General features: G+C 40.9%; 1 protein-coding gene across 1 annotated transcript; it reads right to left on the bottom strand.

The window, feature by feature from the left end:
* Positions 1-1,459: 1,459 nt before the first annotated feature.
* Positions 1,460-48,839, bottom strand: STT3B (STT3 oligosaccharyltransferase complex catalytic subunit B). Its single transcript, XM_056857360.1, has 16 exons — positions 48,523-48,839; positions 35,925-36,033; positions 33,179-33,466; positions 29,063-29,128; positions 24,820-24,919; positions 16,256-16,354; positions 15,287-15,433; positions 14,866-14,914; positions 12,968-13,122; positions 11,131-11,342; positions 10,533-10,720; positions 10,180-10,351; positions 8,331-8,504; positions 7,328-7,441; positions 5,085-5,297; positions 1,460-2,121 (listed from the first exon to the last, which is right to left on the bottom strand). The coding sequence occupies exons 1-16, from the start codon at positions 48,801-48,803 to the stop codon at positions 2,041-2,043; spliced, it is 2,448 nt and encodes an 815-aa protein (XP_056713338.1). The 5' UTR covers positions 48,804-48,839; the 3' UTR covers positions 1,460-2,040.
* Between the last annotated feature and the right edge of the window lie 23,250 nt (positions 48,840-72,089).

Genomic DNA, 72,089 nt, shown 5'->3' on the forward strand with positions numbered 1-72,089 from the left:
AGTACTCTCAAAATAAAGCTTGCACATTTGCACAACTAGATATCAAATTTGTATTTTTGGAAGCCTTGTGAAAAGTTAGCTATTTGAAGTTTCCTATTAGAACTATAAAGCAGATTTACAGAAATGATAATAATGTGGTATGGGTTAAAAGAATCCAATAAGAAGCCTAGCACAAGTCAAAGCGATGTGTATTAAATCCATGAATATGAGATCAGCACTGCTTATTTGTTTTTGTGCCGTCAAGTCACAGCTGACTATAGATGTACCTAAAAATGCATAGCGATCCAAAGCAACCAATTAAACGAACAAAGTGATTAGTGAACCACTACCTCAAAAAATGACTAAATAAAATAATGAGAATTCTTACAGCGAAGGGCAATTATGTTTAAAGAAATATTTATAAGCAGCTCCTTATCAAAAATTGGCACAATCTAACAGGGTAGCTCTTGACAGATTTATAATATTGAGTTCTTAGAATTGAGTTCTTAAGGGTCCTTATAGCACTGCACCTTTTAGAAAGTCCAAGATAAGTAAAACAAACAAAAAGAATACAAGCCAATCACTTAACACAAAACTTGATTTAACTTTATTTTTCCCTATAGTCAACAACGGGTCTGCATTGAGTTTTAAAGCAACAAAGTAAAATAATCTCAATGACAAAGGGTCAGAAATCCAGACTTGGTATTTTGTGAAAATGTTGCCACTGCATTGTAGATCTAATAATCTCTTTACTCAAAAATGAATTTACAAATAAAAATTATACATCTGAGAAAAATCAGCAGTAACATTCTCACTGAGCAATAGATAATTTTGTTTGGAAGGTACATACTATTCTGCTTTACACCAATACATCTGGTATAAGCTGTCTCCTATATCAAAATTATAATCCTGTGGCTGTCAAGGGAAACCCACCACTTTTTCTCTTTTTTAAAACTTTATTAAAATAACTAAACGTTCAAAGTTCATAAAGTTTCCTATAGCTGGAAAGTGAACATGTTCAATCCCCATTTGTATTTAGTGCACTTGATAAATTGTCTTTTTTTCATAACGTATAAAAGACAAAAGCAAATATTCAAGCAGAAGTTTCATAACTAAAGCACTAAATAAAAATATGAAGATACGCTAGTCATTTCCAGGAAATCCAACCCCAAGGAAAGGGCAGGGTAGGCTTATAAACCCCTCTGCCTTTTTGATAGCCACAGTGAGGGAGTTTGGATACTTGTCAATTTTTTTCCCTTAATTGTTATGACTTGTAAATATGTGCAGCTAAACAAGTTCTGAAAACACCAGGTGCTGCGGTGCTCAGTAGCATTCATTACTGTCGTGTCAGATTTAAGATACAAATGTAGCCCTTGTATCTACACTGTACAAGATTTGCCCCTTGTACATTTCAGGAGCATGCCTGCATAAAGGGCAGTGAGACACCCTCCCCCCTTTTCAAAACATGTTGTGTCATCCAATTGTATCACCTGTCCCGTGATTCGTGAAACCTGCAACTTGGTTTTCAGTCCTGAACACAACATACAGCAAGAAAAGAGTATATAGAAGAAAATCTTGTAAAATAAATACCTCAAAAAGGAGTCGTTCTAATATCTGAATATAAAAAATATCCACACTTCTGAGAGTGTCAGACTGAGAATAGTCAATTCATACATTACCATTCCAGTTAAGATATTGCTGTTCAGCTGAACTTAAAAAACTGACAAGTATGCATGTGCCAAGGACCGAATTAGAAGGGCTCTTTGGTGCAATCAGTCCAAATTCTCAATAGGTTGGAAGGACAATATGTACCAATTAAAAAATAATAATTCTGCTGCTAGACCTGGATAGCAGCTCTGTCTTGCTCCACAATACAAATCTATAACAGCTGTTCTCGACAAGCCAATTTTTTTTTAATGTCAGACATTGCCTGAAAGTTTTGTACAATAATCTGGACCAATGATGGTTCTGTACCCTCATGTTGCTGTGAAACATGACTTGAGCTAAAGGCAAAGACTGGTTATCTCAAGGACAACTGCTTCATATTAGCAATCAGTGTATTTAAACTGTCTTCCTGCTGGGTCTCTTGCCTTTCTTTAAAATTAGTTTATTCTTAATGTAGCCACGCTTCCTTTTGGCAGTCTAAAAAGAAAAACAGAATAGTGTATTAGTTAATTATAATGCTCTAGTGACAGCATTTTTGAATTTCTCTTGAACTCCTTAAATGTTAAATTTAGGTTGGGGCTGGAAAAATGGCAAGCAGCTGGTTACCCGGGCACCTAGAAACTAGCACCTAAGAATCAGGACAGTTTTTCAAGCCCTGACCATACAGTGACTTATTTGGCGCACTATACATTTGAAAACTAGTAACCCCCCGCCCCCAAGAAAAACCTTTTGTGTAGAAGATATTCTGCTATTGGGAATTTCCAGTAAACTGGAAGTATTTTAGAATTTCAAGGCTGTTGTATTGGTATTACATAAAACCAAAAGTATACCTTGCATAGGGGCCTTTGAACAGTTGTGCTGGTGCCACTACACCCTGCTCAAAATCCACGAACATCACCAAAACGGGGACATTTTTTTAGAAAACTGGGCTGTAATGTTATTTTCAAAGTAACTGTAGTAAAATAGAACACCTCCGCAGTTCCTTTCATATTACATTGGGAAGAAACATTGAGCATGATCCTTTTTAGTGCTCTGCGTTATTCTGATGTTTTTTAATAAAGGGTTATATACAGCACCCACTTTTTTCTTCCTGTGTCCTACAGAACTCTTACTCTGGTATCTTATTCCAAATTAAGTTGTTTACATTTTGGTCTTAGAGCTACCCTGTTAGTTTCATCAATTAATCACTATGTTCTTGTGTCTTGAAGTGCACAAAGCAGTCCAATTGTGTAAAATTGACCCTGAAGAACTGTCTACCACACAAAACAAAAGGGTAATGGTATTACTATTCTACAGCCTGGTGAATCCTTATGCCTGACATATAGCAGTTTTGGCACTTGATCATAAACCTCTACTTGCACAAGCTACCATATGCAGGATGTCATACTAAATGTAGTACATAAATTTACCACATCTACTTAGAGGAACTACATCCTTATTGCAACTTCATAGTGCACTTTCTTAAAAGGAAGGAAAATCTTATAGACTTTCTGAACCCAAATGCTAATACAAAAACCACTTGCAGCTATATAACACTGCAATTCATGGTACGGCACGTATACTTGACTCGTCCACACATTTGTTTTTCTAAAAAAAGAATGTAGCTTTTTTCACTTCAAGGACTTAAAAAGCGGAGACAAGACCATTGGCTGAAACCTGCACTTCAGTACATAGCAAATGCAAATTAACCGTGGCAATATGTCATCAGGAAAGACAGTACAATAATTTAAACACATGAATGCTGCACATTAAAATAGAAGTTGAAATGCTTATTATATCACTTGCAAACATTTACATGATCCACTAACAGCACCAAATTAAAATCATAGTTGGATACTGCAGACAGATTGTGGTCACATTCCTCCCTCCATAATGAGTTGCAGGTTATGAGTTTGCATGCAGTTAGTACTGTGCATTTAACAACACAACAAACTTTCTGCCATACCATAGTAAGATCTGAATACAGCAAGTGATAGCTTTTGGGTGAAACACAAGGTTTTTTTTCCTGTAAAGAGTGCAAAAATATGCACTTCTTACCTCCCCATTCAGAGCAGCAGCATGAATATTTCCATGCAGATGCTTCTGTACACCCAAATAAGATGCACATGAAAGAAGCCAGGAAGCCAGATAGAAACACCAGATAGGGAGAACCCAGGGAAAGGAGGGGGAGTAAATATAGCAGACAATATTTGTGCATACAAGCAACAGAGAAGCCAAATCATTATGAGGAAAACAGAAAGTTAAAAAAAAGAACAGCTAAATGGTGATTAATAAATTTAGTCTTACCATCAGGCTATGCAAGTTTTAATTTAGGGCCAGTTCACACAATACAAAGTCCTTGTGGCAGAGTACATGCAGAGAGGGCTTCAGTATTTCCCTGTACTGTTTTCACATACAGAAACTGTCCTGGGAAGCTGCTATTTGCTCTGCTGGGAAACCCAGGTGTAATGATGGCTATATGTAAGTTTCCCAACGAAGCAAGCGGTAGCTCCCTATGGCAGTTTCAATTTGTGAAAACAACGTGAGGCGAAGACTGATGCCTTCATTTGCTCCATGGGCACAATTGGGACATGGTCCTTGCAAGCCATGTAATTCCTGGTGTATGTGTAACACAAAGTCCATGTAGCCACCACAAGGATTTTGTACTGCGTGAATTAGCACTCTGTTCCAGTGTCAACTTACTAACCAATCTACCTTGTGCATTCTCCACACAAGTCATCCTAGATAAATACATTTTATAAATCCAACCCTAAAATTTATACAACGGTGGCCCTGACATGAATGACCTTACTAAAAGTGTCACCACTGTAAAACATTGTTAATTTAGCAAGGCTCTAAAAACCTTTGTTATTGGTTTTATAAGGAATCATGCAAAATCAGAGGAGTTTATGCTTTAAAAATAATTTTCTTTTCATGCGTGAGCACTTTATTGAGTAACAGATTAAAAACAGCACACAAAAAATAGTGGGTACCATGAGTAGTGTGTTTTAAGTGAGATGATTTCCAAAAAGAGTAAGAAGCCAGACACTCAAGCTGTCAACAAAAACTTCAGATTTAATTATTTTACAAAAAAAGGCATTCTGAAATTTCGAGGCATCACTTTTCCACTTTTCAGAAAGACACTTTCACATTTTACTGAGCGAGCTGCCAGTTACTGAAACACTACTAATGAATTTTAGATAGTATACTTTGTTACATTTAGCTGGGGTTTTTAAAAGATTCTAACACAGCCTTTGACAGTCTGCCAATTTAGCAACAATAAAATTTGGTTGTTCTCACATGCTCGATTAATCAGAGTGTTAGTTAACCACTGTCGCCATTAGGCAGGTCTGATCTTCCGCACAACTGTCTCTGTATTTTGCTAGTGGACAAAACTAATACAGCTGGTAAATGTATTTAACACTGTAAACCTCCGTTGAGGTACTTCACTGGGAACCCACCTTTTTTGACAAATACTTCTGTTTTGGTAAAATGTTGGTTAGCCTAGGCTTATGGTCCAATGTCTCTCGGTTGTCTAGGTGTTTTACTTTGTATATTCTAACAAGCCAGTGCTCTGATGTAAAGGCTTCCTCCAAATGTTTAAACTTAATGTCCTTGTTGCCAATCTCAGCATTGCGTGTGCGGTCAAATCCTGGGGGTGTCCGAAAATCCAGCTGCAAAATTAATACCAAATATTAGCTTGCAGGAATGAACAATGCTGCGAACAACTAGTCATATATATTATTGCTTTGAAAAATGAGCTGTATTTAAAATACAGTTTCAAAACTACATTACATGAGTTTGCATGTAATATTTTGCAACAGGTCATCATCATGGGGGGCCAAATTTTAAAACCTTAGAGCATTAAATAATACTCTATTATTTTGTCTTTAATGTTATTTCTTTAATATTTAAGACACTTATAGATCATCTCCCCAATAGTTGTATGCAACTGGTGTACAATTACTAAAAATATAAAGAAATACAACATATGCTCAAAAAGTAAGTAAACCAGCATCAACCAAAGAGCAGACAGAAACAAGTTAACCATAAAACCAGGAACGACAAAACAGAATAGCAAATAAAATCAAGTTAAAATTATCAGATTCTTGTCCTACAAACACACACTGCTCATAACAATACTCATTTGAGCTTAACTAAGTTGATACAAAATGGAATGGGCACAAAAGGCCCCTTCAGGAGGTATTTCTTCCTGCACTTGAGAATTGGAAAGGGGAACTTGCATGTTCTATACTAAGAGCACTCACCCCCACCTCCCTTCCCTCTGCTACCCCTGAAAATCTTTTGCTGAATATTGTGGTACATTCTTTTTTCATGCCTCAAGATGGTTCACAAACCCCTCAAAAATTAAAATTCTCACCTTCATTACATGAACTTGATTCTAAAGTGTAATTTACTATTTTCTTTATAAATAATAACTGCAAACTTGTTAATAAGAAAAAAAACCCTAACTATAATCCTTTTGGCTACGTTTTTAGTCAAACTGCAGAAAGCTGATCCAAAGATCAGCTGAGTACTGTATACATATAGAAGTAATACTTTACAGAGCTACAGCCAAATTATATTCCTAATTTACATATTCCTATTAACCCCTGCAAGAGTTCACATGGATACCCGAATTGATGGCACAGTGACAGGAGACGCATTGGTTGAGTTGGCATTCAGAAAGATGCTGTTGCTACCATGTTCAAGGACAAACAGATATATAATAGAACTCTGCAAATGGTTTAGATACTTGAACTGTAGCAGCACTGCTTATGGGACTGTACAAAAACGTCTAGTAGATAATGTAAACTTCATGGGAATGTGCTAAAGGCTTTCATAATAATGAAGCTTGGTTAGCCTGATAACAGGAAGTACAATTTGGTGTTGTATAAAAAGTGACTTCCCAATAAAATTAAACTGATAATCTGTGGTGTAAAGCATCTAACTTCCATTCCATACCAACCTGAGACAAAAGGTATTGTAGAAAGATTTAATGGAATGTGGGAAGAATGCTTAAAACTTATGTGGCCGAGCATCCAAACAACTGGGGTGTGACTTTTCTGTGTTTATTTATGCAGAGGAGTGCTACAAGACAGCATCGGGTTCAGTCCCTTTGAATTGTGGTCTAGGAAATAAGTTCAAGGGCAATAAGTAACCCACTCCAGCTCAAACTGCAACCATCCACTATATGATGTTGTTAACCATCAAATTAAGACAATTTTTGGGAAGAGAGGCATGTGGCGGTCATTCGGACCAACCTACGAGAAGGCATTACTTTAAACAGACACATGGAAATTAAAACTTCTTTGGCTGAATTAAAGCAATACATTAACCACTAAATCACAGTGCTGCTTGGTGAATGGATGTACCGCAGAGACACAGCAGCCAATCAAAGCGGGCTCCGAATCAGCCAATAGGAACTGTACAGGTAAAAGTTGAAGATCTGATGGGGAGGTTGTTAGAAGAAGATTGGGAGTCAGACAAAGTTAGGTTTTGAAGACAGTCACGAATTAGGGTTTCGGAAGTTTGAGACAGAAGAGTCCCCAGGAAATTCAACACAAGGGCCCATGAAATACTCCCAATAAAATCTGCATCATTAGTACCTGGATACATATAAAAAGGGAAAGAATGGCTAGCTCTTCATACAAAATCTAAATACTTAAACTTAAAACTTGTAAAAGGAACAAATCTCACCAACCTGCATTTCTCCAAATCTGTAATATGACATTTTATACATGAGACAGTTTAACAAGGTTGGAGAGCCTGCTTTGTCCACCCGAAATTCTCCCTGGGGAGTAAAGTAGTCACTTTCCTTAAAGGAAAAAACAACAGCAACAAAATCAAGTTAGTTTTATCTGACATATCCTAAATGATCCCCAGCCAGTTGGTAGGGTAGCAAAATAGGACCACACACAAAGAAGTCTTGCACATACTTAGGGACTCCAAATTCTTTGAGGACATAGTAGCAATGCTATTTCTTTAAGAGCTTACATGTCGATTTCAGAGATTCAAGTGTATGGTTCAATTTTGTGTTTAGTAAGGTGCATGTATGATCACCATTCTTGGATTTTTTTTTTTTTAGATTTCTTGCCTGCAATTCAGGGTTATAATCTGTCTCAATTTCATCTTCACAATCAGACATGTTATGCTGAATCAACATGTTTGCCAATGGCCCTTAATTACTGATTCTCCAACAGCAAATACATCGTTGAATGTTAAGATGACATCATAATGCTGAACATGGTCCACCTTTTTGCAAGGGAGGGTACCCAACATCAGGGAAGCTGTAGGTTTGCAGAAAAATCAAATTGGCGGGGGGCGGGCGGGCGAACTGTTGAAACAATTGCTAATCTTGGGAAGACAATGCAACTTGAAACAAAAAAGAACATGTGACATAGCAACCCCTCAACTGACACTGTCAAAATGTACAGTGGCAAGTGGGGTGGGAGAAGCAGTCAGTAGGGGGAGCAGAGATGGGATTTACCCTTCCTCACAGACTGTGCAATTGGACAATTATAGTGCTAATGCAGAGTATCTGGGAGCTGCAGGACGTCCAGCAAATCTGGTGTAATTTGCCACTGGACGTATGGCAGAATGAGAGGCAAGGTTTTGTCAGATGGTACCCAAATAACTGTCCTAGCAGATGTGTTGCATCTTTCCAGGGATGGGTTACTCGTGCTTTTCTTTTAATTTCTACTTACTCTGATGTCTTTAGGATGTTCACCTTCGGCTATCCTCACCATCCACAAGAACTTGTTGATATCATCACCAGAGTAGCCAATTACACCTCCAAAAATTATTAACACATAATCCACATCCAGACTTCTCATGATCTCATAAGCTGCTGTCTCATTTGAAGACATAGCTTTTCCGACCTGCAATAAAGTTGGTTATTTTAAACCTCTACACAAATTCTTGTCCACAACCTAAAATAAACATTTTCTGTAATTTTCTGTTTCACTTTTAAATCAGGGCCCTGCCATATATATTTCAACAGGTCATTTATTTCATGCTAAGTAAGTGTATAATCTAGACAGCTGAGGCCTAGCTGAAAGTTTTGTATTCCTGGCCCCTTGAGAAGAGAAACCATCACTTTCAGAATGTGATAAAGCAGAAATGAAAGAGGATTTTTCATATATTGCGTGTGTTCTAGCATTTATAATCCCTGACCACATTTTTTATGTTGGTAGTTATCAAGAAAGCTTTAAGAGTGGAGTGGACATGTTCATGGAGGAGAGGGGTATTCATGGCTACTAGTAAAAATGGATACTAGTCATGATGCATACCTATTCTCTCCAGGATCAGAGGAGCATGACTATTATATTAGGTGCTTTGGAACATGGGCAGGGCAATACTGCCGCAGTCGTCTTGTTTGTGGGCTTCCTAGAGGCACCTGTGTGAATAGACTGCTGGACTTGCTGGGCCTTGGTCTGATCCAGCAGGGCCTTTCTTATGTTCTTAAGGATCATGAAGACTAGCAACTGGCAGCCCTCCCCCAACTCCCCTCAGCCGCCATCTCAGAGTGTGAGGAACAGTGATGATCACAGCTCCCTTGCAGTGGGAACCCTGCAGGCCACTTCCTAACCCTTATTTTATTCCAAGTCGACCTTCAGTCAAATTAAGTTGTTGTTCTACCTGGCTTCCCTGATCTGAGTTCTTGGCAAACCCACAACTGAAAACTCAGAGCACCTTTGAAACACAAAATATTCTAGACTTGAAATTACTGCATACAATTACTCTGAAAGAATTTTACTTTAAAAAGATCTTTGGAAAGTCACATTGAAGTTAAATGGACTTCCAGTAGAGGACGTCTTAGTATTTATATGTAAATACATCCTGCTTTGTATCCATCTGCAACAAGTGAGCATAACGAGAAATACCAGTATAGCTTATCCAGCAATGCACAGCTAATATTACATTGCTGAATAAGCTATACTGGTATTTCTCATTATGCACACTTGTTGCAGATGGATACAAAGCTGGATGAATTTGCATATAAATACTAAGACATTCTCTACTAGAAGCAAAACTGCTATGTACAATATTTAGAATGTAATCTTACATTCAACATTAGGCTTATAACATTTTAACTATAATTGCATCGAAATAATACAGCCTAAATGCCAGTCTTATTCAAGGTGCTTTCAAATGATGCCTTGTTTAGTCTTTTACAAGATAAAATCTATTTAACACCAGGGACTGAAATTAGTTTTCTTTCCTAGACTAGAAGACAGAAGATGCTGAAATCAATTGCCATCACATGGACTGTTTTCATACATTACTGTCTCCCTTACAAGAGTTGACAAAAGGGAAGCCAAATAAAGGGAAGTTAATTTTAACATCCAAAGTTTATACTGATGCCATCCCTTGTTCTGTTTCAATGTTTAGAGAATAAAACTGAAGACTGTGTTCCAGTTAAAACTCATAATAATCAAAACCTCATTACTGCCATGAAAATTATAACTATTTTTTCTCACATTAAGTTGTAAATATTTATAAATACAAAGTACTATGTTAAATGTCCCCGCACATTGAATTACTATTACGTACCAAGGCTATGTGGCTGTTATTCCAAGTATTATTGTCAACTAGAGTAGTCCGATTTGCCATTCCTGCTATTTGATAGCCATAATCCCACCAAGACATTACTCTGGCATGTTCGTCTGTGTTTTGCCTTAGCCAGTAGTAGGCTTCTCTGAAGTCATCCAAGATGTTCCGAGTACTGAAACGCAGGAAGCAGTTTACAGCTAGTGTAAATATAACTACTATTAGACAGCAGAATTGTCTTGATTAGATCTAATGTGTCACATGATGCCCCGAGCAGGTTTTTGCATTCCTAGCCATTTTCACATAGGCAAAAATTCAGTCACTGCTAACAGGCATACAAAATGATTGAGTCTTACCCATCATGATTGTAAGAGGCCAGAACGACACTAGGACTGGAGTAGGCATTGCTAGTGACCCATGTACAGTGAACGGCGAACATCATCAACAGCATCAGCATCAACATCGTAACAATGCTCTTGATATTGGGGCCAAGACCTTCTTCAGTTTTTTCCTGTTCGGAGATATGTTTCCTCACTTTACCTGCCTGAACAAAGAAGCATTGAAGTTTTTGGTCCTCTTAATTGACGCGGAATTTTTTTAAGTTCACAGATCTTTCCTGTGTTCAACAATAACACCACCATCAGCTATCCTTTCACAGCCTTATCTCACAATTTGTTTTCCATTCTATGTGCAACACCATTAGAGATGGTATTTCGAGGCTGGGAGAAGCTGTCCGCACAGTGGCCGATTTTTTTAAAGCGCAGTCACAGTAATGAGTTGCCCAAATTTTGTGTGTGTGTGTGTGAGTGTGTGTGAGAGAGAGAGGGGGGGAGAGAGGGAGGGAACACAGGGTCTTTCCCTCGGCTACGGGACTCTTGCTCTTTTCTATTTCTTCTTTAGACATTTATCTAGTAACCATCTAAGACAGACACCATCGTGACCTCCTGCACCTACCTTATCATAGAGATTTCCTGGGTTTCGTTTATCATCTTCATCACTGCTATCTTCTACTGGTGGATTCTCTCTCTTCATGTCATCACCCAAATAATGCTCGAAAACATTAGAGAAAGCAATTGCCGACAGCATGCAGACCACTGGAGTCAAAGTTAGCATCAGACGAACCATCACTCCAGCAAAGTAAACAGCACTGATTGCATACAGAGCCACTGTGGGGACACAGAACCACTTCATTTTACTATTTGGTATTTAAACGGAATCAGCATTATTAAAGTTAGGATACAAGTTTCAGAAATAAAGGCAACACACACTCTGAGGTGAACGTGCCAATTTTTATTTCTTAAAGTCTACTGCTGGATATAGACCCGCGCCTCTGTCTGAACTGCATTACAACTTCCAATAAAAGGGTTTCTTTTGCCACATTTAGTGATAAGAACCAAGGTTATATTAGTTTTATCTTACTAAGACATCTCACCTCTTAGCATACCAATTTAACAAGCAGCGGGTAGAAGATTTGAGGAATAAAAGAAAATGGCTTTTAAATGACACAACTAAATTACTGCAGTGAGGTTTCTATGAACTCCTGGGCTCATCTGCACTAGTGCTAAAGTAGAAAAGAACTGAACTTGAGTGCTCACAAGTGCTGTTCTGAAAAGGTAATTTTTCAGACTGGATTGAATAAAATGATTCCTTTCTATTGGATTAAGCATCAGATTTAAAATTACCACAGAAGGGAAAACCACAAGCAAACTGGAAACAGGTATTATGTTGTCAACAATGAACTACAGAAATGCTCAAATAATATTATACTAAACTGCAACTATACTAATTTTGATGGAAGAACAGCTTTTACCATTAAGAAGGTCTATCTCTGGAAATGTTATATTTGAGTTTATTTAATTGGTAGTGGATTCATCAGTTTGCATACAACACTGACTAAAATGGGAATATATTTCAAGAGCTATTCATTATTATTATTACTCATACTGTGTGATCCTGGTGACAAGGAGCCACTCATTTCTTAGTGGAAGAAAAAGGATAACTCACAAGGAATTGTGGAAAGAGGAAATATCTTATCCCTCATACCACTAACTCTGAGCAGAAGCACAGAAGAACTTTCTAGACACCATGCAATGGCAGAGAGAGGCTGACAGGGTGGGAGCCCATCAAAGCACTGTGACAGAGATCACTTTTCCTGCCCAAGGAGAAGCTGTTTTCATTCCTTGTGCAAGATGAGCACTGAAGAAGGGCTAGAGAACCCTTTAGTTCCTCCCTGCCCCCATAAACTAAAGAATAATAACCTGTAAGTGGCTTGATACCCTTCAGCTTTAAGACCACTAAGCGGAGTCAGTGCTTCCCCCGTGCTCAATTCTCACGCTGCCAGGATTCTGGAGCAGTTGTTTCCACTCCCTTTTTTGGGACCCTCCCTCACTGAGTTTAATTTGAAATGTCATATTTTCCTGCACGCTTGGGTTCCTCCTGGATATGCAAAAGCCTCCTCCCATGTGGTTCTGGCCAGCCCCATTGTGCCACTTTTGGGGGGCATGAGGGCTATCCAGGCTATTAGAGGGAATGACATTTGAAGTAAACAGTCAATGTAGGGATGTCAATACATCTGAATGAAATCATGTTAAGCAGTGTTTCCAAGTACTAAGGAAATATTTTTAACCAAATAAGAAGAAACATATGATTGAAGAATTCCCTTCTGCTAAGGGAAGAGCCTCCCCACATAGCAGAAAGTAATCTTTGGATCCAGCCTGTTGTAAACTATCACACATAAATGTCAACTTCAGGTTCCCAGTTCAATTTTTAAAAGTTAGTTGCTTCCTCTTACCAAAGACTCTTTCATCATTGATGTTTTTGATACAGAACCACAGCCCTGCTGGGAAAGTACACACGAGAATATGTAGATCAAAAAAGAAGGAAACCCATGTTGTAGGCTGATGCTCAGACACAGAAGCAATGATCGGGATGTGAATTTTCGCATACCTTGTTTAAAAAAAATTCAGTTCAAATTAATTTGAAGGGATGAAACTGACCAAGAAAGTACAAAGGAGCACTGATTAAAATCTTTTAGGTTACCTAAGATGTTGTATATTGTTTACTCAGAAAAAATGCAACACATTCTTAACAGTCTTTGCCTTTCGTAATACTTAAAGTAAACGTTTCTTAAGCTTGAATTGATTTTAACTGATCTCAAAACAAGCATTTTCAAGCTGCCAAAACGTGCTTCTCATTACAAAGTTTTATTTTGTGCCCTTGCTACAGAGGGAGAAAAAATGTCGAGATGAAATGTTCATGCAAAAGTACAACTCCCTATTTTAATAGGAGAATAGGTTTCCAACTAGGGAAATTTCAAAGCACAGATCTTACAAAATAGAGACCATATTCATTTGTACTACATACACAGACCAAGCCATGCAATTGGGTCAAAACTACCCAAACTAATATCCTGAAGCCTTGGCTGTGCCTTTAGATTCCCCAGTCTAGTCATTACCAGCTGGTTCTGAGTTGGCTGACACGGGGACTTAAGGGTAAAAAACAGATGAGATATGGGAAATCCTCAGTCCGATTTCCTGATTTTAAACACACTTTAAAGCTGTGTGGCCCTGACCTGGATGGCCCAGGCTAGCCTGATCTCGTCAGATCTCAGAAGCTAAGCAGGGTCAGCCCTGGTTAATATTTGGATGGGAGACCACCAAGGAATACCAGGGTTGCTATACAGAGGAAGGCACTGGCAAGCCACCTCTGTTAGTCTCTTGCCTTGAAAACCATATAAGGGGTTGCCATAAGTCGGCTGCGACTTGACGGCACTTTACACACACACAGCTTTGTATATGAATGAGAGATTTTGGGCTCTGGGTAAAGGGAAGCCCCCCCCCAACTTATATTTGTCTCAGGGTTTGACAGATCTTGAAAGTGGAACAAAAGCCCAGACCACCAGAATATATTTTATGTATGTAATTGAAAACAAATAAGGAGCACAACACTCTCTTATGTCGTTCTCCTGATCTAGTCCTCCCTCATCCTGAAGCTGCTATTAGCACAGCTTCTGGGGGGGAAATGCAGCAATGGTGTAGGTACCTATTTTCAGGTTTTTCCCTCCACTCAGGCTAACAACAGCTTTGAGGGAGGGGGTCAGCTACTGGAATCAGGAAACCAATGTGAGGAGAAGGTTTTGTCAAGCCCCCTTTCCCAGCCCCACCGTTGCAACCAAAATAAGATTCTCTCCCATCTGGCTGTATTGAAGCCAACCAACAGGCACAAAAAAGATTCAGTCATACATCTCATGTGCAATGCTTGTTTTTGACATCGTAGCAACTTTTTCATATGACAAACACACATTAAAGTGCTGGCACTTTCCAATTTAATCTTCTGTACCACACATCATTTTCATGTAAGAAACTAACCTTCTTTAATGTTTATTTTACAAATCTTAATGAATGAGTAGATGTTTTAGCAGCGCAATTTCTATTGAAAAGGATACCTGTTGTGACAATTTTATAACCATAAGCTCTTCAAAAGGAACACTTAATGATCTGAATTCATATCACTGCTGTTCTGTGAATATTTTCAAACTGGTCCATCACACTGACCAGAACTGACACTTAAAAACTCTAATAGGAAAATTTGTGGCTCTTAAGATCAGAAGAGATTTTACAAACATGAAAGGAGCCAATTTTTCATGCACACAGAAGAGCATCTGAACGGGTTTTTAATATTCCTGCTTACCCAGTATCCCACAGTGAATAGAATCTGCCACTCCATGGTGCAATATAGCCTGAAAATTAAAAAAGCAATATTTAAGACAGTAAATGAATATTATCAAAGATTTCTGTAGAAGTGTGCATCAGCATCAACTTTTATGTATATGACCAAACAAAAGATCCTTCAGAAGGATAGAAAGTCTACCAAATAAGTTACTTGTTCTTTTTAAGACGCATGAACCATTAAGCATCTAGTCAACCTTTTAGTTCAGCTTAAAAAATAAATAAAACTAGTTTCTATAATTTAGGAGCCTGAAGATATTTTATGTGGCACCCAGTGTCCTGAAAAATTGTAGTGCCTGAACCCCTCATTATATCTTGTGAATTACTGAACCTATTTGAAGTGACATCTGGAAGTGAAAAAGCATTCATTTGATGTTATTTACCTGTATATGTTAAATAGATGACACTCAGGAATACAACCCCAGCAGCTAGTGACACACCCAAGAAGAACAAGGTCTGGAATTCTTGCTTTGTTAGCCTGTCTCTCATGTACTGCAAGAAGGCATAGGCCTGCAGCAGTGCAAACACACCTGGTTCAAAAAAAGAGAAAAAGGATGAAGACTCTTGCTGACGTGGTCATACAACTTTCAATGCTTGCTCTAGGTTGGCAAAACTTAGAAGTGGATATAATCCTGTTCACATTATAGGTAGTGGAAAGATTACTAGCCATAAGTCGAAAAGGAAATGTGTTCACTATCCTTTAGTTATAATATTTTTTGCATAATGCAGAGGCATGTAATTCTCTTCTTTTAGATTAAAAAACCCAAATCTCTTGCAGAACCCATTTAGACATGCATTTATTATGGCAACTATCCAATGTTGTCCACGTAGGCTTATTTAGGCATAAGGAATGGAGAGGGAAATCTCCTGGCCCTTACTTCTTGTAAGCAACCTCCTTCGCTATGGTATTATAAGACTTTGGGAAGCTGTAATTCACATCCATACACACATCTCATATCTCTCCAACCTATCTCTCTGTGGCTTTGCAGAGTAGTCTGGTCTCTAGCATAAGATTCTCAAGCACTTTCCTGACTGCTGTGCAGATGTCCTGATAAACCCGATTCACAGAGACCCCCCAAATTATATGAATTACTTGTACAGCACCCTGTAGGAACAGAGTTAGGGGTGTGGCTTATGAGTCCAGTGATGGTGACGGCTTGCAGAGGTTTTATTAAGACCCTCACTTTTGCCCTCATATACTAATAAAGAACTTTTTACCCTACAGATTACCTGAAGAGCAGAATGAGTCACTTTATTACCCACCCAAAAAGAAAAGTTATGGCACTGTAGGACTGTACTGCAGAATCCTAACACAGTTAAGTACATTCAGTAATGGAAACAGTTATTCCTACCTGCAGCTGCCATGTGCTCACTTGTTCTAATTGGCTGAAATCCAACAAAAGGTATCTGCATGGATAATATTAAGCCCACAATATAGAAAGTGCTATATGCTGCAAATGGGGGGAAAAGATAGCAAAACAGGCAAATTACTGTTTGAATGATTTCTTAAAAGTATACACTTAGAAAAAGCACTTAGTTTTATTAATTTTAAGAGAAAAAAAGTTAGTTTCAAAAGAGCCACATTTTTTAAAATAAAATGTTTCTATAGTTTTATCCTATATCTTCAGAAGACCCTTTACAGCATTGTTTCAAATGTCCCACCTGGAACCAGCATTGTTACTTAATAGTATTGTATTAATACTAGTATATAGTATTATATTATATTATTATAGTATAATAGTATTAATAGGTGGAGTGAAAATTGGAGGGAGGAACATTAATAATTTGAGATATGCTGATGACACTACATTATTGGCAGAAAATAGTGAAGATTTGAAACAACTACTGCTGAAAGTTAAAAGAGAAAGTGCCAAAGCAGGACTGCAGCTGAACATCAAGAAAACAAAAGTAATGACTACAGGAGAATTACACAACTTTAAGGTTGACAATGAGGAAATTGAAATTGTTCAAGACTTTCTATTCCTTGGCTCCACCATCAACCAAAAGGGAGACTGCAGCCAAGAAATTAGAAGGAGATTGAGACTGGGAAGGGCAGCCATGAAGGAGCTAGAAAAGATTTTGAAGTGTAAGGATGTGACTCTGGCCACCAAGACTAGATTAATTCATGCCATCATATTCCCTATTACTATGTATGGGTGTGAAAGCTGGACAATGAAGAAAGCTGATAGGAAGAAAATAGATTCCTTTGAAATGTGGTGTTGGAGGAGAGTGTTGCGGATTCCGTGGACTGCCAAAAAAACAAATCAGTGGGTTATAGATCAAATCGAGCCTGAACTGACCCTAGAAGCTAAAATGACTAAACTGAGGCTGTCGTATTTTGGTCACGTCATGAGACGACAAGAGTCACTGGAAAAGACCGTCATGATAGGAAAAGTTGAGGGCAGCAGGAAAAGAGGAAGACCCAACAAGAGATGGATTGACTCAATAAAGGAAGCCACAGCCTTCAATTTGCAAGATCTGAGCAAGGCTGTCGGAGATAGGACATTTTGGAGGACTTTCATTCATAGGGTCGCCATGAGTCGGAAACGACTTGACGGCACTTAACACACACACAGTATTGTTATATGCAACTGGTGAGTATTACTGATTAGAAATCTTCAAATGGCTCCTTTTTTTTTGTAGTGTTCAGGGAAGTTGGGCTGGGGGGAGGATGGGTCAAATATCCCCAAGACAGTCTCCGGACACACAGATGAAACAAAACAAGCAGATTATATTTCATGGTATCTTTCTCCATACAGTGGAGTAGCAGAGAACACGGCAGCCTAAATGTGCCCTTGTAATAATCAATTTACAAATATACATGTTGGACAAGTATTATGGAGATGCAGAAGCGCATGGGCAGACAGTACTAGTCCTCAAAAGCAATGTCCAGTATTTTGGAAACCCACATCCTATTTCTCAGCAGAGCCTCCTCACAACTCAGGCAGTCGGTACAAATTCCTCTCAGTTTTCTTGGTCCTCACTGATCCCAGATGATTTCTTTTCCCCATTTCCCCATCTGGGCAGTGGTGTGTGTGTGTTAGTGAGAACTGGCTGAAAATATATTCATAGCAAAATTACATTTCTGAAATTCTCTCTCCAACTATTAATGTATTAATTCAAATTGCAGCTGTAAATATATTTGATCATGTCCCTGGCCCAGGAATACAACATACTGCTAACACATACAAGCATAAGCTATATTTAATAAACCTCTATTTAATATCATCAAGATTAAATGTAATATATTTAATAAACCTCTATATAATATCATCAAGATTAAATGTAATGAGTACCTGTCTCCCTCCTACACTGGGACTTGTCTCAATATATTTAGCCTTAGCTACTAGATATGTGCTGGGAAGAACAGTGGCATGCAATGCAGCTACAGCAAAGTTAAACAACAGTATTTAAGATCGGTATGTTCATTAAACCAGGACATTTATTTCAGACACATAAAAATTAACCTTGCTACTGTCTTGCCATTCATAATGTCAAAGTTACTGCAACACTGCCATCCTGTGGCATTTAACCGCAAAGGGGATTCACTGTTGCTTTTATTGTTTTGATCTCTTGTACCTACCTAAGAGTGTCTTGCTAACCGCGAAGAGAATCGTGTAAGCTAAGGATCTATTCCCACCCAACATATTATACTTTTAAGTTTTCACACTTTACTGCTGTTTGCTCATGCGAAAGAGGTTGTGTAAAGGAAGTACAGACCCACTCCATTCTACTCCCATGTCCTTCAGAATTTTCTGACACATGATCTTTCACAATAATGGCTTCCTAATCACTTTTGACGGCCCTCCTTTATCGCAGTCTATACAGAACTGAGTCCTCCTGTTACAAAAAAGCTTACCATGGCTGGAATAAGATGTTCAACAGCACACACAGGACTCCCAACTCTGTACTCCATCCCTACCCTGCACTTTGGATGCAAGGTGGTTCATCCACAGTCCCCCCTCTCCTCCGTAAGCTATGGTTCTTTTTTTCCTAGTCAGTAAGAAAGCCCGGTCTTAGAGCCAGACTGGGTAAAAGCAGTGGATGATGGAAGATTAAGAAACCTGTGATTGCCAAACACTTCTCCCTTGCAAATGAACTGTTTCTGCAAACTTCCCTTTGTTATAACTCAGTTATAATAAAGCTAACCGTTATTCGGAATATATCATAGCATGTTGAAAAGAACACCTAAAAGACAAGCCAGGACAGGACTGTATCATTTGGTGTGGCGTTTTGCAAGGTGATTCAGCTACAAAATGGACACTAGGTTGACTTCTCTCAAACTTCAAAGGATAATAGTTTGGCAGCTCCACAGCCCTGAGAGCATTGCTACAAAACGGAAATTTCCATAACTGCTTTTGCTGGTTCGCGTATTTTAGTTAAAATATAGCAGAATTCAACAATTTTTTTGCATCACTTATTAGCAGTCTCATCAGTGACTGTTTTATGATCTTGGGCTGATGCAGCAAAACAAAGAGTTGGCCTTGCTTATTTTCAACAAAATTCCAATTCCTTCAGGGGCACCATTCCCAGAATATAGTTACAGAAATGTCAAGAACTGTCCTCCCTGGCTGAATCAGTCAGAAAGATGTGGTGATAGCTATGTTGGAGATAGGCATGCCTATACATCAACGCCATCTTTAAATTTCTTATGGCTTCAGGAAGATGACAGTAATAGCTGTATGTAATCCACCTTCTTCAGATTCTATGTTCAAAGGCCTGGAATCAAACTGCTTATATATGAACACAAAAGTGTCAATGGTAAGGACCATTACCTGGCATTCAGTTTGAGTGACCCACCCTTGTATTTGTGAATAATGCACAACTGCAATAAAGCATTTTGATAAAATACAGACTGTGAAAAATACACAGCAGAACGTCTCTGTGTCCACATGTACTGGTACACCTGCAGCAACAAAGATTTGATATCTGATGTAACAGATTCCACTTATTCTCAGTGAAAGCAAGCCAAATGTTGTCCTGTCAACTGAATCAAAAGTTGCTTTGTTATAAATACACTCAGCATGAAGCAGAAAATTGAATTCATGGAACAAGTCAGCCAGGACTTGGAGGGCAAGGACAGCACCCATTGTACACCACATGGTAGCTTTTTTTTAAAATGAGGCCAACTGTAACAAGAAGCAAACATATCTTTTCAAACAGCATATGACACATCTCAGAATGATAATTTTTCCTTTCTTCTTACAAACCAAATATAGGACGGCCATTAAGATTGAATATGAATACAGAGTTCAGATTAGGCAAGGGGAAAAACATTTTAAAGGATTTAAACGGAACATTGGACTTACTGTGAAGGTTCCTTCTGTTTCAGAACAAGGAGGACATCCTGGCACATTTGGGTACTCCTCTTCCTATTATCCTCGGAGGCAGGAACTAGATTGCTCTTTCCACCGTGGGTGGGGAGGGAAGTGCCTGACCTCTTCAGTTCAAAGGCTTCCATAGCTCCTAAAGAGACGATTTCGTGTGCCTTGAGATTTTCTCCATCCCAACCTTCTTAAACAACTTGGTCAGGAGAACAAAACTTAAACCTTAACAGGAACAAGTACTACTGTAGGAAACCAAGAGAAAAAACTGCTAATTTCACAAACTAACTTCCCTGGTGGCAGACAGTTTTCCCCATCACTGGAGACAAAAAAATCCCAAAAAGGCTTGGCTGGGTCCAGGATGTCCTCCTCGTTCTCAAACAAAAGGAACCTTCATGGTAAGTCAATGTTCCATTTTCATTTGAGATGAGGAGGGCATCCTAGCACATTTGGGATGTTACAAAGCCATGGGAGGGTCCCGACTGCCAACCACAAACACAGGCCTGTTTACACCACCTACTACAGCACTCTTTGGCCAAAAAACACATCTACTGCTGCCACAGTATCCATCTTGTAATGCCTGACAAATGTTGACTTAGATGCCCAAGTTGCTCTTCCAGTGAGGCATTTGTATGGAAGATTGCCGTGGTAGATGCACTTCTGGTAGAATGCGCCATGATTCCTTCAGGTGGGATGAGGCCTTGTGATGAGTACACTATATGAACTCTTTCAGCCACCTGCTAAGAGCAGCTCTAGAAACTGTTTTGCCCTGCACTACTGGGTAATAAGCAATGAACAAGGCAACACACAAGGTAAAAAAATTTCTGTCTCAAACAAACGGAGCTCAACTGCGACGCTGCCACCCTGATCAAGGCAGGACGGAAACTGGGTTTCCCGCCCAGGGAGACAGGAAGATGAAGAAAAAATATTTTAGTTCTGCCTCCCTGGGCACGTGATGGTAATACCGTGATTGACAAGATGCCCTTTCACCCAGAACCGAGAATGCTTGTTTTTTTCCCCTTTTGGATGTGATAGACCATGACAGAAGGATGGTAGGAATAATTCTTATGAAAGACTGAATTCACTTCAGGCATAAATGTAAGGATCTGGACATAGGACCACTATGTCTTTAAGGAAGACACATAGTCCCTTGGAGATAGACAGTGCTTCCAGTTCGGATATTCCAGGTGGAATATTGATTGTGATGGAGACAACTGACACTTCTGGATGTTTAGAAACCCGTGATCTGTGAGGCACTGTATGGTGAGCTCTAGATCCTAGCAAGTTTTTATGTGAGAGGGTGACTTGATTAGAAGGTAGCCCAGGTATGAATGCACATGCATCCCCTGGGTCCTCAGGTGAGCTACTAATGGGACAAGAAGCGTTGTAAATATTCTGGGAACAGATGTCAGACTGAAAGGCATGGCCTTGTATTGGAAATGGAACTTTCCAAAGGTGAACCCGAGGAATCTGTAGATGAATATTCTTCCTGTAGTCTGAAGGAGGGAGATGGAATGTCTATTTAAAGCAGAGGGATGTCCCTTACGTGCTGCCTTGGTTGGCCAGGCAGGGGCTTTGCTGGTGTCCAGTATTTCTGCAGCCTGTGTAGCATGCCTTTTTGGTTGGGGGAGAGGGGGCCCCTGGAGAGCTTGCTTACTAACTCCACTGTGCCTCTTTCTGAAGACCTGCTTGAGCTTATTGGAGGTTTTCCCTCTCTTGTTTCTCCATTTGAGTGTTAACAAATTCCTCCAGCCAAGATTGGAAGGAGGGGGGAACATTAATAATCTCTGGTTCAATTTCTGTTTGATGATCCTCTGCAGGAATCAGGGTCGAAGCTTCCTGCTCATTCACCCCTCCAGGCCCTTCTTCTCTGGACGCTGAGGCCTGCTCTAGGCAGTTAGGCCTTCCCTGCTATATTCTACAGTGATCTAGGCAGTTAGGCCCTCCCTGCTGTATTCTACAGTGAGCTGGTGGTTTTGCGCCAATTTGCTCTTTGCCTCCCTTGCTCATTTGCAGCACTTTGCAGCTTACGGCTCCGCCCTGGAGCTCTAGTGCGGCCTGGGGTTTATGCAGGGCAGAATAATCCCAAGATCTCCTTCTGAAGATGCATCTGTGCATCTGAAACTTCAGTGGTTGAGTACATTGAGGACATCATAATGATCTACTGAGAAGGGGTGAGGGGGAGGAAAGAGGGGACAAACTGATGGAACAAGCAGTTATTTTAAAAAAAGAAGCTGTAAAGTCGGGACAATGAGGAAGACAAATAACTTTAACAAGGAAGCTTAGGCACAAAAACTGGAAAGATTTTGCAATCCAGCCATTCTGTGAGAACTGGTATCCCATGAAGCTCAAAGAATCCATGCACTCTCTGAGGAAACAGGAAAAGAACTGAAGAGGGCGGGCACTCCTCTCCCCATGGGGGTGGAAAGAGCAATCTAGTTCCTGCCTCCTAGGATGATGGGAAGAGGAGTACCCAAATGTGCCAGGATGTCTTCCTCATCTCAAACAAAAACACAGTGATAAGCAACAGCAAGCCAGTAACAGACTGCTGCAACATGCACTTTACCTATCAGGAAGCATCGATAGCTACTATTTTACATTTATATTATATTTCAGAAACATACATAATGGAAGAGCAATTCATTTCACAATATTATAGTTTGTCTTTCCATGGCTAAAAGTCGGAACATACTTCCAGGGAGCAGGTCCTATTAAACTCAATCAGAACTATATCCCAGCAACCTTATTGCAGGCCCCCACTTTGCCCTACTCTGTCCATGATGATCCCGACTCCCAGGAAAATAAATGCATATGGCTCAGTAAGCCACAGCAGCGAGGTGGGAAAGTCTTGTTTCGCAAATTTTTTGCAGATGTTGTAAGATACAAGCCATGGTATACGTCTAGGATCTGCCCCATCTAAGTTAGCCAGTTATCCCCTTATATAATGTTTTGTTTTCTGAAAGAAAAATGAATACATAGTGCAACACTATGTATGGTTACACCCTTTTAAGTTTACTGAAATCAGTGGGCTTTGAAGTGTCTAAGTCTGGTTAGGACTGCACCATTATTGGCTGGTATCCATTTCTGAGATAATAAAAATTTAAAAAGTCATTATGACATAGGATTTAGATTCTTTCACCAAATTTGATACTTTCCTAATTAGGAAGGGACAACCGGCAATACTGGTCTCGAAAATGAAGGTAAAATCAGCAGTGCTGTATTAACCTTTATTGGACCAACATCTGTTAGGATACAGGTTTCAAGCTAGCCACAGCTGTTTTAATTTTAGGAAGTAGAATCAGCTTGGAGCAGAATAGATTGATTTAAACGAACTGATTTAAGTCACTGACTAAATAAAGTTTCCCATTTTGAAATTAATGTTTCTTGAACAAACATGTATGTTCATTAGTGATAAAACTTCCCTAGCTGTAAATTGTAGAATACAGGTTTACATAGTTCCAAATCCAATTCTGATATTCAGTAACCTTCATCTTCCCATACTACTATCATGGTTATTCACATGTAGCTGAATTATTCCAAAAGATCTTCCAAAAGCTCTTTTTCAGAATTATTCCTAAGATCTGTATACCTCTATTGGCAAATGTTTACATTTACAATTAGACTGTAATACGCTGCAGACTGAGCCATGTAGCTTATTCTGTTTTGAAAGAGGGCCTTGTTCAGCATTTTTCCATATTGCAACTAAGCATTGACAACAGCTGTTGTGTAATATTCCAAAACTGACTCAAAAGAAATCATATTGATGTCAACATCAATAACTTTGCATCAAATATGCATGAGCAGTTAGCAGGAGTTTAGTCAGCATTGTAGTTATGATGCCAAGTAGGTCAAATAGATGCCCAGCCATATTCATTCACTAAAGCCATAAAAAAGCCCTTTCGTGGCTTTATGGAATGTTCTATGAATGTTCAATGATCTTGAATAAGTGCTAGACCAATTATATTATGCTCCATTAACTTTTTTTTTATTAGTGTATGAATGCTTAGGAAAAACAATAAATAAGTCACATAGGTTTTTGATGTTTGATGACAGAAAGCCAACAAACGTTTATTTAGATTTGCTTCACTTATTATACTTTTTGCCTATGAATTATAAAGGGATTGACCCAATCCAGGTTACTTGTTCAAATTTACTCTAGTAGTTACAGGGCAAACAGTCCTCTATTATGTAAGCATTACCTGTTTGCAAGCTCCATCTAATAAAGCTAATGAATGCAGGATGTGATGGCCAATGATGGTAAAACAGATCATTGCTTAAACACGGATAGGAGGTGATTTGCCTTTTACGTACAGCTTTCCTCACAAAGAGAACAGCAAGGAAGTTGCATACATTTCTGCAAAAGACCACCTGAAAGCCAATGAAATCTGACAGAAGCTGACAGGGGAATAAGAAAAGACCACTAGAGTTTATACCCATGGGATTTACAAATCAGAGAAAATCAACTGGTTTTATTCTATGATCAAAGGAATGTACACACCTGGTTTAATTTTACAGTTTAACTTCAGTTTGAGAAAAGGGCAGAATAAAACTCAGTTTTCACCCAAACTATTTCAACAAGTCAGAGCACTTACCTATGTAGACCCTCCTGCTGTATCTTTGCATCAACAGTAGTACAAATACATGCAGTGGAATAAGATTGATGATGAAAACATAACCACCCCATGCAGAGACCTGTGAGAAATGAATATTATAAGCATAACTAGAATAAGAAAGTTGCAAACTTTTCTAAATCGCCAGGGAATAAGCATTTTAAAACTCTAGTTCTAAGTCAGTGTTATTTTGTACAAAAACACTGAAGATGACCAGGTTGCATAACCCAAGGAACACATGGTAGAAAGATCCTTCTTCAGTGATTTCTTACACTCTGTATCAACACAGCAAGAAACAAGAGAAAGGAGACTAATAAATTACACAAAGTAGGCTGATATTTTATTTACTTCATTTATACACCACCATTCTCTCCAATGAGGACTCAAAGTGGCTCATATTGTTCTCCTCCATTTTACCCTCACAACAACCGAGTAAGGAAGGTTAGGCTGATAGTGTGTGACTGTTCCAAGATCACACAGGAAGCTTCCATGGCATAGTGGGGATTTGAACCTGGATATGCAAATATTGTCTATATAAACAACAGCCTTAAAGAGACAGCAGCCAAGCCACCCCGAGGGGGAGGGTGAAGATTTTTGCCAGCTTTATTACTCCACTCCTGCAGCACTTGTACAAAGATTAAAAGGTGCAGAGTGGCGTCATCCCAGTCACAATTTTTTTTTTTTTTTAAAGTTTGAATTTCTATGTTTTAAAGTGCTTTCATACCTTTAAGCCATCTTGGGACACTGATATTAGTTGACAGGCAGGATATAAAAATGCTCTACAGTATATTATCTCATGCAATTTTCTGAACAGAATACAAATTGTTATATTCTGCTCTGTTCACAGTGCTCCATGAATTCGGTTATCCAATAATGGGTGACACGTAGTCTCTTTTTTGTGACTATGTAGAATGCTGCTGAATTGGACCTATTAGAATTTTCAGAATAAATTCATTACAGAAGAATTACTGAATTACTGAATAGTAGTTGATTGAACCTGGGAAACAGCAAGACTCTCTCACACAAGGGAGACAACAAACCCTGAAATACTACCACTCTGAGACTCATTTAGTTATGAAGAGCTTGCAATGCCCCATTAACTGACTTGCCAGTTAGCTGCACTGTATCAGCCCTACCTGCATCATAAGCATAGCCATTTCTTTTTAGACAATCTTACAATGAAAGAACTCAACTAGTTATATCACTACAGAAAAAAACACATACTTGTAAGATATGGCAAGAGATAAAGGTATCTTTAAAAGATATTAATATTAATATATCAAACATTTGGCATGGATAGTTCAGCCTCCTTGCATCTTCTGCTGAAGCCACTTATACCGCCCTCTCACACTGGTGAGGAAGGGAAACCTGTGACATCTTCGTTCCAAAGTTTCACACCTGTATTTTAACTCTCCCTCAGCTTCTGACTTGCAGAGATGTTCAGCTTCTGCACATAATATCGCCACAGACATGTAACATCAACATCCACGGGCTATAATGACTGGCCATCAGCCAGCACTTTCAAACCAAGTTAGTCCTCTTCTTTTCATTTCTGTGACTGAGACAGCTCTAGAGGGTTTTATTCCTCCGGCTCACCCCTCCAGCATGGGACACTGTCAGGTCCATGTTTGGGTTTGGCTGGTGGTGGATGGAGGGTGGGTAAGGGTATGTCTGTGTTTCTGAAAGTCATGTCAACTGAACTGGTTATTTTATCTGGCATTTACATCAGGTCCACAGGGTTGGGAGAAGCATGAGGAAATGCTGATATGCTTGTCACTTGTCTGATCTCCATCCTATTCTGAGACATAAGCTTCGTATGGCTCTCAAGCCCTTTATCTCAACCTTGAGGCTGTACAATGCCAGGTCACCTCTTGGAGGAACATGTAAACCTAGTATGCCTGACTGAAACTTGGATAGATGAATCTTTCAACATTGTCTCTGTTAATTCTAGCTGGGTATGTGGTTCTTCACCAACCCAGAACTGGGCAGGAGGGTGGCTACTGTACTCTTCCATGAGCCTCTCTCCTTCAGGAGGCGTCCAGTATAGACACGCCAGTTTTGATTTTATGTACCTTCCGTTGGCTTTTAGGAATAACTAAGGGTTCCTGCTGGTTTACAATCCACCATGTTTGCTGTTAGATTGGCATCTATGGCTTGGGACGGGCATAACCTGAAGGACCACATACTCCCATATGAACCTAGAGAAGCACTAAGATCTTCTAAAGGCCACCTTCTGAAATTAGGCAGTTGGCAACCCAGGGCTTTCTCAGTCATGGCACCAAAACTAGGGAACTTTCCCCTTAGGGATACTCATCTGCCCCCTTTCTGTAATGACTTCTACAGGAGGTGAAGACTTTTTAATGTTGTCTGGTGATACCTCAATGATCCCTCCTGCCTGCCCTATATTTTAATCACTGTTTATATGTGTTCTAATGTGTATTTTAGGTGTGGTTATAATTGTTTTTATGGTATGCTTTATTTTAACTATTAGCTGATAGCCTGACTGGACAAAAAGACAACATACGAATTTTGAAAAGAAATAAAAGAAATGAACTAGGTGCCCAGGCTGATTTGTAAGAGGAGGTCTGAGATCTGGTGATACAGACTTCCAGTATTCTGAAATACTTCCCTATCCATGTCAAGTTTACCTTGTCAGGATAATCTCAGGACTTCATGGCCACCATAGCAATATACCAGGTTGCTTTGGACCCAATATATGAAGGAGAACACACACACACTATCTTCTTTTCTGTATAGAGCAGGTAAATTGGTGATCTGACTGGGGCGGGGGAGCAGAGATTCAGCCATTGTCATGGTCTGATCATTATTTGATGCATGCCTGATTGGTTCTGCTTCCTTCTCCTTGCAAGGGCAGTAGACCACTGAGGTTAGGCCATACCTAGACCTAAGCTTATTGTTTGAGAAACATGTTCGTGCTTTCTGCTTGCAATTCTTCTTTCCCCCTAAAGCGTATGACCTTCCTTAGCTCAAGATTTCTCTGCAGTGGTGGTAATTCTATGGAATGGCCTTCCAGAGGCAATGAAAAGCTGTTCTATTTGGTAGTGCTTCTGTTTGGGACTGTGGGTTTATGATTTTGGGACAGCTAATCCATATTTTATTATCTATTTGAATGTTTTTTGTTGATTTTTGTATTAATGGCATGAAACATTCCTTTTGGGGAAATCACAGGAAAGAAATATTCTAAATAAACAACTGCTAGTGTGAACTGCTTAAATATTCCCCGAGGTAATACTTTTAAAATCAACATACAATAGAAAAGCTTTCCAAGTAATTTTTGCCCTACTGTGCAAATTATAAACAGGACTTAATGTCAGGGTGGGACCAAAGGGTACCCTGTTTGAATATTTGTATGGGATAGAACAGCAGCTGCCTAGCACTGCTTTCTGAAACAGCTTGAAGAGAATACTGGAACCTCCTCAGACAGAGTCTTCCATCTCCACAAAATCCTTTAGGTGGATCAGTAAAATTAAATTAGTGCCAAAGGCCACACAAAGATCTAGTAATACTAAAAGGTACAGTCAATGCCTATTTCTAGACAGCCCAAACTTTAAGTAACTCTGAAATGGAACTGAAAAAATAATAATCAAGTGAACCAAAACAGAGGAGAACAGTATAAGACTGTACAAGTTATCCTGCCTCTAGGATTATGGAGAGTTGCTTAAGCAACTGACTTCAGATTCTTGGGGGAAAGGAATTCCTAGACATTCTCAAAGATTATTATTTATTTTCACATTCCTCAAAAGCTGTCTGCTTAATTCAGAGAAAACACCCAGGCACACAAGGTCAGCTGCAAGACACAGCTGATAAGAACTTGTTGGATCATACCAGTGGTCCATCTAGTCCAGTTTACTATTTCATACAGCAGCCAAACAGTTGGTCTGGAGGGCCAAACAAAAAGGGTACAAAGACCAAGGCCTTCCCTGATGCTGCCTCCTAGCATCGGTATTCAAAGGTTTGCTGCCTCTATATTTGAAGGTTCTGAGATGCTCCTAAAATGCATGCAAACTCTTCAAAGATACAAAACCTTTGTAGCTGAAACAATATAAAGATGACATTTTCAAACAATGGACAGTATACTTGTTTCTATTAAAAAGGCAGTTCCAGCTTTGAAGCATGATCAATAAAAGCTATTATACTGTGCCAATAAAGAATGACCTTGCACAAATAATTTTAAATGAACAAGTGAATTTAGGATTTCACCTACCATGTAGAAGTAGGATAGGCAGCAGCATATTGTCCAGAAGACTGACCCAGTTTTCACAGACTTCACCTAAAAAAATAGTCAAGTTGTAATACCAGTGAAAAACAATGACACAAAAATGTCATACAAATGAATAGGTAAGCTGTAGTAAGAAAAGGATATGAACTATACAATAGCTTTACTTTTTCCTTCATGATTCCCTGAAAAAGGTTATTCAACATAATATACTTAAAAATGCAATTCAGTTCACTGCTACATTATCTCAGTTAACTGGGGCTCCAGCCTAATATGCAGTGAAGATATTGCATTACCTTTTCTTTAATGGGGCAAATTTAACAGGATGCCTGATCTGTCTGTCTGTGGGTATGAATGGATGGATGAATAGTGCAAAGCTTCTAGTGGACTCCTAATCTAATACCTAAACTCTGCTAAATCAGAAGCCACTTTGAATTCTGACAGATGAAAACTGTTTTTTTTAAAAAACCCTTCCATCAGATATCCAAACAAGAAGCTGAGTTCTTGCCTTTTTTACTGCTCGAATGGATACCCAGCTTTTATGGTCTGACTGCCAAATTCTATAAACTATTTTTAAATATTAAAACTTCTGTAGGGTTGATAAGACATTATTTACTATCATGCATGCAAGTCAAAACCTGCATAGTATGATACAATGTACAGTAACCAAACACACACCTGTAATGAATCTGTTTTGTTTTTAAAGAAAGCCATTGATGCGAATGATTTACAGCAGTAAGTGATGGGGCAGGGGGACGATGCAGGTGCTTTATTCTTTCATGTCCTAATGTTTCTTTACAAGTCTTCCCCATGGGATTTCAAATGCACATTTGTGTGTGTGGGGGGGCATGCTTTTGGAACCCTGCAGAGTGAATGGCAGCTCTGAGGGAGGAGGAGGACCAGCAGAAAGGAACAATTTGAAGCAGAGCAGAAGGCAGCAAGCAAGGAGAATCGCAGCAAATGGGCAACAGTGGCAGCTGCCCAGGCCCCCCTGCCCGGCCCCCCATGGCTCACATACCCTCCCCTCAATGGAGAGGGGGGAAGAAAAAGAGTAGGCTCCCACTACCAATCACACCCATCCCAGCCAGCAACAGACACTTGAGCCTGTCCTGTTTAGGGCTCACACAGCTGGCTCAGCAGCTGCTGCTTGTGCCTGTTCTATCTGGGGCTTGGGCAGCTGGCTTTCAGTGATGGTAAGGGCTATTCTTTGCTTGGCCCCAGTGGGGGGGGGTCCCCATCCTGGAATTTTGCCCAGGGCCTTAGAATCACTAAGACAACTCCTGGCTGCAACGAAAGGGTTACGTACCCCATGCCCCCCCCACCTATGTAGCCTAAGTCACCAGTGATCTGTGGTTTTCAAAAAGAACCTGAAAAATTTCCAGTCCTCTAAAATTTCCAGTCCTCTAAATCTGATTAACACATTGAATTTAGTAAGCAAAATTTTTAAAGCACCTATATTAGTTTTATGTGCAAATAGCAACGAATAACTTGAAATGAAATATCTTTTTTTGGGGGGGGGAATCAAATGTGTGACTTACATGTTATATTGAAACAAATGCAAAGGTTTTTTTTGTTTGTTTGAATGGTATCTGTAAAAAGGTAATAACAATATAGTATGTACTTCACTTATATTGCCTAAATTAAAGAAAAACCACAACACAAAGGCAGTGAAAACTATTGACATTTTAGCACACCGAAAGAACTGCACATGATATGCTGTGGGGACAAGCTTGTCCACTCATCTGTTTCAACAGAAATTAATTCTCTTCCACGGAGGTCACACAGGGCACTGCAGTTTCATTGTCACTCTTCATCCCATCACTTGCATTACTTGTCCATTCTGTATCAGATTTGTGATTACAATATCCCTTCTAGCATGTGAGAGGTGATATACAATTAAGAATTTTAGGTGTGGTTTTGACCTGCATAGCCCAATTAGGTGAATTCATTAATAGGTTTTTATTTGGATTATTATATGTATCTGTGATTTTATCTCCCACCCCACCCATGAACAAACCAATAAAACAGACACGTTCTCTTTCCTTCACAATTCCGAAGCATAATCACCTAAGAAGCATTACAACCTTGAAACTGCCACGCTTGCCTAATATTGTACTGGCAATGGCATCCATTCATTGTAATTAATTTTAGGAAACAATGGATCTTTAGAAAGGGAAAGTTTTCCACGGAAAAATAAAGAACCTCACATCTCTGCAAGTTAACCCAATCTGAAACAGCTTCTTGCTGGTTGTTTTAAAAGTATGTCTATAACATATAAGGCCCTGAGTAGTTTTTTGGCTCTTGGTTTCAGGAAACTCAGCTTTGAGAATGACATCTGAAATGGTATTGAAAGTGAAATTTTACACACCCACCATATGGCAGGATATCCATCTTGCTTAGAAATTCATGTAAAATATTTAAGTAAGCTATATGGTTCATGCTACAAGGTCACGTGACACAAGTTGTCCACATGTATTTTTAATGAGAATATTTTCCTGATTCATATTTTACTTCAGACTTGTGAATTAAAATTAAGTTACAGGTTGGGCTAGTAATGCTCTCCATAATAATGTTTGGCACCTTAGCTATTACCCGTCATCATCAGTGAAGGCTCTCCCCTGAATTTCACCAGAAACAGATCAGGTACAAATAAGAGAACAAAAGCAATCTCTAGTAGTGTCAACAAGAAAATTACTTTTAAAAATTATATATTAAAAGATTACTGCATACAAGTGCTCTTTGCAAAAGTTCAGCAATGAAGGCCTTCAAACTGCACAGTCTGAATCTCCGCTATCAAGTTTATTTCACAAATAGAGATTTAGGAGGAGTTTTCTGTTTTGTGAAATAGATTGCTCAAGCTGATGATATATTAGCAACACACTTTGATTTCCTGAAAAAACAGTACAACACGTTGGGATTATGGCAAACAGTGAAGTTACACCTGTGTAATCTACAGCACATGCACAAAAGGTGAAAGCAAAATAGGTATGTTCATACATCCTCTACTGGTAACCTGCACACATGTGCTGAAGAAAAGACAAGAGCAACACCAACAGTCATTATGTGAAGCACTTTACCCAACAGCCATCAACAGCGTAAAGTTAACCATTTGCTTACTACACTGCCTAGGGGGCACAATCCAGGCAAAATTAAACACTTCTAAATCCCACTGATTTTAATGGGAGAGTTAAGCATGAGCTGCAATCAATGGGGCTTAAAAGTGCTTAACTTTGGCTTCATCGTGGCCATACCTTTTAACTTCTGCGGCAACAAACAAGGCAGGATACCACAGGATCAGGCACATTCAAAATTTTCTGAGGGCCAGTTTACAATCAAGATTTTCCTTCTGATCTGTGAAAGAGGGCGAATGGGGCAGTATGATTATTCTAATGATACAACATTCAGCATCTTGTCTCATGATCCCATTTCTACAGTATAACAAATAGCTGTGTACAGATAGATGCATTTTTGTTTATTTGATCGGCAAAATGGTTTTCAAATTGTTTTGCCTAATGTGCAATACTTCTCTGTTCTATTCAATGTAGCCTACCCCCCAAATCAAGATCCTTCATTACAGTGCAATTTCCAATGTACAGATACATATATATCCATATAAGAATCCATGTTATGTACACAAAATAGTGCATCTGAAGGCCCGTTAAATCATTGACAAAACATTGCAAAAACTTTTAGAAAGTGATGTATTAAGTCTGAATTGTTATATAATACTGAAGTTATTCTTATGACCATTTAATTCATTATAATTATCCTTGCTAATCCTCTCATCTATTTGACAGATTCTTTGCAAATGCCCAGTAGAATCAGTTAGCCCTTGCCATGACTCCAATATAAAAAGGAGGAAATGTTCAGCCCACAGATATTGTTTCACTTAAAGGTTTCTGGAATAGAAAAATAGTCTTTTATTTTTGAATGGGAGGGTCTTTAGCAATAGCAAAATATCACCGAAACCTAGGTATACAGTTGTTCTTACCGGGGGTGGGGGGTGGATTTGGCTGACTACTACAAAAGAATAAATCTAAAGATTCAAAACCAATTTTGAAGGTAAAACATTAAATACAGTAAATTAAACAGATCATTACTTACCCACAAATAATATGTGAACTGCAGTGCAAAAATAGCTATCCCTTCATTGTCAAAAGATCCTGCCACTGATCGTGATATGTAACCAGGTACTATAGCAATAAAACAGGCAGCTAAAAGCCCTGCTCCCTGGTTCCACAGTTCTCTGGTAAGCAGAAAAGTAGAAATTGATGTAAGGCCGCTAAAAACTGGTGCTAGAAACACACATACATCTCTTATGTGGACAGTTATGTTAAGCATATTTAAAATCCAATGTATAAGGCCTGCTGTCACCATCAGCCCAGGGTATACCTGCAAGAAAGAGAGAGAAAAATCACATTGCAAACTGAATATGCATCCTGAACTCCCAGTGAAGATGCTGTGACCATCACCAACACATTTAAACTATCAAAAATGCCAAATGTCTAGTTCAGCACCTACAGCCAAGCAGCATTTCTATCATGAAGCAAGATTTGCAAATAAAAAAAAAGAAAAAGAAAACATATTCTGGATTTCAAGGATGACTCAGCACCATAATGAGATTCCTTGGTAAATCAAAAATTACAGCGTTCAAAAGATTTCACACTCACACCAAGTGAGATTTTGACCTTTGTGAGGGCTGACCCAGCCTTCTCGCACCATTGCCTACATGAAGCCACTTATGCTTAGAAATCCAAGTGGTCATATTACTGATGAGGAAAGGGACTGTAAAAGCAAATAGGCCAACTGTTAGCAATTTGAGATGCACGCTATATGGAAGCAGCAGCAGCTGGGAAAGAAGGAAGAAGATAAGCAAAGCCGGCAATAATAGCAGCCCCCCCGGGTGGGGGAATTATGCAACATTTGAAATCAAGCATTTGAGGGTTTTACCACAGATACCCTGTATGCTTGTATTCAATTTATATTTTTCTTGATTAGTGTCTTGCAGTTGTATATGTTTTAATTGCTAAGCTGCACTGAGCACATAAATGCATTTTCAATAAAGTTCAGACAATCCTAGTATTTTTTTTGTTTCAAGATTTTTTTCACCTAGAATAGCTTTTTACATAAAAAGAATACTAGTATCATAGATATCAAATAGGTATATGTTGGTACATAGATCCATCACAGTTCCTCAAATTTCTACAGGACACATTCACATCTTGCAGTATTTGCAAGAGTGGCTGATGAAACTAGCAGAGCTGTGGTTCTTTTAAACCATAATATAACTTACAGTGTGTGTGTGGGGGGGTGGTATTCGAGAGTGGTATTTCCTGCTGTAACTATCAAAGAACCAGTTTACATCTAAACAGACCCCTTATACAACGTAGGAGTGTAATCTAAAATTTTGATCAAGCAGCCAACATGAATTTCAGAATATCTATTTAGAGACAACAGATATGTTAGCTTGGCTAATTATGGAGCAAAAGAAGTTCTAAAATCAGGATTTTAGAACTTGAATTTATTCAGTTAACCTGAACTGCATCAATGGGGACTAACCTAGTTTACTCTTGGCCACCTTTAAGGATGGTGACAATGGGAGCTGGCATATCAGAGAACAATGGTCATGCAGAATTAAAATTCTAGTTATGGGAATTTTTATTCCAGTTGGTGGCAGAACAACAATCCCAGTACTGGGGGTGTGCTGGAGCCTTTGGAAGCCAAAAAAGAAAGAAAGAAGAAGCACTAGTTTTTTCCACATCTTTCTAGGTCTTACAACTGCCCTAGCTTGGCCGTTAAAAATGGCAGCCACTACCATGCTGCCACCCACAACTTCACCTACTTCTACAATGCTATTTTTGCTCCAATCAACTGGACAGAAAATTTCCATCTGCCAGTTCTGCAGAAAGGAAAAGGGGAATTTATGCTATGTCACTACCATGATGCAAGCTGTAAAAGAATGAGTACACCCAGTGGTTTCTTAACCACTGCCTCTTCTCCAGAGACTAGACAGTATTACTTGGGTCTCATAAGAAGTCATCCATCACACAAGTAATGTGATTCGAGAGGGGAAAAACTGTGGCCACCTCAGGTATCTTTGCCTGTGCCTCAACCCCAAAGCTCCTCCTCCTTGATGGTTCCTCAGAAAGAACTAAACTACACAAAAACTACCTATGTGTCATATGAGGGAACATTTAAACAGATCAGCAGTCTAAGCGAGAAAGTCCAGCAACAGGTAATTTATGCAAGTACTTTGAAGGGGTGAAAACTATCCAATCAGTCCTACAGGTACTGGAAAACTGGTCACTTAGTGTGTATAGTAATGTTCAAGTACTCTCATACTTTAAGCAGTTTTTAGCAAAATGGGGAGGATTTTCAGTAAGTTACAGTGATTACAATCACATTTTCCATTTCGAGAGTGGTATTTCTTGCTGTAACTATCAAAGAATCAGTTTACATCTAAACAGACCCCTTATACAATGAAGGAGTGTAATCTAAAATTTTGATCAAGCAGCCAACATGAATTTCAGAATATCTGTTCAGAGACAACAGATATGTTAGCTTGGCTGATTATGGAGCAAAAGAACTAGAAGATGCAAGTAAACATATTGGTCCATCATCAAAAAAATCATAAGTTAATACTTTTATTTGGAACAACTTAAATATCTCTAAATATTTAAAAGTTTTTAAATGGATTACAACTATTATTCTGGATGTTTGTTAAACAAAATGTACAAGAGAAAACACACACCCAAAAAGTAAATGCGAAAAAGTGACAGAAGGCCTCTACTCCACCTTAATCCTTTTACAACTGGTACAGAATTCTATCAAATTTATTTCGGATACTTACAGTCCCACCTACTATTCTTCCTAGTGGATACCATGCTCTTTCATCAAACCAGTTTAAGAATTCATAAAACCCATGTGATGCAAGATGATGTGTTGATCTGTAGTTAAACCTGAAAAAAAGAAAATAATTTTAATAACTCCTCATGAATAATTTAGACTGCTATTCTATAGACATGTACTTGCAAATAAATTGAATAATTGTGGCCCTTTCTTCCAAGTAAACAGTCATAGGGCTACGCTGTAAAGTCTACTTCATTCCAAGTAAACTTGAAGTTCAATACTTGTCCCTCTTTCAAATCAACATTCCATTTTTTGTCCAGCACCTCTACTATTGCCCTATATCATGAAGCAACATGAGAATGGTTTTAGATTACTCATGAAGGATACACAGCTTTAACTTCAAATTAATTTTTTTAGCAAATGTCTATTAATGACCCTCTAGGTCAGGGATTGGGGGGTTTATTGACAATCTCAAATTATGGTAACAGGTATATTGGCATGGAATTTCTCTGCATGTTAATGTGTGGCTGGTCCAAGATCACCCAGCGAGCTTCCATGGCAGAATGGTGATTTGAACCTGGGTTTCCCAGATCCTAGTCTGAAATTCTCACTGCCACACCATACTGGTTTTGAGGTGGATGCTGTTGAACAGTAGCAAGCAACTGGACCTGGATGACTCAAGCAAGTTATGTGGTAGCAAATTGCCTGGAGGTTGCTAGTAGGCCTGGCCCTGTTGAGTGCTCCCTCAAAGGCCAAAACAGCCCTGGAACAGGCCTTCCCCCTTCCCCCTGCGTTTTAGTGCCAGAAACCAAAGTTTGAAGTGTGGCAGTACTGTTGCGGTAGCCTAGCAATAATGGACATTCCGCTTTCCTTTCTTAAAGCTACAGGCGCTGCTTCTATTTTCTAGGAGCAGAAAAACACATACACACCATTTTTTTTTTAATTTATTTCAGATTCTTCTGCAAACCTGGGCAGCTTTTCAGTTTTGTAGAAAGATCTGTGTTGCCTGCTCATGGTCCCCGCCTCTGGATTTAAGTATTCACAGATTTGTTGGCAACAATTAATACACTATAATGTAACTAATGATACATTACTAAAGAGCTCAGTTCATTCAATTTATGAAGCTTAGCTTAATAGCCAAACTTGCTGGAAGCTCTACCTATTGTGACTGTATGATTGTGATTATATCTGAACAATACACTTTCTTTTTGTTTACTACAAAACTTGTTTCCTGTCTTCAACTTTTATTTTTTCCTACCAAATGGCAAAAATTAAAGATACGAGTGCTATGGTAGCACATGGTGCAAAAGATTACTGTTCCCTTTCACGTATTGGAGTATACTTGCAATTTTTCTTATAAAACAAAGACATTTATACTTTAAATTCCATTTATATGCTGAATAGTACAATTTTATATACCAACTAAGATTTGATAGAGAAAGCAGAAATTGAATATTTTAATTCCCTCCCAAAATTTCTGTTTTATTTCCTGTGGCTTCAAAATGTCTATTCTTATCTTTTTAGTAAATAAATTCTGAATTTAGTGCAATTGCTCAAATATCCATAGCAAATCAAAATATAGCCTTTCACTCTGCTCTCCTTTAAGAAATAATTTCAAAGGAATTTAGAAAGTGCCAAAGTTAGGCTTCAGTTGAGGCAGGATTCCTAGGACTATGGTTATAAATTACAGAAGTCACGGAGTTGGATCCAATGACTCCCTACCGCTAAGATTTCCCCTATATGAAAAAACCTGGAAGCCTTGATAGAAGGGAGCCATAGGCCAGGACCACAGTGATACACATCTTTATGTTCTGCAAGCAGAATGGAGTCACAGCCAGTATAATTTAAAAACACAGAACCTGAAAACCAGAAAGTAATTTAAGAGACAAACAGTCTTCCAGAAGTAATGATACAAGTTTTACTTTAAATTTAATTGAAGAGCAAAAATTATATATATTTTGAAGTTCTGGTCTCTATTTTACTCAGTTACTGAATGCTACTATGCTACACAGGACTGAACTTTTGCCACACAAGCTTGACTTTTAAAACCACTACGATCAATGCTAAAGCGTTTCAAATTAAATAAAGAGGTGGTAACACATCAATACGAATCAAGCAACTCTTTCACCTAGCAGTTGATGCAGGTTTAGACAAGTCACCATAACTAAAGAGAGATATGTGTTCACATAAGCACAAGCAAAAGGCCAGAGATTAATTTTCAGTTTATTTTCAAAGTGTTGATTCCTTCCTTGTATTTATGTTTTCTCTTTCTTTTCTGGTCAACTACCCTGATAGAAAGTGATATGCTCCCATCACAGCAAGTATGGGTTATAAAGATAAAAGTGAATTAGTACATTGCTTACATGCACTGAATATGGAAGAGTGCCTTGATTTTGTTTTTAAATCCCTTTTAAGTTTCTCATCACAGATTTAATATGCTAATAATTAAGATTCATTTGCAATAGCTTAATGTCATTGTTCAAACATGCACTTAAAGAACCATTCCTGGAAATTATGCACCTGGAAATTTCTACAACAAAGAGTTACTGATTCAGTTACTAGAGTGTTTGGAGCCATGAGGCATCCCCCAACTTCTATCCAACTCAACACTAGAAATGGAGTGTCTGCTATAGGGAAGCAGGACTTGCAGCACATTTGAAGGAAACTGTCTGCAACAAGCCAAGTATCCATTATACGGCCTGCCACTTACAGCTCTCTGTCCTACACAAAATCACAGAAATTGTGTGCCTTTAGTAATATGCCTTTTAGAGTTTATAATTCTTTAATGAAAGGACTAGATATTTTATAATTCTCATGTTTTATCATCATACCACTTTCAGGTTAAAAGCTTCCCACACTTGTGACCATTTGCATTTAGGAATCATTGTTCACACTCAAGGGGCTGAATATGTTAATGAGTAAAACTATCAGCGATTACAATGCAATCTCAGCATCAAACTTTAAACACCACTGGCTTCCTAGTCCAGTCTGAACTGCTTTCACTAGGCCACATTAGAAACATGAGATGCAAAATTTAACCTGACATGCTAAAGCTAGTGCTTCTGAAGTCTGTGACAAAATGTTAGATGTGGGATTTTTTAAAGCCTTGAATTTATAACAGGGAAATCTACATAACGAGACCAGCTATGGCTGAAGGAAACAACCAGATTTGTAGGAAAACCTTACTTTAAAAAACACCCAACTAGAGATGTGAAGGCTCAGAAAAACAGAAAACCTTTTTGGGGAAAAACATTTCCCTCCTGGTTCTTTCCCAAGGATTCCCCACCCCAACAGAAATGTTGGGGAACACTGAAAAAAAACTAAGAAATATTTTCACTTTTAGAGTGAGTGAAATGTTTCTTAAGGCAAGGTTTTTCACACTTCAAATGTATAGCATGAAATTGACTTTTTCAATTTTTTCAATAGAAAAATTGGGAAATTTGGAGGAACACTGGAAGAAACTCCTATGATTCCCCCCCTCATTTGGAATGACTGAAATGAAAGATGAGGTTTTACTCAAATGTGTCATGTGGACGTTTTTATGTAAGACAAACTATAGCACTAGATAATATTTCCTATGTATACTGCAGACATAGATAACATTTGCAAAATGTATTTAAATGCAAATAATTTTTGCAACAATTAATCAAAATATCCAATTCTCAACATGGCCGGATCTGTAGATACTTAAATCTGGAGACTAGAGCCATGAACAGACAAGAAATCTCCTCCCTCCCACACACACACAAGAGGGGGGGACAACAACCCAAGTAGCAGTGAGAGGCAAGAAAATAGAACCAAGGGAGAAGGGAAGCTAGAGCCACGGCCAGTCGCCAGGGGGAAAAATGGAACTTCCTCTCCTCCGTGAGTCTCTGTCTTGTATGAATACAGTTAATTCATTTCTGGGGAAGCTTTACTGAACTAGCAATTAGAAGAAAACAGCCAGATTCATGTAGCCCATTCACTGGATATGTGTGCACTACTAAAGGCACTGGCCAATTCTCTCTAGCTCTAAGAGCCAGCCAAACCACTTAGGAGCCAGATCTGTTTTTCAGTCTTCAGAGTTTCATATCTTAATTACTATATTTTCCAATTATTGCTACCATAAACCCTAATCCTAACCTCTTCACAGTTTCTTGTAATTTTATTAAAGCAATTACAAAAGTGTTGTATAGAAACACACATAGGGATAAGCCCTGGTTGTCATTGCTAGCTAACCCCTAACCCTAGACTAACTTCTCCCCTATTTCTGATAATTCAATTATTGCTTTAAAATCTCCATTTAATTGAATATTGGAGTCCATATAGAAAGCAACTGAATGAATTAATAGTTAACATATAAACAAGCAATGACAAGAACTTCATGTATTTTATGGCATATAACAAAATCCATTCTGATATGAAATGACAAATACTTCTCATTGTGACACAACAAAATCATTGTTAAAAAATACTGTGAGCCACAAGTGAAATTCTTAGGCAGCATGGTTACCTCATGCCTGGGATCTGTCCTTCCCTGCACTATCAGACATTGGCTTCAGGAACTAAACTCATGGGCCCCCAAAGTGAACAGACCCCTGAAGTACACATGCTTTTCATCACCGACCTGCTGCTAAGTTAACCTAGTCTGCTAAGGAAGAAGAATGAACCTTTAGTCTGATCCCAGAGTTTTATTTTCCCCCCATTTTAATTTCCTAAATTTTGCTGCAAGGAACAAAAGTTTATACAGGGTCCCAAAATAAAGTTCTTCCTGCTGTTTAGTGAAAGCAAGTCAGACAAGGCCTGATCATTGCAGGAGACTTATTGTCAAATGACAGAGTACATATAGAAGCACAACAACAGGAACAGGTTACTTTAGAAGTTTGTCAACAACAGAGAACTGGATCAAGGTCACAAAAGCATTTATTTTTAAACCCTTTTAGATTTTGATGGCTCAAAATGGAATATATGCTTCAGAGGCAGACACATCAATGTTCTGCTATGGCACTGGGCAGTTCAAATGGAAATGCAACTATCAGTACAAAAAAAGATATTTTGCATATTAGTACAATCAGAGAAATATCACTGTGCAAGAAAGTCTAAGAATGAATGTCAGAGTAATGGCTCCCATCATCAAGACAGCCCTCCGTGAAAATAAGGCATATTTTTCTGAACCCCACCAGGGGAGGGTCATGTTGAATCCTCCTTTCATGGGCACCATGAATCAAGGAATCAAGGACTGCTGCTTCACTGCTAGCTGTTTATTGATAATGTACAATGACACAGGCGTATGATTAAGTTGTTTATTGATAATGTACAATGACACAGGCGTGTGATTTAGACCATCCTAGATGGCTTGGCTGGAGTCAGCCTTCCATTAATTCTGGCCTGTCCTCCAATCTCTTTCTGCTTGTCTACCTCTGACTACTTTCCTTCTTTTTCTTTTCTGGTTTTTCTATTATCTCTACTTGTACTTCTTTCCTCAGTTCCCCACTCCTCGAAGCTGTTTTATTCTACTCCTGTCTCATACTTCCCACCCTTCTCTCTCTTTCTCTCCTCCCCTTCTGTTCACTGCTTCCACTTTACTCTTCTTCAGCCACACACTTACATATCCTTCTGATCTACTTTCTCCCTTCCATTCTGCCCTCTCCACCTGTCACCTCCCCAAGCTCTGTTCCTGCCCTCCATCCATGAACACATGATTATGTTCTTTTGGCCAACATGACTGGAAACAGCAGCCAACTGACTGGCTTGCCAATGTGGGAGTTTCTAGTTTAGTTTAACTGATGTTACCCCACCCTTTCCCAACTGAAGTCAGGCTCAGGGCAGCTGATAACCAATAAAATATACAGTTAAATAAAATACCCCATACAGACCAATGCAGTGCCTCTATAAAACTAGTACTGGTAATAATTGTCGGGACAGCAATCCTAGAAAGGGCAGGGAGAAACAAGAAAGGGGAAAAGAAAAAGAAAGAGGAGGCCAAGGGAAGCCAGCCATATATCTGGGTCCTCCAGCATGGCCTCAAGGAAAGACACAGAATGTGGGGATAGGGCCCTCCCCTGGACTGTTCAACAATTTTATTCCTGAGTTGGACCAGATCCTAGTTTATGGGCAGAAGTATAAACTGCACAGTCACAACATTTCACATTTTCGGCAGGAAGCACTGAACATTCCGCAAAATGCAATGGTGTGACATGACTGAAAAACAACAGGAACACAATAAATAAATCAACGGTCTTTTCTTGAAAGGCAGGATGGTAAATAAAATGGTTATTCCTCAAATTGGCCTCCATTTTCTTTTCACCAGCCACCCAATTTGATGGATGACTGGTTTGACAGTTTTTGCTGTCTGCAAACAAGGCTACTATTACACATCTAGGGTGCCCGTGCAGAAAATGTAAAACAACAACAACAAAAATTCTTTAAAATGTCTTCGTATTCTAACATATATAAATATAACAAGGATTCAAAAATGCCATCTGCATTGGTTGCACGAACCATATGGCAAATACAAGTATGTATAAGCCTGTCACTGTGAAACACACAAACTGGAAAAAACTTTTTGAAAATTCGCAGCTCTACCCATGGACACACACACACACACACACACACACAATGGGTAGCTCTGTGAATTTTCAGAAAGTTGTTTTTTCCAGTTTGTATATCTCGCAATGATAGGCTGATACATGTATCATTTATAGTGTACAGTGGTTTTTTAAAAAGTAAAATAATGCTAGTAAGTTTCACACTTGCACATACTCACATCACAGTCTGAAAAGTGTTCACTTATTTATCTATCACAGTCCACTAAGTTTACAAAGCAAACAGAGGTTGGTATACAAAGCAAAGTTGTAAAAAAAAAAAAAAAGCTATTTTAGAGGAGAAAACATGGAAGGTTTTTTAAAAATAAAGCATCAAGAATTAAATGTCTGAGGAAGTGTTATTTTTCGTAGATTAAGGGTCAGGATTTAAAAAAAAAACCCACAGGAGCCTGCTCCCACTCTTAGGGGATCAAGACTAGGTACTCAGATATACCTACCTAGCAAAGTAAGTAATGTGACCAACTCCTGTGCTAATTATAGGGAGAAGCCAGCATTTATGACCTCACGTGTCAAAGCCAGGACCATGGGCAGCAAGTCAAGGGAGCTTGGGAAGGAAAGACAAGCACCAGCAGAGGTACTTTGGTGAGGCACAAGCCCAGGGTTAGAGCCTTGGAGGAATCCTGTTCATCACAGAGATATCACCTTGCTGTTCTGCTGCAAACAGGTAGGAGGCATAGCACCTCTCTGTGCATCAGGTCCTTACAAAAGGTAGCAAAAACACTTGGCAGTTTTAGAGTGATTTCACAACTCACCTGAGGGTCGTGACCCATGGGTTGAAGAACACTGCATTAAGTACTTTGAAAACTTAAAATGGGGCTGGGAGGATGAAAAAATTACTTGTAACATTCCGAGTTTCATTAGAAATGAATGTATGTAAAGGGTGTAAAACCCATCTTTATTTTGATTGGATAATGTATGCATAAATAGTAAAAAATATAAACATGTATAATTGTATGATTTTCAAAAGATGGGGACCAGATCACAACAACTGTTGCACAATATCTTCTAACTGTTCAATCAATATGGAGCCACAAGTCAAAGGAGAATCCAATGTGCCTCAGTCTGTATCAAAAGCATATCTAGACAAATATGGTTGTATTTGAGGAACTGTGTCTCTTGCCTTGAAATCCCCATAAGGGGTCGCCATAAGTCGGCTGCGACTTGACGGCACTTTACACACACACACAGGTTAACATGCACGCGTGCACACACACACAAAAGTCTTGAGATCTCTTTCAGAGTGATGTTCAGTCAAGTACAGTAGCAGGGTTTTCTGTGTTGCTTTTCTGATTTTGCTTTAGTTTAATAATCCTGACTCTCAGTGGCTAAAGCTGATTTACAAGGGCACACACCAATCCATTGCATTGTCACTACCGCCACAGCTTATACTGCTTCTTAACATGGAGAATCAAACACATATCTGAGTTTGTTACATATCTGTATTTCTGGATCCTGGCCACTGAAATTATTTCAGACAGAACCATGAAAATCCACTCAAAACTGAATTTACTTTGATTTCTGTCACCACCACACAATTTTGAATTCAGACTCTTATTAATATTATAGTAAGTATGAACAAAATTGGACTTTCCTCTGCTGTTCTTTGGAAATTATTATAATAAACTTTATATGCTCATTAGCACACATTTCTTTCCATATATTTCAGGTGTATTATTCCTGAACTTTTTAGTGCTTGCTTTCTCCCCCTTGCTAAGTATCACTTTTATAAAAATACTTCACAAGAAAGAAGTAAGATTGAACCTCAAACACAAAGCAAAACAACCAAAGCTTGTTTCTGGGGTCTTTTCTAAGGGGCTTCATGTTTATCTGTACCAGCAGTAAAGTGCCGCTCTGACCCATACTCCATGACTATATACAATCTTTTAAAAGCCTGTCTCCCTAGATGTCATTTGTAACTCTATGATTTATGCAATACAATGTTCTCTGGTTCCATTACTGCGTGGAAAATCTACATGCGAATGCGTCATTGATCTCATAGTCAAAGGTCTTCTGACTCGATCTTTTAAAAGTTTAATTTGCTTACTGAAGCACCATGGAACACAACATGTACAAGATTTGCTTGAGAATTTAACATAATACAACTTCAAAAGGCTACGAAACATGCTCCCTACTCTGGTAACTGCAACATCTGGGGCAAGGGAAAGATACAGCTCTTTTGCAACTATGTGGTTTCATTCAGACATGTTGAGCAAAATAGAGTTTTGTGTTTTCTATGAGAACAAGTCTCTGAATCCCTTGGACTCAAATAGGCCTTTCTGCCCTTGTATGTGTCTTAGGATATTGAAGACATCCTTGTTCCTGAGAAATGCAGTTTGGGGTGAAATCTGAATTGGATGATAATACAAACTTTGGTTCTCAGGTTTAAAAACAGGTCAGTTTGTCATTATGCCTGATTTGGTCATCACAGAGTGCAGTTTCCTAGGAAGTTTTTCATAACCAAGCTGGGCACAAGGGGAAGAGGGAGGCAATGCACAAGCCTGAGACTTCAGAGATTCACTCTTATAATGAACAAATCATTATTTATTACATCTTAATTGAGATTACATCTTATTCTATCCCATACATCTTAAATTGAGCCACTGCAAAATCAAGCCTGTTCCCTTTCAGTGTAGTGGCCTCCTAGGTTCTTCATTTTTAGGGAACTTTACACTGATTACTCTGAATATTTAACTTCACTATAAGGCACTGTACCTCTATCTAAAGTTAATAGTAAATGTGTTTTTCCTTCCAGCATGTACCACATATGCTTTTAAAAAGCAAAATATATACCATGAAACTGCACCCTTTAGAAAAATTTGAGTCATCCTCCTACATGTGCGAAGTATTAGCCTCCATATCTCAAACAGTTTGACTGCTTATCTTCAAAATATGAAATGCTGAAAAGCATAAAAGTCTTATTAAAATGTCTTTTTTGTATAGTCTACAGGTGACAGGTAAAGGACAGGCACAGATAGCAAACGTGTATTTTTAAAATATGTAATTTCCCCCCTGCACTCCAAAATAACCCTCATCTGCAAACAAGGTTCTATCTAACCCTAACATTTTGACTCTATCCCCTGCAGCAGCAAATGAATTGGCAATTAAAGCAATCAATGCGATGCCTTAAACAAAACAAACAGCACACTAGGCTGCAAAAACTAAATCATCCAAATAATATCTAGAGTGGGAATTACTATTTTTACCCTCATCTCTCAAGTCTCTTATATTAGGTTATTTCCTTCAGTGCATCCCTTGATGTCTTTCTTGGCTACAATGCTGAACTCACAGAGATGATTCACAAATTATATTTTAGTGGATACATGGCACAGAGCAGCAATGTATACCCACTTAAACAGTTAAAGCAGCTACGTGCCTTTTATAAAGACAGCTGGAACCTGCAGTGTACACATTGTTAGAAGAGATACAGCTGCTTCAAAACATATGAAAGTAGACCTTTGGTCCATGTAGCTAGTATTGTTTTTTCAGTCCAAATGCAGCTCTCCAACGTCTGAGGCAGATGGCCTAAGATCTTTTTTACTAAAGATGCCAGGAGTTGAACCTGGGACCTTATGTATGCAAAGGACATGCTATGGGCTATGGGCACTCTGTCCCACAGGTGTGCAACACATATTTACTAAAATATACTGTTGGAGGGTAAATGATCTAGCAGCCTTGCTCAAGGTTAGCAAGTACTGGTCTGGTCAGTGCTTGGATAGTCAACTTCCTCAACCCTATACACTCTGCCTTACATTCCAAAATAGAAGACATACGGGATCTAAATGTAATAATCATATTTGCATCCTACCCTTTCTCTAAGAAGCCAAAGGTGGAATATACAACCTTATTCCATTTTATCTTCACAGGCAGTGTGTGGAGCCAGGTTAGGCATGTGGAGGCAGAGAATACAAGAATCACTGGTTCAAGGTCACCCAGTCAGCTTCATGGTTGAGCAGGAACCTGAACACATATTTTCCTTGCTGAAGTCCAACTTTCTGCTCCATGGCATTACACATTGGTGTCATTATAATTGCACACTGATGAAATGAGTGAAGCAGCTCTCAGGATGTGTCCTGAAAGGATTGTCTAACATGAGACATGACCTTCTCAAATACATCACTTCAATACATCCCAAGCTCATAAGCAGTGCACTATTCCACATGGGATTAGAACAGGTGATGCAATCCACATAGGAAAAGACAGACAAGCCCTCAAAATACTGAGTGGAGGGAGATGCTACTACATACACCTCCAGTACTGTGCTAATAATACAGAATTAAAAGTATTGGGAATTCCTACTCAGAAATAACCCTGCTTGTGGCTCGGACAGCACACTCTCTCTCAAGACAGAAAGTACCCATTTCAAACCAAACAACGCAGCATGCAGCAAAAGCACAGAATGCATTTCTGAGAGTGCGGAAGCTGAAACCAAGACTGCACTTGCCTCAGGGCCATTTGGCTAAGATCAGATGTGAAATCTACAAATGCAGGTTTGTGTGTGTTGTTTTTAATGTGAGACAAGTATAGGAGAATGCAATAGCCCAATGATACAGATACCTGTACTCTTCTTTGCTTGGAAGCAAACCCAAATCCCATGAAAAGCAACACTGCGAAGAGAAAGGGCACCTCACTAACGTTAAAAAAGCCACCCACGTTTCAGTAAGGCACGGTTTTACTACCTTTATCGTTCAACCTAATCTAACATTACCAGCAGTACCTTCTTGTTTGCCTTTGCAACTTTCTTGATTACCTTCTGTGCCCTCAAATCACATTTTGCAGATGTTCCCAAGAGATATGTATATATAAGTATTTTTACACAGCACGGTTCACAACCTGGCCCGCTAGAAAGCAGAAAGACAGTAAGAGTGAAATATGAGTTTTAGCCTCTGCTGGGATTGCACTGATTTCCCCGAACACTCTAAGCAAGATTGCAGGGTCGGCTTTGCAGATATCCTTCTGTGCCACACGGCGCTGGAGCCCGTAGCTACCAGCCCTCGCGGCAGAGGCGAATCCACCTGTAATACAGCCCATCACCGCCCCTCTCCGGCTTGCTCGCTAGAGTCCCACCAACAGTCTGTGGCCAGTTATGCATGGGAGGTTTTGCTGCTTCTCTGGATGCACATTTCCCCCATCTGAATCCTCAAAACTCTGCATGGGGGCTGATTTTTTCGAGTTCTGAGGCCCTTTATTCATGGGAGGTTTTGCCACTCTCTCGATGCACATTTTCCCCATCCGAATTCTCAAAACTCTGCATGGGAGCTTATTGTTGAGTTTTGAGAATATGGATGGGGGGAAAGTGCATCTAAAGAGTGGCAAATCCAAGGCAAAACCTCCCGTGCATAAATGGCCTGAGAATTCGGAGGGGGAAAATGCGCATCTAGAGAGTGGCAAAACCCAAGCCAAAAACCTCCCGTGCACAAATGGCCTATGTCAAGGAGGGGCCTCCTCCCTCCATGCCCAAAGCTGTTCGGGGGGGGGGGTCGCTCCCCTCCCTCTACTGCTCCCCCCCCCATTCTCACACACGCCTGTCGCCTCTGCCGCAGCGGCGAGGACAGCACAAGTTTGCAGAACGAGACTCCCGGTCCCCTTTGCCCCGGATCCGACGGTGGGGGGTTTTGTACACCCTAGAGCCGGGGCAAAGGCGGGCGGCGTCCCGAGTCAGAACAAGCCGCCCCCCCCCCCAGAGGCGCCCGTCGGCCCTCAGCCCCTTCACCCAGGCAAAGGGCCACTCTGCACCGTCTCCTCCCCCATCCCCTCGCACCTCCTCCCCACCGCCCGTCCTCAGTTCGCCTGACTTTGCAGCATCGCCTGCCTCCCTCCCCCCGGGCAACGCCTGGCCTCCCGACCCCGGAGGAAGGGCCCCCGCGGCCGCTCTTCCCTGCCTCCCCCCCCCGGCCCGTTCAACGCCCGGCTCCTCAGCCCGAGCGCCTCCGCCGGCGGGCCGGTTCTTGGGGGCGGGGGAGCTCCGCCGGCTCCCCTCTTCCCACCCCAGCCCGGGAGGGAGGGAGGGACTCTCACCAGGGGTCGAACTCGTGGATGATGCTCTCGAAGCGGATGACGGCGAAGAGCCTGGAGCTGAAACCGGCCAGCCAGGCCAGGAAGAGGATCGTGAAGGAGAGCAGCGACTGCCAGCCCGCCGGCTGCGACAGGCCCCCCGACAGGCCGCCCCCGCCCGCCGCCGCCGCGCCTCTGCTGTTGGCCAGCGCCTGGGAGCTGCCCGCCGCGGAGTTGGCCGAGGAGGAGGACGAGGCGGCGGCACCGGGCTTGTGCTTGTGGTCGGGGGCTGAGTGTTCCGCCATGTTGCTCCGCGGGCTCCTCGCTGTCTCTCCGCCTCGCGAGCGGGCGGGCGGAGGAGGGGGGGAGCGGGCGGAGGAGGGGCAGAGTCCGCCCCGTTCCCTCAGCGCGCTTCAGAAGTGGGTGGCGCCGGCCTTTCCGCGGGCCCTTCACCGGCGGCGGCAAAGGTGACGCGTGAGGCGGCGGCGGCCTCCCGCCTCCTCCCCCTCCTCCTTCCAAGTGACCCAGGAACTGCCGCTCGAGGCCGCCGCCAACATCCCAGTGCGGCGCGAGGCAGAGCAACGGGCGCGAGACCTGAGCTGCGCGCGCGCGCGCGAGATCGGAGAGGGAGGGGGAGGAGCGACTGTGAGAAACGAGCGGGGCGCTGGAGCGTGGGGCGGGGCGAGCCACACGCGCGCACACACACACAAAGCGAGAGGCTTCCGTTAGGAGGCTGACCAGGGACACTGCTGGGAAGGTGCGATTCCACGGCATGTGGGAGGAAAGGAGGGCGCGCTGAGGCGCGACGATGCGGGAGGCGATTGGACGGCGCGTTGAGGGAAGGGGAGGGGCCAAGAAGATATATCTTTTTTTTAAAAAAGAGTTTTGATCGTGCGAGCAACGGGTGACATTCACTCTCGGCCAGGGCGGGGCCACACAAGGGGGCGGGGCCGCACTTGCGACGCTCTCCCCGCCCACTACCTCTGTCAGAAACTCCCTACCGACCTGTCAGAGAGCGACAGGTACTTCAGTAGGGCAGCCCTAGAGCCTATCAGGGTCGAGAGGTGTAGGGCGCCGGTAAAGGAAAGGGGGCGGTTGTATACCGGTCTCCGCCAATGAAGAAGGGCTGTGCTAAGTGGAAAGAAGGGATTGGTGGAAGCTTTCGCCATTGCCGTTCAGGCTAAGAGTGGTAAGGGTAGGGCTTTTATTTAAAATGTCACGTGAGGTGAGCGTTGGGGGGTTTTTTCCCTTCGCAGGCGAGCGTCTTTTGCAGGGAGCTGCTGCAGTGCTTCCGCCCAGGAACTCCGCAGTAAAGATTCCCGTTGCATCCTGGGGCTTGTAGTTCTGGCGAGTGCGCCTGGTGTCTGTGAAACTCTTGTTTTGGCAATGGGCTCGCCTCTAGAAGAAGAAAGACCGCGGAGCCTAGACGCCTTCTGTGAGATCCTGAAAAGTACTGCCTTGGTAAATGTAGAAGGCAAATAAATACAAAAGCACTTTGAAGCAGATTTCCTTGAACGTAAGCGGGATCCCGCAGTTCTTGTGCGGAAGTGGAGGCGGGCTGCGTTAAAGCAAATCAGCCGAAACTCAGTTCCCATAAAACATATATGCTGATGGTGGGTGGTGCAACTCGGCTACAAATCGTTGTACGGCCCGGGATGACGCTCAGTGAAAAAGAAATTTTGTTAGTCTTTAAGGCGCTACTGGACTCTTGCTCTTTTCTACTGCTGTTGCTGCGAGCCTCCAGATGTATGTAACAGATAGGGCTGCCAAACTCCAGGTAGTAAAACAAGAAAAGAGCACTTCCGTGCTACTACCGTCAGGTTTGGAAACTGGCACGGGAAGAAATCGGTACAATAATACAAAATGTGTATATTGTGTTTCAAAACATTTCAACAAGTACAATGGACTACAACAAGTGACAATAAACAATATATACAAAATATACAAAACGTGTTTGATGCAGTCTATGAATAGTACAGTCTATAAATAGTAGAATCTTCTTAGTATATAGAAAGGTATTTTAAAAGTCCATCAGGTACATGTATAAATGATCGCAGAGTCTTCATTAAGCATGATGGATGGGGGATGGCCGTTTCAAAATTTCTTCAGCCCCATTTCCAATCAAGTATCCAAGCTTAATTAGATTCTATATATCATCATGAAGCCAGTTCACCAGTTCCCGTAGGATACTCCCAAGTGTAGGCAGCAGCTTAGCTTTGTATATATTGTTTATTGTCACTTGTTGTAGTCCATTGTACTTGTTGAAATGTTTTGAAACACAATATACACATTTTGTATTATTGTACTGATTTCTTCCCGTGCCAGTTTCCAAACTCCAGGTAGTAGCTGGAGATCTCCTGCTATTACAACTGATCCAGCCGATAGAGATCAGTTCACTTGGAGAAAATGGCCGCTTTGGCCATTGGACTCTATGGCTTTGAATTCCCTCCCCTTCCCAAACCCCACCCTCCTCGGGCTCCTCCCCAAAAACTTCCCCCTGGTGGTGAAGAGGGACCTGGCAACCCTGCAGGGCTACCCCATCGTGGAAAAAGTTGAGTTGTCCCTTAATTCTCACTTCATTTTCAGGTTAGAGGGACTGACAAGTATCGCTTCGTTTATAGCACTGGTTCCCAACCGGGGGTCTGCGGACCCCCGAGAACTAAATTAAGGTCTGTGAAACAAAGTTATAAACCCATAATAAATTAATATTTTCAATTAAAAGTTCTCTATTATAAAATATATATATTCAAATATTATTCTAAGTTTAATGTTTATCTGACAGTTATGATTAAAGTTTATTTTCAAATTCTCATAATTTTTATTTGGAACCTTGGGGTCCCTGCACCGAACAAAAAAATCCTAGTGGTCCCTGGTCAAAAAAAGGTTGGGAACCACTGGTTTATAGCCTGACTTTCTCGCAAAGACTCAAGGAGGATTACGGAAGTTGAAAACCAAAGATAAATTCCATTTACACATGTTCCACAAATATTAAAAAGTGTTGCAGTTTGCCCTTCGTAGAAATGGCTGCCTGACCATTCTGCTTTGCACATTCTGGGAAACGGTACTAGTGTGGAAACATTCCTGGCCTCATCAAGTAGGCTGTAGCAGTACAGGCAGCTGCTGATCTTACCTGTTGGCAGGGCAACTTCAAAAAGTTTTTCCACAGAGAAGGAAGGCTTTCACAGTGGGGCATATCAGGAGAAGCGGTTGTGTATTTGTTTATTTATGTTTGCTGCACTCTTTTTTGGGGCCACCATGCACACTAGTTTTTGGATTACTGTAATGCACAATGTAGGAATGGAAACATAGAAACATTTTAAAATAGGGAGCTGTTTTGCAACTGTTCTGGAGAGGATTGTGCTCCCCATGAAATAGTAGGTTTGCAGTTTTGCTATTGCTTCCTGTGAGACGTGTTGCTGAGATTTGTATAAGTGCTGCCTTCAGGCTGGTTCATCAGCTTGAGCCGTTCTTGGGATAAGCTTATTCAGAGTGTGCAGTAACACATGCCTGGGTTACATTCAGGCTAGAGCACTGTATCACACTCTACATGGGACTGCACTTGAAGACTGTTCAGAAAATTTGATGAGTCTGAAACAGGTTTTAAGGCTTGGCAGTGGCCATGTTACTCCTGTGGTGTGTCAGCTGCACTGGTTTATTTCTAGGCTCAGTTCTAGGTTCTGTTTTTGACCTTTGATGCAGGACATAGGACTTGAAAAGGGGAGGATCTGTGGCTCAGTTGAAGAGCCTCTTCTTTGATGCATAAAGTCCCAGGTTCAGTCCCTGACATCTCCAGTTATAAAGGGACCAGGAAGTAGATGATGTGAAAAACCTCGGTCTGAGACCCTGGAGAGCCGCTGCCAATCTGTGTAGACAATACTGACTTTAATGGACCAAGGCCTGATTCAGTATGAGGCAGCTTCATGGGTGTGAAACCATAATATGTGAACTGGTCCATGAACTGAGGCTGTCATATGGCACCCTGCTCTGCATACCTTTGATGAGAGAAGTAAGTAGAGTAGAGTGGCTGTCAACAGATCAATAAAGAGAGCAAGAGCTCCTTTAAAAAAGAGAGAGAGAGAGAGGACAAATGAGGAAAAATCAGGACAACATTTGCACATGATAATTTACATGCATAGAGGCGAATTCACTCATAATTACTATAATTTAAGTAGAAATATGACTCACCATAGTGCCAACGCTGTCTAGGGATGCAGACAGAGGTCAGATCCTTGAGTGACAGCCTGTCACACAAATGTTTACAAAAAGCTTTTCCAGAGAAAAACCTCCCACTTCAGTCAGTTTTACTGGACAGAGGCAGAACATGGGCGTTTCAGAGCAGAATCCTAAAACAAAAAAAGGGTTTTCTTCTGTGCCTGTCTCTTCCCCTCCTGGGCTTAAAACAACCTGAGGCAGTCGTTTCATAATGGGAAAATGGGCAAGAGTATCAAGCCTCCTTCCCTGCGGTCCTGATCCGATCACACACGCACGGTTGGCTGCTTTTCAGGCCAAACTGTGCATAGCAATTCTAGTCATTACACTGCAGCAATATTGTGTACTTTGGCCTTTAGAAAACTGGCAAAAACCTTCCTCTTCAGGAAGGCTTATGGCACTCTGATAATAACAGTAGCCGCAGTTTACATTTTGTTGTTTCGTTACTGTTAACTTGCTGTGTTATTGCTTTTAATTGTGCTTTCATTAGTCTGTGAATCCCTATAACTCAGATAGGTAGTAATCAGAGTGCTGGGAAACCACAAACGGCAGTGCTCGTAAAGGAAGATACGTAGCCTTTCATTTTGACAAACTCCAAATGCAGATGTTGTTCAGTACCTTGTTTCGTGCAGGTTTGTTGGATTTTTGTGCTGCAACCGAGAGTGGGCTGACGGCAATGGAGCGTGCTTTGCACTTGGACAAATATTTGCACTTGAAAATATTTCTGGACTTTACTTACTGGTAATTTGGGGGGGCTGGGGGCGAAAGATTTAAAGAAACTGGGAGCAAAGCTCAGGGAAGCTCCATCACGCTCAGTTAGTCCAAGGAGCCTAGCAATAATTAATCACAGATGCTTTCTACAAAGGTTTTATTTGTTGATAAAAGTCAATTTTTTAAAACCTTTTCTCAGAAAAAGGCTAGTAACAAGATAATCCCTATGTGTCCTATTCAGAAATAGTGTACATAGGGAAATGTACACTATGGGGCTGTGAGTTTGGTATAGGCTTGCAGCTAATTAAGAGAAACTACAGTTTTAATTGCTTTAAAAATCTATTTTAAAACAGGAAAGAAGAGGGTAAAACAAGGCTAAAGCATTGAGATAAGCAGGGTTCCAGAGTAGAGAGCTGAGGCCAGAAATAATGCCTTGCTCTAGAACAGTGGTGGGGAACCTTTTTTTCCGCCAAGGACCATTTGGATATTTATAACATCATTCGTGGGCCATACAAAATTATCAACTTAAAAATTAGCTGACCAAGCCCCAAGCAAGTAGCTGTCTCAGATGACTCCCCCCCCCCCCGGTGCAGGCAAGCAGGCAGGCATCCAACCAGTGGCGCACTCGCCCACCTGGTGGCACAGGCTGGTCTGTTGCACCAGCTGGCCATAGCCGTCCAGCCGCATACTGGAATTGCTCCTGCTCCACATGGTCGGGGCTGGATTTTACAGCTGGCTCCTGTTACCTCCGCCTGCAGGGATGAAATGACACACTGGCTAAGAACTCGCCTTCCCCCCTCCCACGCATTCTGGCCCTGCCTCTTTTAACATCTCCATTGTCACCACTTCCACCCCCAGCCCTCTTGTAGTACAGAGGGAATACGTTTCTCCATGGCCCGGGTGGGAAAGGGTTAACACAGTTTCTTGGGCGGTCCTAGCAGCTCCATAGCTAACGACTCTTCTGCAAGGGGGAAAAAAGGTTCATTTTCTCAGCAAAACAAACTCACATCTGCCTTGAATAGAGGCTATTGCTGTCCGTGGGAGGGGGTGGATCACCAGTCTTAGATCCTTCTGAGCTAGAGATCTGCCAAGACCCACGAAGGGCCAGACCAAATTATTTTGTGGGCCTTAAACGGCCTCCGGGCCTGACATTCCCCACCCCTGCTCTAGAAGGAAGAGGTTGTACAATCTAATGATTTATAGGAATAAGTTTTAAAATGCTTTGATATCCCCTGATGGGGAGGCTAAATCATAAATTAATATTTGGGACAGTCCACACAAGTGACTTTTTTTGCACTGCGGAAAGACTTGATCGTCCTAGACAGTCAGCTGGAAGCAAAATTATAGCTGTGGTTCAGTACTGCACAGATTAGAGTACTACAGTCCCAATAAAGTTCCTGTAATAGCCCATTCATACACAGCAAGCTCTTACTAATGTTTACTAAGGCATAAGTTACATTTGGGGAAGTGGGACTGAATTGTTTCCTACCAGCTACTGGCAGGATTTCAGTTGATCTTTTAATGAATCATTTCCTGATCTTGTTTCCTTCCCCTCTCCGTGCTCCAAAAGAGACACTCACAACCGGTGCATCCTGCCATGCTCTGCCTCCTTGCAACAAGCCAAACTGATGCCCCCGTACTTTTCCCTGTATTTTTCTTCTCTGTCATCCAGTCTCCCCTTCTGGCAGATCCCCCCTGTGTTCCTCATGAGTTGGTGGTGCCCCATAATGTCTGTATTAACCGTATTGAAAAGGGAAGCCAGTGGACAGTCCCCTTTTCTGTATTTGGCTGGGTATCTCTTCAGCAAGCCTGGCTCCTCTCTGGCGCTGCAGCTATCGGTGCAGCTCTTGCCATGCTCCAATCCCTTTGTCAATTAATTAAGAGCCAGCGTGGTGTAGTGGTTAAGAGCAGTGGCTTAGAGCGGTGGAGTCTGATCTGGAGAACTGGGTTTGATTCCCCACTCCTCCACATGAGCAGCAGACGCTAATCTGGTGAACTGGATTTGTTTCCCCACTCCCACATACAAAGCCTGCAGGTGACCTTGGGCCTGTCACACTCAGCGCCACCTACCTCACAGGGTGTCTGTTGTAGGGAGGGGAAGGGAAGGTGATTGTAAGCTGGTTGAGTCTTCCTTAAGTGGTGGAGAAAGTCGGCATATAAAAACCAACTCTTCTTCTAATCATTTCTGATTCCATTCTCCTCACAATCCTATCATTTCCTCCCTACCCTTATTTGGCATGTGTTCCTTAACACTGTTACTTTAGCACGCTGATGAAAACAAAAGAGATCGCACTTTCGCATCCCCATATTTACAGATAGGCCCTCTAACTGAACATTTCCTGATCTTGCTTCTCATTTCCTTTGCAATCCCAGCTATTTAAAATATGGAAGTGGCAGAACATTTAAAAATGGAGGTGGGACCAGGAAATGGTGGGCACTTCCGGTGTCATCAGTCTCACCACTTCTGCCGGGTGCATCAGTTACTCTTTGCCAGTCCCAACCAGGCAGACCAGTGTTGTAATTCTATTCAAAGTTTTTTAAATTGCCAAAGCCCTGGTCTGGAAAAAGACAGGAGGACAACAGGAAGAACTTTGGATCACAGTGGTATAACAGCAGTGTAGTCTGTGTTCTCTGTAAAAACTACGTGCATCAATTACAGCAATTCTAGATAAAACCACTAGAATGGACAGTACCCTAGTTACTAAATACGGGAGTGGTAGCTAGAAAACTTTTAAAGCAGAAGTGGAAGATTGAAGGAAATGCAATAAATGCAGCTGAAATCTTGCTGGTCTTGTTTATGTGGCACATGCACACACACTGAATAATGCACTTTTAATCCACTTACAGCACACTTTAGTGATCTTTTCCAGGTGGATTTTTCATTTAATGCCATAAAATCCAGTTCCAAAGTGGATTGGAAGTTCATTATTCAGCACGTGTGAAATGCCTACTTGCGAGTGCCTGAGTACAAGCACTTGTGTTTTCAACATGACTGAAAGGAGATTAGGGCCCATAAAACATGGTTTGGAGACTTGGATCAGGCATGCCAAGTAAAGATCCACACCTTAAGGAAACACATTTGAAAACCATACAGTTCTTTACGCTGAGGTGGGGCTTTCATGGAACTTGGCTAATGCTTTTGGGCAAAGATACCACTGTCTCCCAAGTGTCTACATTTAATCAGACTGTCTGAGCTGAGATAAGTAGATGATAATTGCTTTGATTATAGTTTCTCCACCCACTGGAGGTATGCAGCTGTCCTGTAACAGTAAGGTGGGCAGAAACAATAGAAATTAGGTAACTAATAACTGTGCAGCAGCAGAAAAGATTTGTGCTGATGACTCCCCCTGAACAACAGCTAAAAGTATTGGAACTCAGTTATCTCTTGCATCTGGTCACCCTTTTTGCTAAAATAGGCCTTTGCTGATCATAATGACACAAATTCCTTCCCAAATAACAATACACTTGTGGAAAGTAATTTGTGTTATTTGGATTAGCAGACCTCTCTAGTAGGGACTCTAGGAAAAGGAAGACCCAACAAGAGATGGAGTGACTCAATAAAGGAAGCCACAGCTCTCAATTGGCAAGACCTGAGCAGGGCTGTCAAAGATAGGACATTATGGAGGACATTGATTCATAGGGTCGCCATGAGTCGGAAGTGACAGCACTTAACACACACACACACACACACGTGCTGCTTATTTTATTTTTTTGCTAATGGAGTGCCCAGAACAGAAGCTTCCAGGAAATCATCTTTTTCCGGGCTATTCCACCACATAGGGTCTTTCCTCCATAGTAAAGTTAACCCTGTTACCGCACTAGGTATTCCCAGCAATGTATCAAGAGTTTGGAAATGTTATAAAAAATTCTGTTCGCACTATTCCCACCGATGTATTAAGAGTTTGAAACTGTTATAGAAAATACTGTTCGCACTTTGTTTGGCCCCTTTAGCTGTGAAGACGTCTTCCAACCATTTTTTAGCCGTGGCATCCAAAAACCCTTTTAAAGCGATGTTTTTTATAACATTTTCAAAATCTTGATACATCACTGGGAATACCTAGTGTGGTAACAGCCCTTGACTATTTCCATTATTGTGAGGACATAGTCTTTGCATGGCAAATGTGGTTAGTGCAATTAATACTAGCTATCTGCAGTATTACTGCCAATACACAGGTCTTCTGTTTGGAAGCATTTGTAGTCTTTTACCAGAAGGGCTTTTAGCTTTTCTCCCCTCATTTGTGTCATTTAAATGTATTGTTATTGGCAGTGCTAAAGAAATAGAGCAGTTAACCATTCAGGTGTAGTTCAGTCTAGAATAAGAGAGCCCTATTTTTGTTTGGACAAAAAAAGCTGGGTTTTTTTTTCTTGGAATGGAACTATATATGTAAAATAGCCTTTAAAATACTCAGTTTCTTCGAGCTTCATTGCAAAGTTACAACAGATGTCTCAGCTGGTACATCTTTCAGGTAATTTGACATGATGGTATGTGGAATAAAAATGAATATCCTACGTATGTCAACATCTCTATAACCTCAACACATTAAATAAGGAGAGAAAGAAAGAGAAATATATTCGTGCACCAGTCTTTAAGACTTAAGGAGTTTGGATCAGTAAATAGATGATTTTGCCCAATCCTAAATTTGTGGGGTTTGTAAGAATGGGCTATAACCTAGGTCGGACAGCTTTCTTTTCTAGCAATATGTAGATTTTTTAAAAATGACTATGTAACAGTACTGGTTAAATTGTAAAAAGGAATATATAGATATTCACACCTATTAGTACGATGCAGCAGCTTGTTCATGGAGGTTGCAGTTGCTTTTTCCGCTCCTTGATTACAGTCAGGTGGTTTTAGCACTCCCATGTCCAACAAAACTTGCCTGGTAATTCGTGGAGCTGGTGCTTCTCATCAGTGACTCAGCAGTGGTGGCTCTCCAAGCAGTAATGATGGTGTGCAGATGGGGTTATGGTTTCTTTTTCTTTTTTGCCTCAGGACTGTACTGTTTACCGACTGAGAACAAAGTTCAAGGAAGGGATTCGTTGTCCGTTTAGAATATTTTTATTAGGGTTACAGGGAATGGAACAGCCTGATTCTTTTGAAACACTTGAATCCTGGCAAAAAGGAGAGATACCTGTTTCTCGATGCCTGGGATAACAAATAATGTTGCTGCCAATTCTAAATTGTTTAGCAGTTCAGAGCTGGGAATCCTTCAGCAACAGGCTAAAAACAATAAATTTGCAATAAAATGCCATTCCTATTAAAATCGTACTGTTTTGAAGCAGCTGCATCCACCAACCAATTAAGAGGCGCTGTTTGGCTTTGACTGGTTGTGGGTAAGTATAAGCATCCGGAGCAGTGAGGCCTTGTTGTATTCTGTATGCTGTTCAAACTGTATTGTGACATTAAGCATATTAGACTTCACAGTGTGATCAATCAATTCCCATATCTAGAGCCTGGCATTTCTTGAACCCCAAGTAGTTAAAATTGAAAAATACTGATGGGGTCACTGACTTCATCCTTCAGCTGGTGAAATATACATCTTTCACTAGCAGATAGGACTTGAGGGATGGATACAGCCATTCCTTTGAAAACACAACTTGATAGGAAGCAACACAGGTCTGTGCTATCCTGGTGCATTTCCGTCAACCCCTTTGTAAGATTTTAAATGTTGAGGTACATATTTGAGCCAGGCTCTCTTTTTGTTCTTGGTTTGCAATGTTAGTGATCTGCAAATGAAGAGGATTTTTTTCCCCAGGGGCTAATGTAATTTCCTGAATACAATGCTGCAGAGTTTCAAATCCCAGACATGGCTTACATAATCTGTCTGGGAATTAGTTTAATAGTAAACGGTCCAGTCAGAATCAAGCCCTTTTGAGTTCCACAGATTTCAGTGGAAGAGGTTTAAAAAGGTGCTCGGCTTTCTCACAGACTTCAATGGGCATGCTTAATTTTAGCTGAATTGGGCCCTTGTTCTGGCAGATAAAACCTGTGGACTTGTCGCACAACCACAACAACCTGGAAATGTGCTTAATGCTTAAGGTTATGATCTTGGGTCCATCACCAGTGTCTTATCCCTATTCATATGATGGAGGGAAAGATCATTGCTGCAGAGTGGGTGTTTCTGGGTCTACTAAGGCTTCTCCTCTGCATACCAGAAATTGACTGCATTTGAGGTTTTAAGAGGGTCACGGTGTCATCTTCCCATTTCCGCACTGGAGGCGTCCATGCATACAAGACAAGAACTAGTTACAGCCCAGGGGTAGAAGAAGAGTTGATTTTTATATGCCGACTTTCTCTACCACTTAAGGAAGAATCAAACCAGCTTACAATCACCTTCCCCTCCCCACAACAGACACCCTGTGAGGTAGGTGGGGCTGAGAGAGCTCTAAGGTCACTCAGCTGGCTTCATGCATAGGAGTGGGGAAACAAATCCAGTTACCCAGATTAGTTTCTGCCGCTCATGTGGAGGAGTGGGGAATCAAACCTGGTTCTCCAGGTTAGAGTCCACTGCTCTTAACCACTACACTATGCTGGTTCTCATGTGACAGTGGTGTCAATGTACTCGATATTGTCTCATCTGCACAAACCAAGAGACTGGCTAGATCTTGGATTTCTTCTGTGGCAGAAGTGTTGCCCCTTCCTCATTCAGAGGGAGCCTGGTCCACCTCTGTGTGGTGCCTGATGGCAATTGGAATCAAATGAAGTCAATGGGCTTAGTAGGGTATAGCTCAGTTTAGGACTACAGTGTTATATACTTTAGCACAGCCTATAGTGGTGTTATCTCCTATTCGGAACTTGACTTCTGACATGGTTTTCATTAAGGTTGTCTACAAGTATTCTACAATGTATTGCTAATACTAGGCACATAATGAAGCTGTGTTGCAGAATCTGCACTTTACAAAAAATTAATGTTCTTGGTTTTGATCCAGAAAGCTTGACCTGTTTGGTCTGCAGTGGCTAAAAGTCTGTCTTCACTCGCTCCTATGTTCTTTAGGGTTCACTCTTTTCTGCTAAATAGTTCTCCTTTGAGTTTGAATTGATATTGAATTGGGAGGTTAGGACCCCAGGGGCTTTCAGAGAGAAGTCTTATTGGATGCCCCGCACTTTTGAATGCTCGTCAAGGTTGCAGGGCAGATACTCCTGCCAAAGAATGAATGAGCCATGCTTCTTTACTCTTCTTCCTTTTCTTCTTCTAAACACCCAGAAAGAAACTAGGTACATGGCCCAAGTGACACAGGGGAGGGGTGTTAAACCCCCCCCCCCACAATTTTCCATATCTAAAATGGCTGTAGGGGTCTATTTGCCCTGTTGGGGATATAATCATCTGAACGACTAGTTCACATATCACAGAAATAGGAGGAAAGGGGGTGACTTTTAAAATGTGTCCATAAGTTGCCATCAAACCACTTTGAGTTTGGGTTGATTACATTTTGGTGTGTTGGTTCAAGGTTTTCTGTCTGAGTAATAGAGTGTCTTTAGCACATGAACTAATTCAGGCAGAAAAAAAATTCTGAAGATCATGTATAGTTAATGTCAGCAAAGAATTTTCACGCTTGAAAAATTACCTTGTCAAGTTTTCTTCAACTCTTTTCCATTATGAGGTTTGTAGCCTCAATGTTTCTAGCCTTGAGGGACAGGAGGTTATTTTACCCAATATTATTTTCAGTGTATTATAGTGATTAGTAATTTGAATCATGTTGCCTATTTTTGGGATTTGATAGCTGCCCTTTGATATTCAGCGAACCAACACTGCTGTGTTAATGAGTATGTCGAAATTGTAAGAAAGAGCTCTTGCATACAGAGTGATTTTAGCAACATGAACCCGAAGTTTCTGTGCTTAGAGAAGAAGTATAATTTAAATGTGTTGTAAGTATATCAAAGTGATCAGACTATGCCTTGGAATAAAATTCAGCCATGGCTAAACTTGAAATGGATCTCTGATTTGAATTTTCTAATCTTGATCCTGCACTAGCATCTACCGAAATGGTAAAGGTTCCATGCACAACAGCTGCATTGCATCACGAAAATTAATAACCTCCAAAGTATTGATTTCATATAGCAAATGGATTGAACGTGTTGTCTGGCTGTGTAAAATGTTTTCCTAATGCTCATCTGTCATTTATTATCACATTCAGAGCAGTAAATGTTGTTCTAAAACCGAATCTCCATCTACCCTATACAAAGCAGCAAAATGTTACAATTCTTATTCTTGACTTGTGAATACAGCTCGTATTCTATAAGCATAGATACTTTCCTGGCTGCTGCTAACAGTCCTTTTTATCCCAACAGAACCGTTGTTAGGGAAGGGGAAAGAGCCCATTCACACAGTATGGAAAATGCTGGTTTGGTCTGTGGTCTCCATCCTGCGTAATAGTCAGGAATGTGTTCTGAGCTCTCTCCAGTTTCCCGTGCATGCAGTGCCCAATCTGGATCAGGTCTGCAGTATGTGTGGAGAAGGGATTCAACTCTCCCTCCCCCAGCCATTTTCCTCACCTGAAACATTCACAGGAGGAACTCTATTTGTTGTTGGGGAAGCCCGCATGTATCCCAAGAAACACATGGGTTTCCTCAGTAAGTAAAATAGCCCCCCCCCCCAATGTTTCACATTGGGAAAGTGGTGTGGGAGAAAGGTTGAAGTCTCTTCTCCATGCATTTCCTGGCTCTGATCCTGCATGAATAGTGCTCAGTTGAGAGAGGCCACAACTCATGAATGAGTCTCACACAGGGTGGGGACCCCCAACCCGAACTGTGTATTCTGTGTTGCTCATTATGTTATCAGGTTTGTGTTCTTAGCTGGGACTGCAACACACATACACCCGAAATCCAAGTACTGTAGAATCATGTGCAGATAAATGTCACAAGTACGGTAGATGCTTTGTATTGGAGGGGTATCGTTTAGAAATTTTTGTTTCATTTAATTTCAAATAGACACATTAAAACTATTTTAAAGCCCACTAAACAACATACAGAACCAGAATAAATTGACTGAATAAAACCATCTTGTCAGCCTATAGCCTAGAGGTCCTCTAAAATAGAAGGGCTCGTCTCATTTCCTAAAAAAAGAGGGAAAACATGGGACTGACAGAGTCCACCTACAAAACAGGTTCTGCTGATGGTTGCCAAAACTTAAGAGATTTTTCCATCACCCCCACTAACTACCTCTGAAGGCTGGATCACTCTGGGTAGTGACTTGAGCTAACCTGAGCAAGTAGTATGTTTACATAGTTTATATATCAATTATCACAGTAATTCCTATTAATGGAAGATACATACCCAAACTACCATATTTACCCAAGAGGAATATGACCCAGAATGTATGGTAGGTAAAGGTAGTCCCCCTGTGCAGGCACCAATCATTACTGACCCATGGGGTGATGTCACATCCCGACGTTTACTAGGCCGATTATGTTTACGGTGTGGTTTGCCATCACCTTCCCCAGTCGTCTACACTTTAACCCCAGCAAGCTGGGTACTAGTATGACAATTCCCTGGGGAAAGGTTGGATACGAGTTTTTTTGGAATCACTATGCATAATTGCAACTTGTACGCCTGTTTGATGGCTGCATCTTCTTCATGATACATGGAAAAAACTCCAGTCAAGAGAGCCAGCATGGTGTAGTGGTTAAGAGCGGTGGTTTGGAGCGGTGGACTCTGATCTGGAGAACCCGGTTTGATTCCCCACTCCTCCACATGAGTGGCGGATGCTAATCTGGTGAACCGGGTTGGTTTCCCCACTCGTACACATGAAGCCTGCTGGGTGACCTTGGGCTAGTCACAGCTCTCTTCGAGCTCTCTCAGCCCCACCTACCTCACAGGGTGTCTGTTGTGGGAAGGGAAAGAGAAGGGGATTGTAAACTGGCTTGATTCTTCCTTAAGTGGTGGAGAAAGTCAGCAAATAAAAACCAACTCTTTGTCTTAAACAGGCTCATGAATTATGATACAAAAAGGATATATGGATGGGATACATGATGATTTTTCTTACACAAAGTAGTGCTCATGAGGAGGCCTCCCTGTATCCCATCCTGACCGCTTGTTAATGAATCTGCAGAACATAAGGAAGGCCCATCAAGTCCAGCAGTCTGTTCACACAGCGGCCAACCAGGTGCCTTTAGGAAGCCACAAACAAGACGAGTGCAGCAGCACCATCCTGCCTGTGTTCCACCGCACCCAAAATAATAGGCATGTTCCTATAGTGTTGCTCAGACTGTGCTGGAATCTACAGACCCTCAAGCCATGTAAGAAATAAGACTCAAAATGTATTTAGAGAATGTCATTGCTAGCAAAATTAAGTCACTGTAACTTGACCTTTCTCTTGCCTTGATTCTGTTTGGAACAAAACTCTGCCTCTCTGCATCTAGTGTGATACCACAGTAAATACACTATATATAGCAACCCTCCATATGTTTTTTTTTTTAAATTCATATTACATTCCAATCCACAAGGTCTGGTATGGTGCCACACTTGCATTGTGATATATTTCTGCCCCCACCCCTCCGCACAGTAGAAGTAAAAGCAATAATATGATTTCTTTGGGAGAGTATATAATTCTTTGGGACTGCATACCTAGTGTGACAGGCCAAGGTGTTTAAATCTGCTAGATTATTCAGCTAGGAATGATCTCGTGTTCCAAGGCATGAGGCTATATCACTTGCATTAGGTCAAAGCACGCAAGGAGAAACTTGGGCCAGGGATAGTTTGTCAGTCTAACCTATCTCACCAGGTAGTTGTGAGGATAAAACAGAAGGGGAGAACCACGTATACTGCTTTGAGCTCTTTCAAGGAAGGAAGGGGGAAATGTGATAGGTAGACTCCCTTTTCATCGCAGGGTATGAACTTGGACGCATGGGTCAGAACCATAATTGAAGTTCTAATGTCACTCCCATGGATGGATATTTCGCCTCACACAAGCACCAGTATAACTACATTTCATGGAACTTTTTTTTGGAAGTGTATATGTGAGAGCATAGTTGCCTCAACAGACCTTGAAACTTTTTCTCCTGGGGAGTCCTTGGGTTATGAACACATCAAGCTGCCTTATACTGAATTAGACCCTTGGTGCATCAAAGTCAGTATTGTCTATTCAGACAGGCAGAGGTCTTTCACATCACCTACTTGCCTAGACCCTTTAACTGGAGATGCTGGGGATTGAACCTGGGACCTTCTGATGCTCTACAACTGAGCCACAGCCCCTCCCCAAGTCTATGCATGCTCCCGTCCACTGAGCTAAGGATTATTGGAACAGCACTCCTTTTGTTTGGGTTGAATTCAATAAGGTTTTCTGGTGGTGAACAAGGGAGGAGAGGGTCCTCTTTGCCCCCCCCCCCATTCTATGTTGGGGGATCATGGGACCTGCATGGACAAAAGCTCTGTGTGATGGGAGGTGTAATGAGAAGGGGGTATTTGACATAAGTAAGGAAAAAAGCTGAATTCTAACCCTTTCTTTCCTGTCTAGCCGTGGCTGTTAGAGTCGTTGTTCTCAGGACGTCATGCTTGGTTTGGGCTGAGCTAGGCTGGACTTGGACTGCAAGTAGCCATGGCAGGATTCATGTCTGAGGAGCCTGTTCTACATCCCAGGGCACCTGGGAATATTGCTCTGTTGGTAGGGTTGCCAACATCCAGGTACTAGCTGGAGATCTCCTGCTATTACAACTGATCTCCAGCCAATAGAGATCAGTTCGCCTGGAGAAAATGGCCGCTTTGGCAATTGGACTCTATGGCATTTAAGTCCCTCCCCAAACCCCGTTCTCCTCAGGCTGCACCCCCAAAACCTCCCACCGGCGGTGAAGAGGGACCTGGCAACCCTATCTGTTGGCCAGGTGAAAGGAAAGGTCACGCTCCCAATAAGTATATCACATGTGGTCAAATCAGAAACCTAATTCTACTCAACAACCACAAGGGCCAATGTCTGTTTAATTAAATAATTAATTTGAGAAGTTTATTTGAGAAATGCCGGAAAGGTGACCAGGGCAGCATACAGGTCTTAGAGGATAGCTCAATGATTGTGTCAACCCAATGTACTGCAACAGTACTGAAAAAAGCAAACTCTATGCTGGGGATCATTAGCAAAAGGATGGAAAATAAAACAGCCAGCATTATAATGCCTCTGTACAGATCTATGGGCCCTGACCTGGATGGCCCAGGCTAGCCTGATCTCGTCATATCTCAGAAGCTAAGCAGGGTCAGCCCTGGTTAGTATTTGGATGGGAGACCACCAAGGAATACCAGGGTTGCTGTGCAGAGGAAGGCACTGGCAAACCACCTCTGTTAGTCTCTTGCCATGAAAGCCCCAAAAAGGGATCGCCATAAGTCGGCTGCGACTTGATGGCACTTTACACACACACACACACACACACACACACACACACAGATCTATGGTGTGGCCTCATTTGGAATACTGTGTGCAGTTCTGACCCTGAATCTCTATAAGGATATTGCAGAGCTGGACCAAGTACAGAAGAGGGCAACCAAGACAATTGTGAAGAAAGGCAGGAGAGTCTGGGACTTTTCAGTGTAGAAAGGAGATGACTAAGGGGAGGCATGATTGAGATTTATAAAATTGTGCATGTGGTGGACAGAGGGGACAGAAAGAACTTTTTCTCCCTTTCCCAAAATACTAGAACCCGAGGTATCCAGTGAACTTGACTGGTAATAGTGTTAGGGATTCAGTGCGAGTTCCATTTCTGTCAGGGCAGTTAAAGGGTTAACTTGTTTACATCAATAGTTTAGATAGTCCCAAGGTGATGATGCAAAAGACAGATGTAACCATTCTATTTGCTAGAGAATTGCCATTGCAAACGTGCAGGAAGGCAAATAGGTTCCAACTAGATGTGACATCTAAGGGTCCAACCTGTGGAAACCTCTGCCATTTAAAAGGGATTTAAAAATTCTCTGACTGCCAAATCCTGATAGGGCCCACAGCATGGTGTGCTATGTGGCTCTTGTTTTCCCACCACACCTGGTGTGTGTGTGTGTGTGTCTGATCAGGACTGGGCTCTTGCGGCATTTTAAAATCCCTTTAAAATGGCACCGATGTCCACAGATTGGACTTATGGGCTCTCTCATGCCTACTTTGGCCCTCAGGATAAAGGAAATACTTTAAACAGCTCAGTAAGTGATTAATATGTGAAATTTGCTGCCAGAGGATTTAGTCATGGCTGAAGGCATAGACAGCTGTAAAAGGGGATTAAACAGATTCATGGAGGATAGATCTATCAGAGGCCATTAGCCAGGATGACTAAAGGGAACTTCCACATTCAGACACAGTAAATCTCTGAATACCAGTGCCAGGGGGCAAAATTGGGGAAGGCCTTGGCCTCTATGACCCTTCAGAGTAACTGGTTGGCCGCTGTGTGTGAGAGGACGCTGGACAAGATGGGCCAACCACTATTTCTGATCCAGCAGGGCTGTTCTTACATCTTCCCTGCAAAGGTCTTCATAACCAACTGAAGCTAGAAAAAGGTACTTCTGGCAGTGTCTGCCACCAGGTTCTCAAGTAGGGGAGCTGGATTTGCAATACCTCCAAGCTATGAACCTAAGTCGGATTCTGAGTGCACCTGTTTAGGATTGTTCTGTTTAGGGGTAATTCTAAACAGGTTTATGCAGAGCTAAATCCCATTTTAGTCAATGAGGCTCACTTTTAGGATTACTTCCTAAGTCTTGTCTTTCTGAGCTTTAGATGAGAGGATCAGGGAAATACTGCAACCTCATCTAGAATGGGCTATGAATCTAATCCTAGATCAACTCTTTCTCCTGCAATAGTTCTTCTGTCTTTCCTACACTGAGCTTCAGTTTGTTCACCAGCACCCAACCCCTTCCTGCTTCCAAATAAAGGGTTTCCACATCCTCTTTGAAAACAGATACCACACAATGTTTCATCTTGTTTTCCCATCTGATGACATTATATTCCAAATCTCTCTCCCCTTGGTTCCATGTAGGCATTAAAAAGCATAGGAGATGCTACTAAAAAGCCTACTAAAAATTCCATCTAATACTTCTGAAGAAGGGGAAGGGGTGATAAGGAACCTAAACCCTATGCTAAAAGTTTCTTCCTTATCCCACTGCTGCCACCGGGATACCAGGCTAAAGGTTTTCTTTTTGGAGCACTCCATAAAGTTGTAGTAAAAATACAGGAAAATAAAAGAATTATCAGTACATACAGATGCCGTCGAAAAAGCTACATGCATTGGAGATAGGGTTGCCAGGTTTTTCTTTGCTGCCGGCGGGAGATTTTGGGGGGTGGAGCCTGAGGAGGGCGGGGTTTGGGGAGGGACTTCAATGCCATAGAGTTCAATTGCCAAAGCGGCCATTTTTCTCCAGGTGATCTGATCTCTATCGGCTGGAGATCAGTTGAATTAGCAGGAGATCTCCTGCTACTACCTGGCAGTTAAGTTAAGAAAACAACAGCACCAGCTCAATGAATCATGGCCAAAATATATTGCCTGGTAACAAATATAACAAAAATTTCTTCATATATATTTTACCATTTGCAGGTTGAATCCTAAACAATAACAATTCATATATAATACCAATCAGTCCGATAGTATAAGGTAACAACAGAAAAGTCCACACCGGGAATAACAAATCCAAATTAATACAACCTGATGGCTGTTCAAGTCCCAGATTTACAATGGTGCTTCTTATTAAATTCAATCAGTCCAAATTCAACAAATGGTCCAAACTCGAATAAAAATCCAACTCAAAACGGCACCTCCGGATGAGTGATCGTTTCGCAATATGAACTGCTTCTTCAGTTGATTAATACTGCCTTGATGAACATTCAGTAGATTGCTTTTGTCTTGATGAACATTTCCCTTATGGATAAGTTTAATTGGGTACAAAGACCTCTGAAAAAAAAAATATATATATGTATAATATACATCACAGGCCATAACTAACAATATACAGACAAGAACTGCTCATACAAAAACGAATACCATTCATCTTACCAATAATAGACCAGCTATACCTCACGGTTCCTCAGGCTCTGCCCCGGCTGGTGGCGAATGCAACACCCATACAGACTAAATCCCTGAACTCCAATAGCCTACACCTGGGGGTGTTGATAAGTGGATTTTAAAGGAAACAGCTCAGATCAAAATCATTATTGAGACCTAATGGAGACATCGTTTTAAATAAATGAATAAATTTCATTTCGTGTCTGTGCAATAATTTAGCTGCATCTTCTTGACAATAAGAACGAGGTTTGTATTGCCACAGGGCAAAAAACAAAAGATCTTTGTCTGAGTGGCCTTTCTCTAGATAGTGATTGGTTAACGGAGCCTCCCGTGTAAGGGAACGTATCCTTGCCCGATGCTCACCGATGCAAATTTTTAATTGTCTCGTCGTTGAGCCGATGTATAATAAAAAACATGGACAAAAAATTCCGTACACCACGTAGGAGGAGCTACAATTAGTAAATTGATTCAGTTTGAAAGTGAAATTTGTACTAGAGGAACTGACTTCCTTTATTGGCAAGCAATACGGGCACATAGCACAAGAGCCGCATTTAAAGTGACCCTTTGGTTTCGACTCCGTTTTACTGTCCAAACAGTCCGTTTTTATTAAATGGTTACGCAGGGATTTGGATTTCCTTAATCCAAACAGAGGAAACTCATTGCACCCGGGTACATTGTATAGAATGTGCCAGTGCTTACGCACAATCTTCTGAATTTCATGGGTCAGATGATTAAACTCTAAAGAGGCAAAGATTCTTGGCTTCCTGGACTGGCTGCGTTTAGAAATTTGTAGCAACTCATGCCTAGGAACAGTACTAGCTCGGGCTAGGGCATTCTGTGTGATCCGGGGTTGGAATCCTCTGTTCTGAAATCTATCACAAAGGTCAGAAGCTGCAGAAACAAAATCTTGTTCAAACGTAGAATTACGTTTTAATCTAAGCAGTTGACTAAAAGGTAAATTAAGTTTTAAATGGAGGGGATGGTGTGAAGCAAAGTGAAGTCCTGCCCCTACATCCGTAGGTTTTTGGTATGGTTTCACAGCAGTCTTATTCTCCAAGGTCCTAAAGACCATCAGATCTAAATAAGCTATAGATTGTAAATTCATAGAGCCAGTGAATTGTAAATGCGTGTTCAGAGAATTAATCCATTGAAAAATAATACCATAAGAAGATTCATTGTCCAATATACAAAAAAGATCATCAATGTACCGAACATAAAATAAAACTTGATCCCGAAAGAGCAGGCTAGTCAACAACAATTCAGTCTCAAATGCCACCATATAAATATTGGCGACCGATGGGGCGCATGCTGCACCCATTGACACTCCTTGAGTCTGTAAATAAAATTGATCTTTATACCGAAAAAAATTATTCTCGAACAGAATATCAATGAGACTTAAAATGAAGTGAGTCGGTACAGATAGGTCTTCTCTAGTGTCAAGTTTCTTCTCAATGATGTTTCTGACCTCTTCCAAAGGAATATTCGTATATAAAGAAGAAACGTCAAAAGTAACAAAAACAGTTGTATCAGTGAGTGGAAAATTCTCTACTCTGTTAATAAATTCACTGGAATCTTTGATGTAAGAGGATGTGCACTTGCTAAAGGGCTGTAGGAATGAATCAACGTATCTAGAAATAGGTTCGAGTAGGCTACCAATTGCTGAAATTATAGGACGGCCAGGTGGGTTTATAAGCGTCTTATGTATTTTTGGTAAAGAATAGAAGATAGGTACTCTAGGATATTTTACCATTAGAAAATCAGCTGTTGCCTTGTTGATATAATTCAAAGCTAAACCTTCGTATACTACAGTTTTGATAACATTCATTACCACCAGTGTAGGGTCAAGACTCAAAGGAGAATAGAAGGAACGATTACTAAGTTGTCTTAAATTTTCTGAACTGTAATTACTGGAGTCCAATATCACCAGGGCTCCACCCTTATCAGCAGGCATAAAAGTTAAAGATTTGTCAGCTGAAAGTTGCTCTAAAGTCTTAGACTGCTGATCTGTGAAATTACAATGATCACTGGACCATTTCCTACGATGTTCCAACTTAGCCACGTCACGAAGGACTAGGGTCTGAAAAGTGCTGTTGTTTTCTTAACCTAGTTGTTTCAGCACACGTTGTTTTTCATTAGTTTTACTACCTGGCAGTTGGCAACCCTAACTGGAGATAGGGCTGCCAACCTCCAGGTACTAGCTGGAGATCTCCTGCTATTTCAACTGATCTCCAGCTGATAGGGATCAATTCACCTGGAGAAAATGGCCGCTATGGCGTTGGAGTCCCTCCCCTCCCCAAACCCCATCCTCTCAGTGGCGGACCTACATTTTTGGGGCCCTGAAGCTTGAACTGTTATGGGGGGCCCTTCACAACCAGCAACAATAGGGCAATGTCCAACAAGGTCCAAAGGCCCTTGCTGCCCTTGCAAGGACCTTGAGGCCGAAATGGTGGAGAACAGGGTGGTGGGGTGGACTCCTTGAAAATGGGCCATACAGTGATGAAATAAAACCACAGAACTATTTAACAATGCACCAACGAAGGATCTGAGGATCCAGCTGCCAAAATGTAGTCTGTGAATAGATTCCGGCAAGCTCAGTGAGCCCTTACAGCTGGGGGGTTCGAGCACTGCAACCCCTCAGAAATTTGACCAATTACAGGGACATTTTCAGGCCATATGAAATGGGTATTAGAGCATATTCTAAAGTCAATATTAAGTACTTCAATCCATTGGCTTATTATTCTGTCACTAAAAAACTCCATCGATTTTGTTGAGAAATTCACTCATTAAAAAAAGCTGCTTCAGGGGACCCCTCCGGGATTAGGGGCCCTGAAGCTTAAGCTTCATTAGTTTCACAGTAGATTTGCCTCTGCGTCCTCCTCAGGCTCTGCCCCCCAAAAACCTCCCACCGGTGGTGAAGAGGGACCCAGCAATCGTAATTTTGGAGACCCATTGAATTAATGTGGCCTATGTATGGAGTTATTTGTTCAGAGTTGGGGCCCCCACATACTCTCGTTCTGAAGTACATCCTCATCAAAATGAATGGAACCCAACTCTAAGAAGGCATTGTTCTGGAAAACAACAGAGGGCTTTCTCTGGGTTCATGTGGAACTTGCTGCAGATAGGGTGAGACGTTATGTTTGATACAGGCAGATGATAAAAGCCATTCATCTTTTTCTTTCCTTATTGTTTGTGCTAGGAGGGATTATTATTCTGCTGCTATTACCCTTAAGACTAAAAGCTAATTCACTCATGAAAGTCGCTGCTATGCTTTCACTTCCAGAAGGGCTGCCATCTTGATGGAAATGTTGGCAGTTAATGCACAGCACTCACGTGAAGGAGTCCACACAAACTGCTCCTCGTGCAAGCGTGGGCTGACCGTAAACTCAACTGCATACCCAGATCTCAAGGGATTCATGCCAGAGTCCCTGTCATGCATGAAATGGCCCAAAATGCCTTAGCTGGCAACAGAAAAGAGATGGTTCCAAGCTGTGACAGGTTTCTCCTAATTTTTTCGCACTTAAACTTATGATTGTTTTAATATCAAGGAGGTATTATGAAACATTAGACTCCATCATGGTTTGATTTTTTAATGGAATTTACTGGCTGTATTTTATTATTGCTCTGTATGTGTCAATGGATTGATGTTTTTATTTCATGCTGTAAATCGCCCTGAGTCTAGCTATTGTGGTGAGAGAGCGGGGTATAAGTGTAATGAATAA

This window comes from Euleptes europaea, chromosome 11, assembly GCF_029931775.1.
Source record: "Euleptes europaea isolate rEulEur1 chromosome 11, rEulEur1.hap1, whole genome shotgun sequence".
Taxonomy (NCBI): Eukaryota; Metazoa; Chordata; class Lepidosauria; order Squamata; family Sphaerodactylidae; genus Euleptes; species Euleptes europaea.

Bases quoted from the DNA above. Each gene is read 5' to 3' on its own strand.
- STT3B (XM_056857360.1), bottom strand. From the start codon at position 48,803: ATGGCGGAACACTCAGCCCCCGACCACAAGCACAAGCCCGGTGCCGCC. The intron at 33,467-35,924 runs GTAAGTATCCGA...TCTTTCTTGCAG, and splicing joins GAAGAATAGTAGGTGGGACT to GTATACCCTGGGCTGATGGT. The intron at 14,915-15,286 runs GTAAATAACATC...TTTAATTTTCAG, and splicing joins CATCTATTTAACATATACAG to GCTATATTGCACCATGGAGT.